Below are 72,089 nucleotides of genomic sequence, written 5' to 3' on the forward strand. Positions count from 1 at the left end.
CTGAAGCAGGCCCAGCCAAGAACAAGGTAATGAAGGGAATGGCGAAACCCTGAGGATGTTATGTGAGAAATTATCCAATCCTGTCAGACAGAGCAGGATATGCAAGACACTATGGGAGGACCTTGTAAGTGAACAGTCAAATCGCTTCTGATGCAGTGTCTCGGACCGAAACATCGGCCATCTATCTCCACAGAAGCTGTCTGACCTAATGATTACCTCCTGCAGTTTGATTTTTGCTCCATATCAAAGCATCTTCATTTTCTTGTGCCTCCAAACAAAGCCAGAAGACAGTACAGTGCAACGTATGTTGAGAAAGGAACTGCAGATGCTGGCTTAAACATAAAGCTAGAGTAGCTCAACGGGACAGGCAGCATCTATGGACAAAAGGAATGGGTGACGTTTCAGGTCAAGACCCTTCTTCAGATATGTTGATTATAAGAAGGAGCTGACATTAAAATTAAAAAATCACAGGAAGTGACGAAGCAAGGACCCTGCAGGAGAGTTAGATGATAGTGGACATAAGGAAAGCTCTGAAAGATGTAGTAACAAGCTATACATAAATTGAGAAAGAACAACTTGATGTGATCTTTGAACTGGGGCCATCTTACCAATATTGCATGGGAGTTCAGTAATTAGAAAATAAATGCTTTTAACTTCCTCAATGGAATGACATTGGAGAGAATTATTTTGTTGAAGCAAGCATACAACATAGTGAGTTTGTGCTGTTCAAGCAAAGATAAACATGTAGCTCAAACACCTCCATGAGCATATCTCAAGGACACGAGTATGACAAGGATGCTGAGCTTGAGAAATGTAACATGGTGCAACATGTTCCAGTTGCTCAAACATAGATGTAGGAGACAGAGGACACCAACAGAGAAGATAAAATGATGCAGCACCTGAAGTGAGTGGTTCAGAAAGGACGAAAAGAGACTGCACGTGTTCTCTGTCATACTTCTATTTGAGCAATGAACCAGGCACACAAAGTGACGTAAACCTAAGAGGCAAGGATACATTTTCTCCTTGCTTCTGAGTATAAAGCTTTTGCCTTCATAGATTTCCAGAAGGTATCTACTGGGCAGGAATGAATGGGAAGATGAAGGATTAAGAAGCAAATTATCCAAAGCAAAAGTTAGATGTGGCCCTTGTGGCTAACGGAATCAGAGGGTATGGAGAGAAGGCAGGTACGGGATACTGAGTTGGATGATCAGCCATGATCATATTGAATGGCGGTGCAGGCTCGAAGGGCCAAATGGCCTACTCCTGCACCTAATTTCTATGTTTCTATGTTTCTAAAACCTTCACTGTCAACAAACTTCAGGTAGAAAAGCAATAAACTGCAAGGGCTGGAATTCTTAAATAAAACCCGCCAAAGAAAATAGGATCACAAGAAAATAGAAACAGGAATATGCCATCCAGCCACTCCAAAACTGACCCATCATTCAGTATGATCATGGGTGATTTAAGATGACTTCAAATCCTCTTCAGTTTTCTTGGAGGATTAGTTAGTAAAACACAAATTCTGTTTTCCTCTCCTCCTGACCTGCTAAATATGTCCAATGTTTTCTTGTTTACTATCAAAATCCCAGGTAGGCCCTAGGCTAAAGCTGGGGCATATTTATAAACATAGAAACATTTTGTGCTTTATTTCTTCAGTTATTAATATCTTCTTCAGGGTCTCGAACCAAAACGTTGCCGATTTCCTTCGCTTCATAGATAGAAACATAAGAATATAGAAAATAGGTGCAGGAGGAGGCCATTCAGCCCATCGAGCCAGCACCACCATTCAGTGTGATCATGGCTGATCGTCCCCTATCAATAACACGTGCCTGCCTTCTTCCCATACCCCTTGACTCCACTAGCCCCTAGAGCTCTATCTAACTCTCTCTTAAATCCATACAGTGACTTGGCCTCCACTGCCCTCTGAGGCAGGGAATTCCATAAATTCACAACTCTCTGGATGAAAATGTTTTTTTCACCTCAGTCTTAAATGATCTCCCCTTTATTCTAAGACTGTGGCCCCAACATTTGGAACATTTTTCCTGCATCTAGCTTGTCCAGTCCTTTTATAATTTTATATGTTTCTATAACATCAGTCAGGCTAACTGGTCTGTTATTTCCTGTTTTCTCACTCGCTCCTTCTTGAAAAGTGGGATAACATTAGCTATCCTCCAATCCACAGGAACTGATCCTGACTCTATTGAACCTTGGAAAATGATCACCAATGCATCCACTATTTCTAGAGCCACCTCCATGAGGACCCTGTGATGAAGACCATCAGGTCCAGGGGATTTATCATCCTTCAGTCCCATTAGTCCACCCAATACTATTTCTCGCCTAATGAAAATTTCTTTCAGTTCCTTTACCCCCTTAGATCCTCTGTCCTCCAGTACATCTGGGAGATTGTTTGTGTCTTCCTTAGTGAAGACAGTTCCGAAGTACCTATTCAACTCTTCTGCCATTTCCTTGTTGCCCATAATAATTTCACCCGTGTCTGCCTTCAAGGGAAGCACATTTGACTTTGTTACTCTTTTTCCTTTAACATATCTGAAGAAGCTTTTACTGATCTTCCTTATATTCCTGGCCAACTTCCCTTCGTACTTCATCTTTTCAGCCCGTATTGCCCGTTTTGTTTCCTTCTGTTGTCCTATGAAAGTTTCACAATCCTGTGGCTTCCGGCTACTCTTTGCTGTGTCATACATCTTTTCTTTTAGTTTTATTCTATCCCTAACTTCTCTGGTCAGCCACAGTTGCCTCCTACTCCCCTTAGAATCTTTCTTCCTTTTTGGAATGAAATGATCCTGCGTCTTTCGGATTATGCCCAGAAATTCCTGCCATCGCTGTTCCACCGTCATTCCTACTAGGACCCCTTTCCAGTCTACCTTAGCCAGCTCCCCCCTCATGCCTTCATAGTCCCCTTTGTTCAACTGCATCACTGACACTTCCGATTTAACGTTCTCCGTCTCAAATTGCAGATTAAAACTAATCATACTATGATCACTACCTCCTAACGGTTCCTTTACCTCGAGTTCTCTTATCATATCTGGTTCATTGGACAACACTAGATCCAGAATTGCCTTTTCTCTGGTCGGCTCCATTACAAGCTGCTCTAAGAATCCATCTCGGAGGCATTCCACAAACTCTCTTTCTTGGGGTCCTGAACCAACCTGATTTTCCCAGTCTACCTGCATATTGAAATCCCCCATCACCACAGTGGCATTACCTATGTTACATGCCAGATTTAACTCCTGCTGCAACTTACACCCTACATCTGGGCTACTATTTGGGTGTCTGTAGATAACACCAATTAGTGTCTAAGAAGGAATTGCAGATGCTGGAAAATCGAAGGTACACAAAAATGCTGGAGAAACTCAGCGGGTGCAGCAGCATCTATGGAGCAAAGGAAATAGGTGACGTTTCGGGCCGAAACCCTTCTTCAGACGGATAGGGGGTAGGGGGGGGGGAGGAGAAGGAAGAAAAAAGGGGAGGAGGAGGAGCCCAAGCACGGGGGGATGGGAGGAGACAGCTCGAGTGTTAAGGAAGGGGAGGAGACAGCAAGGGCTAGCAAAATTGGGAGAATTCAATATTCATGCCCACCGGCCGCAGGCTACCCAGGCGGAATATGAGGTGCTGCTCCTCCAATTTCCGGTGTTGATCACTCTGGCAATGGAGGAGACCCAGGACAGAGAGGTCGGATTGGGAATGGAAGGGGGAGTTGAAGTGCTGAGCCACCGGGAGTTCAGGTAGGTTCTTGCGGACTAAGCGGAGGTGTTCGTCGAAACGATCGCCCAACCTCCGCTTAGTCTCACCGATGTAAATCTGCTGGCATCTAGAGCAGCGGATGCAGTAGATGAGGTTGGAGGAGATACAGGTGAACCTTTGTCGCACCTGGAACGACTGCTTGGGTCCTTGAATGGAGTCGAGGGGGGAGGTAAAGAAACAGGTGTTGCATTTCTCGCGGTTGCAACGGAAAGTGCCCAGGGAGGGGGTGGTATGGGAGGGAAGGGAAGAATTGACAAGGGAGTTGTAGAGGGAGCGGTCTTTGCGGAAGGCAGACATAGGGGGAGATTGGAAGATGTGGTGAGTGGTGGGGTCACGTTGGAGGTGGCGAAAATGGCGGCGGATGATTTGTTGTATTTGCCGGCTGGTGGGGTGAAAGGTGAGGACTAGGGGGACTCTGCCCTTGTTGCGAGTGCGGGGATGGGGAGAGAGAGCAGTTTTGCGGGGTATGGAAGGGACCCTGGTGCGAACCTCATCTATGGTGGAGGAGGGGAATCCCCGTTCCCTGAAGAGCGAGGATATTTCCGATGCCCTGGTGTGGAACGTCTCATCCTGGGAGCAGGTATGGCGTAGGCGGAGGTATTGGGAGTAGGGGATGGAGTCTTTACAGGGGGCAGGGTGGGAAGACGTGTAGTCCAGATAGCCATGTGAGTCAGTGGGTTTGTAGTGTATGTCGGTCAGAAGTCTATCCCCTGCGATGGAGATGGTGAGGTCAAGGAATGGTAGGGAAGTGTCGGGAATAGTCCAGGTGTATTTGAGTGCCGGATGGAAGTTGGTGGTGAAGTGGATGAAGTCAGTTAGTTGTGTGTGGGTGCAGGAGGTGGCCCCAAAGCAGTCGTCAATGTAACGGAGGTACCTCAGGGAGATTGTACAAGCTCCATACAGCCAGCAACTGTAGACAGAATCGACCCCATGTCTCTGCGCTGTAAGGCAGCGACTCTACCACTGCGTCACTGTGCCGCACTTGCAGTAGCGCAGGTTCCAATCTGTAATCATTAGTGGGTGCTATCTATGTCTGCGCAATTGTGTAGGATGAGTCTCAGTGAGACTTTAATAGGAAAGTCCTAATACATAGCTTCTCTTCAAACTCAGGTGTTGGAGTTTAGGGTCAAGCCCTTAAGCTATTCGTCATGGCTCAGAGCAGAGAGGTGGTCAAAAAAATGTAGTCAAACTGACACCAGACAGAGTTGATGAGAGCGGCTTAAACAACTATCTCAGTTTGTATTCAAGAAGGAACTGCAGATGCTGGAAGATCGAAGGTATACAAAAATGCTGGAGAAACTCAGCGGGTGCAGCAGCATCTATGGAGCAAAGGAAATAGGCGACGTTTCGGGCCAAAACCCTTCTTCAGACTGTAGTTTGTGCACTGCTTTAGAAGAACCTTTCACGAGTGTGGTTCTGACCTGCCATCTACCTTATTGGAAATAAACATAACCTGGAGTAACTCAGCGGGTCAGGCAGCATCTCTGGAGAAAAGGAATAGGTGGCATTTTGGTTCGAGATCCTTCGTCAGACTGTGTCAGGGGAGAGGGAAATTAGAGGTATGAGAAGGTGTAGAACAAAGCAGACAGCACCGATGACCAAAGAGCCCATAATCGTCCATTGTTGGCTGAGGAGGAGTTGATAATGAAGGGATAAGAACAGTGAAATTAGCAAGATGACCAGGGTGGGGAAGAGGTGAGGGGATGGAAAGTGAGGGAATACAAGGGTCACCTTTGACTATCTCTAATCAGATTTTATCTTGCACTAAATGTTCTACCCTTTAATCTTAACCTTTGCCTTGTGGACGGCTTGATTATAATCGCGTAGGATAGCAATTAAAACTATCTAAAAATACATTATAGCTAAACGTAATTTTATTGGAAAATGACGTAATATGGAGCGATATGATTGGAAGTAGGATATCACAGTGATTATTCTCTTAATATGTGTATGATCATCTTATTGCCCTGCGATTATCCAGCTCCGTTCAACTTAATCATCAGCCAGAACCTTCTTTGGTTTGTGTTGCAAGTTCCTCTTTGGGTAAACCTGGTGGAAAATTGAAAGCAGCAGCAATATAAAGACGAGAATTTGACCACATGTCCTTAGAGAAATGTTGTTGCAATTAACTAATGGTTAAATGCTCTTCCACGAGTAAGTTAACCACAGCAACTTCATTAAAATGAGAAATGTACTTGTTATCCTTCAAATATCCACAAGAAAATCTTTGTTTTCTCTGCAAAGAATGTGTTATTAGTCTAGCTGTATGAAAAGAGATAACAGCGGCTATTTTTAATTAACACAGCAGATTGAAACCCACTTACTTCACAGTCAATTTCAAACACAGTTTTTTTCCTCACAAGCTTTTAGGTATCTTATCAATCTACTCCTCAAGTAATAAGAAAATAATCTTCATCTTCTTACTCAGTGGCAGACTCCCTTTTGGTCCTGAGCCTTGCCAACAGTCTGTCTGTCCTTCTTTTTGTTATTTTTAGTATGTGTTAAAAAGTCTGTTTTAATGTTCATTGGTTTGTTTTATGTGGGGGGGTTAGGGTGGGGGTTGGGGAAACTACTTTTCAATTTCTTACCTTGACGGAGATGCTATTTGTTTCCGTATCGTATCTCCGCCTGCACTGTGGCCTAACATTGTGGAGTTGGAGGCCTATCCTGGAGGCCAAGCCGCAGGAGTCTGTGGGACTTTAACATCGCGGAGCTTGTAATCTCTTTGCCGGGGATCGAAGTTCCAACTGCGGGGCCTGTAGACTTTAACATCGTGAAACCCGCGGTCTCTGGTAAGAAGAGACCGACTCGGGAACTCCATGCTGTGGAGAGAATTTCAACTGCCCCGACGTGGGAGTTTCGATCACCCAGACGGGGGCTTCGATTGTCGACTGCGGGGGATTTGATCACCCCGACTGCAGATGGTTTGACTGCCCCGACCGCGGGAGCAAAAGAGGAAGAAGGTTGAACTTTATTGCCTTCCATTGCAGTGAGGATTGTGGAACCCACTGTGATGGATGTTTACGTTAACTTTTATGTGGTTGTGTGTATTGCTGTTTTTCACTTAAGATGACTAGCTTAACTCACATTTCATTTCATCTTAATTGGTGCATGGGACAATACACTGACCTTGAAACCTTGACCTTAATAAAGGTAAAATATTGCTAATATGGAATAATGGACAACTGTCAGTGGAAGGACTGAAAAATAATTTCAAGTTACTCTTTTGCCCCATCTAATTTCCTTCCAACCATCAGTGAAGGTATGTAGTGTTACCCTCTATTAGTTTTCTCAAATTACATCTCTTTATGCGTAAGCTATGGCAATAATTGTCTGCATCACTGCATCCCCTGTGTATACTTTCCAGTATGGACCATCAGATCATGACGAGAAACAAGATACATTTTCTTCTATCTCGCCTAGAGGCACTGAAGTAAATTAAATTTCTTCTGGTGTTTTGTGATTAATTTGCAAGATATGGGCACCAGAATGTTATGCCTAATTTTCTTTGAGTGCAATAGCTTGCTAGGCCACTTCAGTTGACACTTGAGTGCCAATTGCCTTCTGAAATTGCTTGCAGGTTAGACGAGGTGATAAATCAGGTTTCCATCCTTAAATCCAGCTTCTGAGGTCACCATTAATGCTAGCAGCTTTATCCTTTGGAATTTATTTAATTAAGTGAATTTGAGTTCCTTTGGTCTCCGAGGTGGCAAGCTTGTCTCTTCATTGCTCACCCAACATACCTCAACCTTCTCCTCTGGTGCCCCCTATCTGTGATCAGAGAACTCAGAGCAACTCACAAATTTAGTTTAATTGAGTGATATAGCCAGTCCATGCTGACCAGCGATTCCCGCATACTAACATGATCCTACACACACTAGGGACAATTTACAATGTTACCAAGCCAATAAACCTCCAAATCTGTATATCCTTGGAGTGTGGGAAGAAACCAGAGCTCCTGGAGAAAACCCACGCAGGTCACAGGGGGAACGTACATTGCCGCATGGTAGTGTTTATCTACCAGGGGAACTGCTTGGAGAGTCTCTGCTCACCCCATTATCTCAATTCCAAGTGTTCCATTTATCTTTATGTGAATCATGTTTCCTGATATTGACTGAATCTGTGTAGGAAAAACTACAGATGCTGAGTTATATTGAAGATGGGCACAAAACGCTTCGGGTCTAAACTCTTCTTCAGACTGAAAGATAAAGGTGTTAGGGGTGGGGAACTGGAGGCCAGAAAAGGCCAGTACAATTCAGGGCAGGCAACAGAGGAGCTCAGGTGGGTCGAGTCCATAATGGCCCATTGTTGGCTGGGGAAGATGCGTTAATGGCAGGGATGCAAGGAAGGGGAATTAGTAGAAGGACTAGGATGGGGGTCGGGGGGTGGGGAGAGATGGGACAAGGAGACAGAACCTGATTGGTTGGGGATGATTTGTCCTGCAGTAATTTCTGATGGGAATTCAATTTGTAGTTTTTTTTTGCTTGTGTACGTGAATTGTTATTGTATTTATGCCCAAGCTCCAGCTTTCCTGGCAATTGGCAGTGCAGTTTCCATTCACACTGTAGGTACCACACTGAATCAGGCTATTATTGCTGGTACATAAGTTGCACCTGATACTAGGGACATGGTTGGTGGAGGGATGGGGGGAGGTGGGGGGGGGGGGGGGGGGGGGGGGGGGGGGGTCATCAGTAGTGCAGTGGTCAATCCTGAATCCCCAAGAGTGAGGGAACATCCCACAGAGATCTTTGAATAGCATGACCAGATCTGATGAAGAGAGGAAGATTTCCTGCTTCCCTAAGAATAGCAATGTTACAAAATTTTGAGATTTAAAAAATCAAGTCTGCAATTTATCCCATCAGATAAAGCATAACAATAAGTTTAATTTGACACCTAATTCACCTTCATATCTCAAGTAATAAAAAGGTTATGGCCATTTTCATACTCGGAAATTAGCATCTTGTTCCCTATTGATTTTCTATGGACATAACAAAAAAGCTGTGATCGTGGACAGTCAAAAGCCCATAACCTTCTTAAAAATTAAGAGAATTGAATGAAATTTTCAGTTATCATAGATTGAAGCATTCTGAAACAAATATAAAATAATATTACTTGGATGACCTGAAATTAAAGCATATAATTAGCTAGTTACCCAATTGTAGCTAATTTCAAACTTCAATTACTAGATCTAAACATCTATCCATTTCTTAACAAATGATTAACATTTTTAAATAGCCCAAGTGTCCAAATAATATTCACAAATAATTCACAATAAAACATGATTTTTAAATCTCATTTACATCAATTTATAGGCCAAATGGAAGGAATTTAGTATTCATTTGCTGTAAATTAAAGTCAATTTAAACCGGCTTTCAAGTGGGTTCCTGTGAACGCGCTGGTTTAGAACGTTCACATTGCGCTGGATTTGTGCCCTCAAGTGCCTAGAAAAATACTGCGGGATATAAAGAGCCCAAAATGAACTACTCGCTATAGAAAACTTTATATTACAGGGTTATATACAAGCCTCATTTAATGTAAAAATAAGGTACATACCTTTAATTGTTTGCTTTATAAAACCTTGGGGCTGCGAGAGGTTGCGGAGTGAGAGAGTGATTTTTAAACTACTATAAATATTATACAAGGCCATAAAAACTAATAATACCTTTTGCGACGGGGTCTTTCAGCGATTTTCCGTTAATGATTTACTAGGCTGAACATTTTCGATTGGAACAGCCTAGTAAAAATTGCGTTTTAAGCCCGCCCCCTCTAAACAGCGCCAAAATCACACACACGGGGTAGGGCAGATGCTCAGCCACGATTCCGGTAGGTTTTGTAACATACCTATTAAGAACATTGAAAAGCAAGGTTAACATTGGTTGCCAGTCTTAGTAAAATCAAAGTTGACACCGTGCCTCCTCTTGACCCTTGAGCTGCTTCCATTAGATCTGAAAGCAGATGGTTTGGTGATGGGTTTGAGATCTTAAAAGCTCTTAACACCTCATTATAGATTGATAGAATCATAGGATGTAGCAGTACAGCATTAATCTATTTTGGCCCATGTTACCTTCAATATTTCTTTGGAAGGAACAGTCTACATATTTTGAAGGTAGACACAAAATGCTGGAGTAACTCAGCGGGACAGGCAGCATCTCTGGAGAGGAGGGATGGGAGACGTTTCGGGTCGAGACCCTTCTTCAGTCTAAATATTTTACGTTTCTCTCTCTTTCTACATTGCAAAGTAGGAGTAGGTCATTTAGCGTCTTCCACCCGCTCTGCTAATGACTAATCTTGAATCTCAGCATTACACTCTGCATCATAGCCCACAACCTCCTCCCAAACCATGTGGCCTTGTTCCTTAAAAAATCCAGCCTTATTTTTTCCCCCTTCATTTCCTATCTCTCTGGTTTCCCTGCAATATTCCTCCACATTGCAAAGCTGAAGAAGAGCCATAATCTCAAAACCCTTCGACCTCACCATTTTAGTGATGTATAATTTTTCTTTCCCTCCTATCAGAAACATTTCCAATTTTGAATTGGAACCCTGATTGGACTGATCTAGGAAGAATCTGCCAACAGACAGGAAGTGACACAGCTGACAGCCTGGTGCCATTGCAACAACCTGGAGCTCAATGCTCTTAAGACAGTGGAATTGATAGTGGACTTTAGGTGAGCTCCCTCTCCACTTACCCCACTCACCATCAACAACACAACAGTCACATCTGTGGAGTCTTTTAAGTTCCTGGGAACCATCATCTCCAAGGACCTTGTGGGGGGCTACCATCGACTCCACAGTCAAAACGGCAAAACAGAGGATGTACTTCCTGCGGCAGCTGAGGAAGCAGAATCTGCCACAGGCAATGATGGTCCAATTCTTTACGGCCATCATAGAGCATGTCCTCACCTTCTCCACCATGGTCTGGTTTGGCTCAGCCACCAAGCACGACATCCAGAGACTGTAGTGAATCGTCCGATCAGCTGAGAAGGTTATTGGCTGCAACCTTCCTTCCATTGAAGAACTGTACACTGCAAGGGCCAGGAAACGAGCGGGTAAGATCATCTCTGACCCCTCTCACCCTGGCCACAAATTCCTTGAATCACTTCCTTCTGGAAGGCGACTCCCGACTGTTAAAACTGCCACAGCCAGAAATAAAAACTGCTTTTTTCCACGTAGTAGTTCTACTCAATAACCAAAAATCTGTAGCCTCCTTTTGCTCTGGTATTTTATTTAATTCACATGTTTAATCAATATGTTTTATTATTGATGTTTAATGTTTTATGTGTCATTCATAACTGTCACTGTATGTCGTTGTCACTTGCGGACGGGGCACCAAGGCAAATTCATTGTATATGAATACTTGGCCAATAAACTGATTAATTCATTGAATGATGCCAATGACCCAAATACAGTACTAGTATTCTATTCTATACATAACTAAAGCTCAGATCTTGTTATCTTCCAGTTTGCAAGGTCTTTCTATTTGCGCAAAAAAACGGACGCAATAGCGCTATGATTTTTCGCCAGCTTACTCACCATCCTCCTGTGTTGCGAGTGTACCAAGCTTTGTTATGATCGGTGGTTGAATGTAAAGGTTAGCAAAGTTTAAAAATCTTAAAAAACGTGCGTGCGCTGATTGATCGCCCCCTGCCAGTCAGCACTACGTGGATTTTTTTCCTCCTGTCACTCCGCCCCTTCCTGCGCCATCGCATCTTTACTGGAGCTGAGGATGGCTGGCGGAGGTTTCCAACCGGACACAATTTTCGGAGGGACCAGAAGCGGCCCAACCCAACCCAACCAAGTCGAACCCAGCCCAGCCCAGCCCGGCCCAGCCCAGCCCAGCCCAGCCCAGCCCAGCCCAGCCCGGCACGGAGATGTCGCCGATGTCGCCAACTGGAAACTCTGATCCCGCTGGAGGAAAACATTCAACGACCAGCCGTCGCTTTGAGACCCCATCGCACTGTCAGCTCCATCCCCCTCCCCTCTGGTCCCCCTTGCTGGCTCCTGCCCCTCTGTCCCCCACAACCTCCCCATTCCCCACAACCCCGTTCCCCTCCTGCAGCGAGGGAGGGGGATGGCTTCTTGAGGGGACTGTCGGGGGAGGGGGGGGAAGCATCCTATAGCGGTAGGCCACGACTGCGCTCCCCCCTCCACACCGTCCCCCGACAGGCCCTGCCTGACGCCGTCCCACTCTCTCAGCTCCAGGACCACCCCCTCACCCCAGCCCCCCAGCCTGAAGCCGTGCCCCTCCCCTGGCTGCAGGATGCTCCACCCAGTGGCCCCCAGCAGCCCCCTGCATGAAGCCGTCTCCCTCCCCGACTGCAGGACTCCTACCCTCCCCCACCGGCCCCCAACAGCCCCATCTGAAGCCCCTTCCCCGACTGCAGAACGCAACAGGAGACGCAACAAGAAAGAATGGACTAAATAAATCTCATCTTTAATATTTTAATTGTTGTTATATTTTAAGAGTTATTCACATTTTAAGCTATAATAAATCTCTTTTCCACTTGCCGTGCCCATCAACTGCGCTTGTGCAGTAATACCTGCGTGTTCTACGTCACAATGGGAACCCAATTGGTGGGATTGGTTGCGCCAATGGAGAGCTGCTAAGAGTGGATGGGGGTGGTGAGGGGAGGAGGGGGGGATGGAGTGAGTGAGTGGGGGGGGGGGGGGGGGGGGCAAGGGGCAGAGTGGGGTGGTGAGGGGAGGAGGGGGATCAGGTGCATCACAACGGGAACCCGTCATCCACACCTACATAGTTCGGGACAATGGGTGAGTGGTGGAATATTGCGTTGGGGGACCAGGTCTCCCGTGTGACTGACCCAATGTGTCCCACTTAGTCAGTATTTAAATAAAACTATATATTTTGTAAAATTATTTAATTTTGACATTCAAACCTCTCTGGATTATATATTTGACCACTTCCATTTTCTATTCATCTGCAAATTGAAAAAAAATGGAATTCACCAACTGTGTTGTTGCTGATGATTGAAATATTAATTATGGTAACCACATATTTAGGAACTTTAATTAAGCACTAAATACTTATTTGAATGTATTTATCCTGCAGGTTCGTCATCCATTAGGATATTGACAACAATGATCTCCATATTTCTGAGCTTCTCTAGACTTGCCATTGCTTAATTGGAGATCTCGAGAGTCTTGGCTGTATTAATTACAAATGGCAATAACAATTTTTCAAGTGACAGAGATGAACAGCTCATTTTAAATGAAGATCAAGCAGGAAAATAATTGTCAATCTCATATTTCAAACAGTTAAACAATTAATAATTTACAGAGAACAAAAGCAGAATTCGATAGGTCAAGCAGCATCTTCAGATGCAAAACGGGTAGGCTAACATTTCAGGTAGAGGCCCTCGAAGAGAATTGAGAGGAAAGAGGAAATATTAGTAGTATGTAGCAGAATGATTGAGAGCCGGATGGAGGCTGGTACGTGTTTGCTGGAACCAGATAACAAAGAGTGGGGGGGGTGGGGGGGGAAGAGTATGGTGCACAAATAGAACCAAATGGGTGAAGTGTGGGAGTGTATGGGAAAGGTGAACAAAAGGAGAAGAAACCTAAGTGGACAGGTGAGTGTGTGTGGGAGGAGTATGTTGGTTGTGTGGGTAATCGGAAACTCAAACTCAATATTAATTTTACTGGGTCATAACATATCCCAGTGAAATCGGAGATGTTACTCTTCCAATTGGCACAGCCTCACTATGACAATGAAGAGAGCCAAGGGCTGACATGGTGTGAGGGCTCACAAAAATTTTCAGAGGGGAAGTCACAAAATTCAGGAAGAAAGAGAACAGTTCATCAGACAGAGATGAATGATGGCAATGTAGAGACAGGATGTCCATGGTAACATTGAGCTGCTGGGGACCAGGGTATTAGAAGTGATTAAAATGATGGAGAGTATAAGAGGTGCCATGGATGTCAGTGTGAAGGTACTGGACCAGAGGAGACAAAATGGAGCTCAGGTACAAAGAAATGAGTTTGGTGCGATGATTGCAGACAGTAATAATGAGCCTGCCAAGGTAGTCTTGCTTACCAAACCTTAATTGAGAGATTGAATCTGGCAGCGCAGGATTGTTGCACTATGTGGTTGGTGTTTGTGAAGCTGAGATGGCCTGATGTATTGAGATCTGCAATGGTCCAAGAAATAGTGACCTGTTCTTAGCTAGGAGGCTTTTAACAAAAGCGCGTCACAGTTCAATTACGGTACCTAACCCACCGCGGGTTCGAACCTCGTATCTGCTTGATCAAACCCTCTAGGCCTTGCTCAAACAGAGACACTCCAGAAGGTCACACAGTCCCAAGCACTCTCCCAGAAGATCGACACTGGACCTCGTGGTGGCAGACTTTTATATGTCCCGGGATCTCGAGGTGCCGAACCACATGGGGGTGGTCTCTTAATAATCCAATTACAGATATCGATTAACCCCATACATAACATACATTTCCCTAACCCAATAATACAGCAGCTCAATACATTGTATAAGAAAGAAAGGTCTCAAAGGAAGCAACCAAGAACAAACATTGAAACATGTGCCCTGAGAATAAAACAATTTCCCCAAGGCTCAACAGTTCGACCAATCATTAATTAACAGGATGACCGTCTTGCAACATTATTTATACTATTTACAATGCTTTCGCAGCGATCCAATAGAAATGATGCATTTAGGGTTAGTTTGCAAAACCGCTATACATGTTATCAATTTCAGAGAAACAGGGAAAACACCTGGATCCCTTACATCCTGCTTATCAGTCTGAGCCTGGACTGGCTGGCACCAATCAAAGTCTGTAAAGTTCAGCTGACAAGGGTTAAACTGTTTATCTGTCATTACCTTGTCTTTCCTCCGAGCCACAGCTTCACCCCCTCCTCGCGACCTTCCATCTTGATTGGCGCAGCCTTTCCTGCTGGGGACCGGCCAGAGCTTCAGCAGCGGTGCAGCACTGAAGTACCATCACGGAGTGGGCGATGCCTTACCGGGATCGTCGTGTTGGTGCTCCGGAGTGTTGGGACTGCCGACTTTAATATCGTGGAGCTGTGGTCTGTGGAGCTATCAGCGCATACGGCGTTGATTTTAACATCGTGGAGCCTGGGATCTTTCCGCCGAGGACCGCCAGTGTTGGCTCTCCGCCGAGCTCGGCCTGTGGACTTCGGAAGCCACGGTCTCCAGTAGGAAGCAGCAAATCCAGTAACTCCAAGCCGCTGAGAGTGTTCTTCCATTCCAACGCTGGAACTCGAGAGGGCCTGAAAAATCAGGCCGCAGTTGCAGCGACTGCAGAGGGCTCGATAGGCCCCGAACACGGGTGAACGGGAGGAAGATAACTGAACTTTGTTGCCTTCCCTGACAGTGGGAAACGTTCATTCCGCTGTGGGGGGATGTTTTTATGTTTTATGTTAAATTCTACAGTGTTGTGTTTATCTTATTTGTGTGCTGCATGGTAACTCACATTTCACTGCGCCAATTGGTGTATGTGATAATAAATGTCCTTTGTCCTTGTGTGCAGGATAGTGCTAATGTCTGGGGATTGCTGGTAGGTGTGGACTCGGAGGGCTGAAGGCCCTGTTTCCATGCTGTATCTATAAATTGAACTAAGCAGTCCAAAGATGTGCAGGTATGTGGGTGAATTAGCTTCTCTAAATTGCCCCTAGTGTGTAGGATGTGAAGGTGGGATAATGCAGAACTTGTGAATGGGTGATTGATGGTCTCTAAACAAAATGAAAACAAGGAAGAGGCCAGTGAATCTGACTACAATGGCACCCCCCTCTTGTCTGCGAGTTTGATGAGGATGTCGGGATTGGTTTGAACTGATTGGAGTACTGCTTGTTTACAAGGGCTAACATTGGAGCAAATGAGGGAAGTGCAGAAGTCAAAGTAGTTGACATCAAAGGGAAAATCCCGCTGGAAGGGCAGAGCTAGCCGGGATTCGTGTGGGGTGAGGATTCTTTGCCAATGATACAAGCATTTGGTCCTATTTTTGTTCCAAATTTCAGCATCTGCAGTTTGTTTTGTCTTCCACAAAAAAAAAATAGCCCTGAACTTTTTCTCAGGAAACTCTTGTTTTGAATGCAATTAAATATTAGTGGACATATTGAGAAAAATGACGCAATATGTGTGGTGGGCGAATAATAGAAAACATTTTGGAATGACAATACAAAAACATTTTTTTTTAAGGTACAGCTTAATCCAAAGCAGTAAGTAAAGATTAATGATAAATTGCACCTGACTAAATCATATTATTTAACGAAATTAACAGAAGATTAATGAGGGCTCTCTATTTTATTGAGTTTGAGATATGATGATAGATTAATCAAGTGAGACTAAAATAAAGATATATATTTTAAGCTTACGATTGTAAAAGAAGACATAGCAGAAACCTTGGATGGTCAGGAAGATTTAATATCAGTTAAAGCCCAGGTATGAGGATGCCAGGATAGATGATCCCGCAGAGTGCAAGGAGGCCATTTCTGATTTCCGCAAGGTTATCAGTGATGCCAAGAGAGACTTCCGAAACAAGCTGGAGGTTCAATGCAATCAAACGTATGCCGGGCGACTGTGACAGGGCCTGAATACAATCACCTGCAGCTATGGGGAACTTCATTGTCTGGAGGACAGGATAGGCAATGGCAGATGACTGATGATCTGTGGCAAGACATGAATTGTAATTATCCCTCCAGGAACAATGGGCAGCAAATTGCGAGATGTATTTCAGACACTAAAGGTAATTATCTCCAGCATTAGCCTGGAAGAATAAAAAAGGAAATCTAAGTTCATTGAAGGAATACAATCGTTTGGCTGCCCTTATGCTACAATCATGAATTCAATGGGTGGCAGATTTCAGTGATAGCGTCTCTAATTGAAGAATATGAAAATTTGACGGAGCTATACAGGGCAGCTCAGAGCAGGTCAGTGATTGAGGGGACATTGATTTATGGTACTTGGCACAAAGGTTCCAGGTGATTTAAGGATTTGTTACCTACAAGGAATGATAGGAGTTACTGCCTGACACATGGTTAATGCAGACACCCACTTGACATTTACAAAAGACCCAGGTATGCATATTAAATCACATAACCTATGGAGCAAAGTGCTGTAAGAAGGCATAATCGAAAAAGTAGCTATACCAATTTGGTTGGTATGGACATAATGGTCCAAATGGCCTACTTCTGATTTGCAAAATTATCTGATGCTATGTAAAATTGTCTCACATGCAACAAATTATAATTCCTGAACATAACTTGATTTCCTAGATTAATTCCTAAACATAGCAGCCTAGAAATAGGGTACATGCGGAAATTATTTTAATATATGGACCGTAGATAAAAGCAATTCCACACTTAATAGAGATGACAAAGTGGTGCAGCGGTTAGTGCTGCTTCCTCACCCCTCCAGGCACCTGGGTTTAATCCTGACTTTGCGTGCTTTCAGTGTAGAGTTTGCACATTCTCCATGTGACCATATTAATTTCCTCCATGAGCACTAATTTCTTTCCACTTGTCAAATATTGGCAGCTAATTAGTTGCTCTACATTGGCCCCAGTGTGTGGGTGGCAGGAGAATCAGAGGGAAGGGGGGAAATGAGGGTGGGATGGTGGAGTTGATGGAAATGTGGGGAGAAAAGTAGGATTTGTGCGGATGAATGCTTAAAGGCTAGCATGAACTTGATGGGCCAATGGACCTCATTCCATGCTGTGTGACTCGACCATAGATTTTACTATGTCCACGACCAACACCACAGCACTGGTCAAGAGAGCCCAGCAGCGACTACACCCTCTCCGAAGACTACGGAAAGCAGGTCTCCCCACTACACACCTACAAACTTTTTATAGGGGGACAATCGAGAGCACATTAACCTACGGCATCAGTTCCTGGTTTGGGAGCTGCAAGGCATACGAACTGCACCAACCAGACAGGATTGCGAAGACCACCAGCAGGATTATTGGTGCTCCACTCCCTTTCCTGCTGGACATATACAGGAAGAGATTTATCAGCAGAGCCATCTCCATCATCAAAGACCCCTACCACCCATAGCATCACATATTCTCCATCCTGCCATTTGGGAAGAGGAACAGGAGCATTAGCTGCAAAACCAGCAGGATGCTCCTCAGCTTCTTCCCGCAGGCTATAAGACTGATCAACGGACTTTGCCCCCTGCCAAAGTATCGCGCACCAACCACCAACCTGGACACACTGCAGTAGAGCCACTGTCGTGCCGCTGCCGATCGGAACGCCTGTTGATGTTTAGTAGAGAGTAGAGTGTTTAATTTGTTCATGATATATGTATTTTTATTTCTATTTATTTTTTACTGCACACTGAATGGACACTGGTTGAGGAACGTTTTTTTGTTTCCTCTGGGTATGTGAGTACTCAGGAAAATGACAATAAAGATATACTATACTATACTACTGATAACTTCTAGATGAAAATATACTCATTGAGAATTGGTACACAGCACCTCTTGTGATTCATCTTAAGTGTACACTTTCTTGGTATCAAATGCACAGCCAATGAGGTCCATTGCCGACAGCAATTTAAGCTTTTCGCAACAACCTACAACCATTGTTCTGCCACAATAAAAAGTTGGACCACATTGTTCTTGAATAAAAAATGAGACAGCAATAAAGAATCTGCACTTTGCAGAAATGTCTGCTGATGGGATCTGCCAACTGCTTTATGGTGGTAACTAGAAGAGAACACTTAGTATCCCCTCTTCTTTCTTCTCCTCCTTCCAATAGTCTGCTCATTCTGATCTCTGCTCATCCTTGTTGTAACCAGAGGAATACCTACTGATGCATCCATTTCTTGGAGAGACTGTCTTTGAAGTGAACAAATTATTTTTCAACATACCCTGCCGATTTTTGCAACATGGGAACAATATATATCATTAAGCTCTTTCCGAATTGCACCATTAACCAGAAGAAATCAATAACAACTAATTTATAAGTAGCTTATGGCTCCTTTGGAACAGAGAAGATAGAATATGGAACAGTACAGCACGGGAACTGTTCCATTGCTAAACAATGTCCGTGCTTATGATGCAAAGTTAACCTAATCACCTCTCCTGCATGTGATCCACATTCTTCCATTCACTGTATATCCATGTGTACTTGCTAGAATTTAGAAGATTGGGGGGGGATCTTATTGAAACGTACAAAATTCTTAAGAGGTTGGACAGGCTAGATGCAGGAAGATAGTTCCTGATGGTGGGGATGTCCAGAACACAGGGTCACAGTTTAAGGATAAGGGGGAAATCTTTTAGGACCGAGATGAGAAAACATTTTTCACACAGAGAGTGGTGAATATCTGGAATTCTTTGCCACAGAAGGTAGTTGAGGCCAGTTCATTGGCTATATTTAAGAGGGAGTTAGATGTGGCCCTTGTGGCTAAAGGGATCAGGGGGTATGGAGAGAAGGCAGGTACGGGATACTGTGTTGGATGATCAGCCATGATCATATTGAATGGCGGTGCAGGCTCGAAGGGCCGAATGGCCTACTCCTGCACCTATTTTCTATGTTTCTTTGTTTCGAATATTCCAAATTCAAAAGAACCAGTCTTATTAAGGCTGCAACATGACTTCATAGGAGATAAATATAATTAATCAGGGGATTGTTCATTTGGCTGAAGGCGTGTTCAGTCATACGAGATATGGAGATGATGTTACATGGAAAACGTAGTTCCATTGAGTGGAAATTGGCATGATTTACCCATTATCCAGAAATGCTGTCACATTATGCTTGAACTTACATGGGCCAGGTGCAAAAGTCTGATCTAGCCGGCATTCTTGCACTCTTGAATGGACTGCAAGGTCCGAATGATGACAAGATCTCAGGTGACGTAGTGCACAGATTACATTTATTGACCTCTTAAGGGCCTGTCCCATGAGCATGCGACTCCATGCGGCAAGCGCAACCTAACGTGGTCGCTTGAGCCGTACGGCCTCGTGGGGCCGGTCCCACTTCGATCGCCGGAGCGGTATGGAGTTGTGCGGAGCTGGTCCCGACATCGACATTCCGAAAAACTGACACTGCCCAAAAATGCCGCGCGGCAATTGCCTTCTGGCCCGCAGCCACATTGAGGCCATACGCACTGCCTCGACGGGCGTGTGCAGCGTCTCAATGCCGTACGCAGCGTCTTGACGCCGTACACAGCGTCTTGACGGCGTACGCCTTCGCTCGAACTTCACATCAACTCGTACGGGATCACTCGATCTCCGCGTGGCCTCCGCGTAGCCCCCTCTTCCGGTTTGGTCGTGCTTGCCGCATGCAGTCACATACTGGTGGGATAGGCCCTTTAGTCTTTGACAGAAAGCAATATTGAAGTAACAGAGGAGTATTATTAATTTAGACAAAGGCAAAATAATTAAGAGATGCAACCTAACATTCTCACTGATATCTCAGACCCTACACACTGGAAGCGATTCCCCAGCAAGATTGGTCCTCACCAGCGGATATCACATGGAGTCCATTGACTGAGTGTAGACACAGATGTGGCTGCATCTGTCACTCAGTGTGTTGTTGTGGACTTACTTCTGCAGGAATGCGTCTCTTCCAATGGTTTTGCGAAGCATAATCAAGAAGACCTTCCAACTCTACATTCATTTCAGAGATATCCTGCTCATATGCTACAATCTAGTCTCTTTAGTTTAGTTTAAAGAAACAGTGCGGAAATAGGCCCTTCAGCCCTGACCACGCTGACCAGCAATCCCTGCACATGAACACTATCCAGCACACACTAGAGACAATTTACACTTGTACCAAGCCAATTAACCAACAAACCTGTATGTCTTTGGAGTGTGGAAGGAAACCGACTATCTCAGAGAAAACCCATGCGGTCACGAGGAGAACGTACAAACACCATACAGACAGCGGCCATAATTGGGATTGAACCCGGGTCTCTGGCGCTGCAAGCGCTGTAAGGCAGCAACTCTACCACTGTGCCACCGTGCCACCCTTCATTGTCCAACAGATGCCCATTTACAGGTGCCTGAAATCTTGCAAATATTAAAAAGAGATCTTATAAATATTAAAAAGGTATTATTTACTACAATTTTCCGGAACTATCGTGAGCACAAATTTTGTTATTTTCCTGACACAAACTGGTCTACCTATCCCAATCTGAAATCTCCTGTTGGGTCTACCTTTCCTTCGCTTCATGCTTGTTTAAGAGAGGGGCACCAGGGGCGCCGCACGATTGGCAACTCCGCCAACAATCTGTGTGTTTTTTGTCTTAAAAAATGTTTTTAGTGCGTGTTAAAATTCTGAGTAGATATTCACCGGTTTGTTTTATGTGGGGGGAAGGGAAGGCATCGGGGGAAACTTTTTCTGTTTTTCTTTACTATTTTTGATTTCCACACAAAGAATCTTCACTGCTTGCTTACCATGTGTTATATCTTTACTTATTATTGAGGTCCATCCTCGTTGTACTTTTCTTTCCTGAAGAGTTGATTGCTTAATCACAATGTCTGCTCCTCCCTGTCACCAATTCCACAATCAGACCAACATTTATATTCAGTTCCCAATTCCCATGATTTACAGCCATGCCATCATAATGGTAACCATGATCTTTTCTTGCAACCGCATGCAATGTGACATTCGTTCTTTCACCTCTTCCCTTCCCTTCACACCATTCTGAGACTCAAACAGTCTTTCCGGATGAAACAGTGATTCAATAGTTCAAGAGTTCAAGAGACATTTTACTTCAGAGTCACGTGAGTGACTACGTGAAGACCCCGTCCAGTACGCATGCGTGTCATATCGTCTATCGCATTGCGTGACGACTGGCAGGGTGAATGTGATTCTCCTGCCAGCAACAGACCAGAGGTAAATTTTTTAAAAAACTTTCAGGTTAAATTTTCTTGCAGGAACCTTTACTTAGAGGTCCTGCTAAAAGTCCGGGGCAAAGTCAGGCCGGAGGGGAAACCCCAGTCTCAAACTTCAGGGAACCCCGGTCACGGGGAATCCCGCCAAGGACCTAGGCGCTCGGAACAGCGGAATGCGGGTAACGAGCGATGGCAAATTCACCTTTGAGCCACTGGCAGTAGAACCAGCGGCTTCATATTGGTGGAGAACCCGCTCGGGAGACCGCAGGAAGCGGAGAGCAGACGGCGGTGGATTCGCCTTTGAGCCGCTGGCGGTGGTGCCAACGGCTTCATATTGGTGCCGGGGGCACCTGGACAGCCGCTCTGGAGACCGTGGAATACGGGGAGCGACCTGAGAACCTGCTCCGTAGACTGCGGGATGCGAGGAGCGGACAGCAGTAAGTCACCTACTGTGCCGCTGGCATTTAAACCGGCGGCTTGAAATACCCACCCCCTGGAGAACACCGTGGAGAAGTCCTGTTATAAGGGACCGTGGAGAAAAAGCTCGGGGGAGAAATAACCCACAATGGAAGTGTTTCTACAAGGACCACAGAGGAACCCCAGCTGTAACAAACCACGACCACGAGACCAGGCTCGGGAGGAGCGTTGCCCGCAGCAGAAGGTTTAAAAAGGACATGCAGGTAAATTTCTCGAAGGTCGTTTTGCTCTATTTTGTGAGAATATGTTACAGGAATGGACCACATCCAGACTGACTGCGGAGGACCGCGGAATTGCGGGCAGTCAGCTGTGGTAGACTGCACCTGGATCGCTATTGATCAGCAGTCTCCGACCTGGCACTTGCATAGTCGGAATCAACACCTCAGACTGGTGGGAAAGCCAAGCAGAAGTTGGACAGGCTGAAGACTCAGACGAGTCACGCTGTGAAGACTCACCACTGGCGGGAGCAACTGTGATCGCATATCCCGCATGGAGCGGCTGATGGATCAGAAGCTCCAATGTGACATGCTACGGTATATGGAGCCTAGTCACCAGGGGGTCCTGGGACGCCCATGGCAGCACCTTATTGAGGGCTGCATAATGCATCTCCCTCGACAGAGGGGAGCATTAGGAGTCACTTCGGGGCTGACTGAAGGCAGGGATTTGGCTGAAGAAATCACAAGTGTGCAGGGGGTGCAGGAACAACACTACCAGCAGCAGGAGCTCGACGAGTGACTGTCGGGTTCAGGAAGGCCACATCATCACGCAAGACCTCACATCTTCGATGGCAGCACCCCTACGCACCCACCAGCAAACCACGATGGTGAAAGCTTGAAGGCCGTACAACCAGGACAAAGGTCTTTTTTAGGCCACAGCCCAGAACAGCCTTCCTGGAAGATGCGCCCACCTCGTACTCGAGCTCCTCTACCTCCCAGGAGCAGATGTAAAATCATGCACACATGTTTGAGACAGCTCCTGGGCCGGGTTGCATAAGTCCTCCCATTCGGTTAAAGGTATGGAACTTCATCGATGATGTCTCCTGTCACGGATACAAGTTGGTCATATTAAACTGGTTTGAATATTTACACTGGTTTGGGATAACACTAGATTAGTTTATACTGCACACAGGTATGGTTGGAGTTGCATTTCAAGACGAGGCTCACAAGAATGGGATGGGGACTGATCATTGTCAACAGCCTCAACCCGCATGTGCAGTATAGACTTTTCTGAATAACTTCCATGTGATCATTTCCGCTCACAGGTTTGAAGATATTTGAAATTTAACTGGATGAGGCAACGATACACTCAGTAGCGTTACAAAAGTTTCCAGATTATTTACCAAATCACTACTATCAGTGCTTCGACTGCACAGAGCTAACAAATAAGTACCATGGCCAATCGGGATGATATTGAACATACTGTATTTTACTAAATTAGCCTTATCAGCCACATAGCTATATTTGAGGAATTGGTTCTCACCCGTCCAGTTAAATTTAAATTAAGTTGATACTAACTGAAACTATTGATTGTTGGGATACAATCATCCATTTATTGGTCTGGGATCAGCTCCGAGACAAAAAATTAGACCTCTGCTATTTTTAGCTGAAACAATCAAAGTCACAACGATGGACAGCTTTGCTCCACTAAAACCTCTGATCCGTAAATCTTCAGTCATTTCCAAACTGATGCTATTGTCCAAAGATGGGTATTTACTACTACCATCTCTAGTTACGGAGGCAGATGGGATTAGCATGAGTTATCAAGTGTTCAGTCATGGTATCAACTGCCAATGGACACCAGGTGCATTCTGTGCATTAAAGGGTGTGTGGATATGCATATACTGCATGCACAAGTCCAAGGTGATACACTTTTGTGGTGGTATATGTTAATCACAAAGGTACAATCAAATCAAAGTATCCGGTGATAGTTTTACCAAACTACATTTAGCACGTGTATTATTATGCAAAATCAATGACAACACAGAATGAATGTGTGATCACAAAGTATTTAATGACAATGTGGATTGATAGAACACTAACTATTGAGTTGCTTGCATCCAGTTTCAATCAACAGTGAACGAGCCATACAGTTGTGAAGGGTACATTCTCGCTACACTAGGAAGGAATGTTCTTTTATGTCTTCCTCCATTTGGCCTCAATAGACGGGTCTTCCAAAATTCAGCAAGATTCCCACTTCCGGGTTTCATAGTGCCTGCCTGGGTTATACACTTATGGCTCCTTCTGAGGCGAAGAATTAACATAAAACCTTATATGGTTAATTCCAGATAAAAAGATGCTGGTTCAGTTGTGATGTTGAAACCATCCTCTGCATGATATAATCAATCATAGACTTATAGGCTCTGAGAGAACATTTCTGCGGCTCGGGTTGTCAAACCATAAGCGTTAAGTGTGCTCACTACAGATTGCAGGGATAGCACCAAATAGCAGCAATCTGCATAGGAGATGGGAAGCATTGTTTATGCTTCCTTATGTTTAACTCGGCACGGATGACTGACACATTAAAATTCAGTTTTATGGGATTTTAACATTAAGTTACTATTCCATTACTGTGCCTCAAGTACCTCCTAATCATTTGGCTGATGAGTACATAAACCACTCTGTCCGGTCTCACCCTCTGATATCCAGAGAATTAAGGTATCATCAGCTTAAAACCTCCCAGGCTTAGGGACGCAGAGATTTGGATTGTTAACATTGTACTATGTCACTTCACCGATGGGCACCAGCAACATCCCTGTCCATGGTCATACTCACGTACTAGCGATTATGTCATGGCACGGAGTACAGCGCTATGGGTCCAGTCATTGCAACACTGGATAGGATGATCACATCTGTGGGCTATAATAACATGTTTTGTTTAGGATTAATCAAGCAGATTAGACAGGAACACAAGACCAAACTAGAGTTGCATATCCCATGAACCTTGGGTTGCGTGTGATCACGCATTTACACCAGTATGTCAAGGTTCCTAAGAGCCTTATAGACTGATAGCAATATTATTAGTTACATAAAATCTTGTTAGAAGGAATCACTATGAACCTTCTCCAGATGGTTATATGGGTCTGCCATATACAGGAGTGTACATTGACATTGAGTCTCATTCCACCAGGACCACTATATCTCAGCAGCAGGGATGGACCACATCCTAGCAGTTGCAGGATGATCAAACTATTGATCTGTCCAAATATTCGGAATAAACCTATTGCCAGATCAGTGGTATTTGCCAACTCTATGTTAGGTATGGTCCATACTTCCTCCAGGTTGAGGGAGGTTACTATTGCCACTATTATTCATTAATAGCATCAACATGTCTATATCTATGTCATGTCTGAATGCATTCTTAATGTTCACTCATCATTGGCCTACTGATGCACTGTTTGACGCCTGGACTCGGTTCCACGACATGAAATCACAGAGCTTTAAAATCTTCACTTAGTCACTCACGTGACTCCGAAGTAAAATAGTAAGAATAAAAGAGAATTTACCAGTTTGAAGTTTGTTTTATGAGGAGTAATGTTGAGGGATTATGTGCCCTCCGTTCCCAGCCCTCTATCATGTCAAGTCAAGTCAAGTTTATTTGTCACATACACATACGAGATGTGCAGTGGTCAACTGGTATTATGGTTCTGTTATCTTACTATGTTCAGTTCAACAACTGTTATCTGTGATTTCACACCGCTGCTTTGAAGATTGACACGCATGCGTACTGGACGGGGTCTTCACGTAATCCCTCAACGTTACTCCTTATAAAATAAAGATCAAACTTCCAACTGTTAAGTTCTCATTTAATCTTACTATTTATTGTCACATGCACCGATTGGTACAGTGAGATTTGAATTACCATACAGCCATACAAATAAAAACAAAATACATGATAGAATTTAACAAGACCATCCCCACACTGCAGAATCAACATTTCCCACTGTGAGTGAAGGCAAGAAAGTACAGTCCTCTTCCTCTTTGTTCACCCGTGGTCGGGGCCTTTGGTCCATATTTGCCACAACTGCGGCCCGATGTTTCAGGCCCTCTCGCCTGGATGATCGAAGTTCCATCGTCGGAATGGAGAACACTCTCTGCAGCTTGAAGTTTCCGAATCAGCCACTTCCTACCGGAGGCCGCGGCTCCCGAAGTCCACAGGCCGAGCTGGGCGGAGATTCAACGCTGGTGACCCCCGGCAAGGATCCCAGGCTGCGCGATGTTAAAGTCAGCATCACCCACGGCTGGAGGCTCCGCAGACCACAGCTCCACGATGCTCAAGTCAGCTGGCTCAACAGTCCGGAGCCTCAACACGGCGATCTCCGGTAAGGCATCGCCCGCTCCACGATGGAATCCAGTGCTGCGCCGCTGCTGAAGCTCTGGCCACTCCGGCATGAAAGGCCGTGCCAATTCAGATGGTAGGCCACGAGGAAGGGCGAAGATGCAGCTCAGAGAATAGGCACATCCTCGACCAGGAAGTGACTGAGAAGACGGTTTCGCTCTTCCCCCCATATATAAAAGACTAAAAGACCTCCAAAGCAAAACTTTTAGACAGACTAAAAATAATAAAACAGATGAAAGGACAGACAGCTGCTGGCGAGGCTGTCGCACGCGGCGCAACCCGATGACAACATTTTGCACATCTTCCATTCTAGTTGTACAGCATTTGGCGCTCCCAATGTGATCTCATCAGCACTGGAGAAACCCGACTGTGGGTGATTACCTTGCGTTTACTCCACAGACGCGACCCTGAGCTTCCTATTGCCTGTCACTTTGATTCCTCCTCCCACTTCCATTTTGGCTGGTGGTCTGTGGCCTCCGGTATTGTCACAGTGTTGCTCAACACAAGCTTGAGGAGCAGCACTTCACATTCCATCTGGGCAAGTTGCAGCCTTCCAGACTCAATATCAAATTTTACAACAGGACTCCTGGGACTGTATCAGCCATCCATTTATGATATTAGCTCGTTGTTTTTCTGTTCTTCCTTATGTCTCCATTTGCGTGTGGAGGATATGCCCAGCCTGACCTGTCGAGCTTGTCCTTCTGCTCTGCCTTTTGCAACTCCCACATTAATTTGTCTATATTCTCTGCCTCTTTCAGTTTCCATTCACTCACTGGCCAGATATTTTTGTTTACAGCTTATCCTGTGGTCATTCTGCTGTTACACGATCAGATTTGCAAGCATCTTTTATCTTCTTTTGGGTTCGGACAAAGGGCTCTGACCTAAAACATTGCCACAGTTTCTCTTTCCACGGGTACGGCCTGTGCTGCTGAGTATTTCCATAATTTTCTGTTTTACATTTCCAGAATCTACCTTTATATAAAACCTTCCATGTTGAGTTTGCAACAGCAGTTCATTCATTATGAGCTGTACACAGTTCATCCCTGATAAGCTACATATTTTCAAGATGATTTCTTATTAGGCTGGTGCACCCTTATGTTCTCCTTTTTTGTCATTTGTTTCTCTCTCCTTTTTTCTTTTAACCTGACACACCTAAAATACAACCAACACCCCTCAAATTCTACCACCCACCTACACTCTTGGTCCATTGATCTATCCACATGTTTTTAGGATGAAGATTTAAAAAAACATAGTACCCTTCCACTCCCCCAGAGGAAACCCACGTAGTCACAGGGAGAACATACAAACTCCACACAGACAGCCCCAGTGGTCAGGATTGAACTTGGGTCATTGGAGTTGGAAAGCAGCAGCTCCACTAGTTGCACCACCTTGCTCTTCATTTTGTGAATGCTTCTCCAATCGAGTAGTCTAAAGTCGTTGTGGCCTAGTTTTTTGTTAGATTCCTGGCTTGTCATTTGTTACTTGAACATTGCTTGGATTTGGGAGTTTAGCTGCAGGGGGGAGGTCAGACAGACTTGGATTGCTTTTTCTGCAACACTGGAGGCTGCGGGGAGTTCTGATAAATTTATAGAAAATTATGAGAGGCATAGATTTGGTATACAGTCAGAACCTTTATCCAAGGATGGAAAAATCAAATGCTAGAAGGTATAGGTTGAAGGAGAGAGCGGGGAACAGTGAAATGCTTCTTGCCATGCAGCACACTAAGAAAGAATACAGACATAACAATAATAAAGAAATGTAAACAAAAAAATATCCCCCCACAATGGTTCCCATTATGAGGGAAGGCACAATGTCCAGTCCCCATCCCCAGTTCACCCGTAGTCGGACCTATTGAACACAGTTGCTTCCACGGAGGCCCGATGTTCCAGGCTGTTCTCGCCGGGTGATGTTGCTCTGGCGTCGGGAGATCCTCACAGCGGCTTTGACACCTGGAACGGCCGCTTCCGTACTGGAGGCCACGGCTTCCGAAGCCAACAAGGCCGTGCCGGATGGAACTCCACAACAGGTGATCTTGTTGAGAGATCCCAGGCTCCCGATGAAAAGTCAGCACTGCCGACCGCAGCTCGCCGCTCCTCAGACCCGCAGCTCCGCAATGTTTTTATCGGCGGTCTCAGCTCACTGGAGTTCCAGTGTGGCGACACGGGTAGGGCATCGCCCGCTCCGCGATAGCGCTCCAGCGCTGTGCTGCTGCCGAAGCCGAGGTTCTTGGCGGTCCCCGACAGGAAATGCCGCTCCAGGCCCAGTGGTAGGCTGCGTGGACGGGTCGATGGTGCAGCCCGAAGAAAAGCTGCCTCTCCGACCAGGTAGGGACCTTAGAAAAGCAGTTTCCCCCTCCCCCCACATAAAAAAGGCTAGAACTCCAGAACAAAAACTCAACTAACTAAAAATTATAAAAAGGAGAGAAAAAACGGACAGCTGCAGGCTGGGCAGCCATACCACACAGGACGGCGCCCCCCTAGCAAAGAGGCGACTTTTCCTTTCTCAAACAACTGACATCCACCACTCCGATAGAAACTCAATTATAAATGTGCTTGTTATTCTGAAATAAATTAAAAGGACTCAGAGTCACAGAAACCTAAAGTGAAGGCATTCCAAAAGTCGGCTGAATTGGTTCAACACTCATTTCAATGATCTATTGAAAAGCATGAATAGGTGCTCCAAAAGTAAATTGAATATGTTATGTAAATATCCAGTAGCCTGTTAAGTAGATTGTACATGTACTCCAAAAGTTTCACAAAGAGGTTAAATAAACACTCAGAAAATGTATTAAATAGCATGTAAGGGTGCTCAAAAGCCTACAGACACATTAAATAAACATTATTTAGAGGAAAGTTGTGGGGATGCTATTACAACAGAGTAGTTCTATCTGCTGCTACTCATTTACTGTTCAATACCATTGTTGGGGATTATGCTCTCATTAGGTTTCTCTGCGACCCCCATGAATTAATGCCAATTTTCGGCCCCTCAATCATGAGAATTCAACGTTATTCTAATTGTGGCACCTACCTCCTGAGTTTAGTTATATTATAATACTAGACCAAGTGCAGACCCGTTGGATCTGTTCCCCCAACGTGCGGTTGTGGGGGGGGGGGAGAGGCTGCATGAGGGGGGAGAGAGAGGGGGGGGGGAGAGAAGAGGGGGGAGAGAGAGAGGGGGGGGGAGAGAAAAGGGGGGGATGGGGGTGGATGGGGAAGGGGGGAGAGGGGGAAGGGGAGGTGGGGGAGAAGGGGGGGGAGAGAGAGAGTGAAGGGAGGGACAGGAGAGGAGGAGGGAGAGAGTGAGTGAGGGAGGGGGAAGGGGAGGGGGAGGAGGGGGGAGGGAGAGAGACAGGGATGGGGGAGGGAGGGAGAGGGAGAGATGGAGGGAGAGGAGAGAGACAGGAGAGGGAGAGAGAGAGAGGAGAGAGAGAGAGAGGGGGGAGAGAGACAGGGGGAGAGAGAGAGAGAGAGAGAGAGAGAGAGAGAGAGAGAGAGGGGAGAGAGAGAGAGAGGAGCAGGGAGAGAAAGAGAGAGAGAGAGTGTATTTTTACCCCCAAACCCCCCAAACAACCATTTGCAGGCAGTGCTTTTTTCCCTCAAACTAACCATACTTTCATTTTCAAACCACATTATGGGTACTCACAGCTGTGGAAACATCTGTTCAGTGTCATTCAGAGCTCTGATTAAGGCACACCACTTGCAGAGACTGATTGAGGCACACCACTTCCTGGTTTTATAGTCCATACCCCTCCCTCCAGCAGGGGCAGCAGAGAGATTATAATTATAATTTGGAATTATATTTATAATTATAAATGATATACTCCTGAGTTTAATGATACAGTTTGGAAACAGGCCCTTCAGGCCACCCAATCCGTGCCGACCAATGACCCATACACTAGTTCTATCCTGCACACTAGCCAATTAACTTACAAACCTGCATGCCTTTAGGCTGTAGGAGGAAACCGGCACACCCGTAGAAAACCCACGCGGTCACAGGGAGCTGTACAAACTCCGCACAGACAGCACCCGTAGTCAGCAATAAACATGGGTCTCTGGCGCTATAAGGCTGCGTCACTGTGCAGCCCTTGTGATATTAGTAAACATTTCCAAAGAATGTTTTTTTAATTGGGGCTAAGGTGTTTTCATACCTGGCCCCACATGGAATATCTTTAAATCTTTGCTGCCCCATATTCCTCAACACTGAGACCCTTACAACTTTACACACCTTTATCTCTTTGGGATGAAGATATAAACCTTTATCTCTTTGGGATGAAGAGCCCCTTCTCTTCTCTTGCATCCTGGCAATCTACATACCATCCAATCTCCATCTCATTCCATGATACCCTGCTGTCTTACTCTTGCTGATGGGCCTTCATCTTCAACAGTGACTTCTATGCAACTTAACTGGACCAAAGAATTCCAGCAAAGCTAAAGTTACTCTGCATGAGAGAAAATAACCTCAAATCATTGTTGCCACTTCAGCCCTTGGACCTTGGAGCAGTAGTGTTCCAGGAGAGTATCCTAGATTCATGTGAGATACATCATTGACTTTAAAAGTCAATTATGGGCTGTTGGCTTTTAGGTGATTGCAATGTTCATCTCCAATTACATCTTGTTACATCTTACGACTGCCTGTAGAAATAAGGTGCAGCATGCTGGCTTGGACTAATAAGCGTAAAATGACATCCGTGTGACCTATGCAGGCAATCTCCAATTAAGGAGTGCCTAATCACTTTATGCTGACATTCAATTCTATTATCATCACCCATCCTACCACTGTCATCACTCTGAAGATTACCGCTGTTCAATTGCATTAGAAGGCATCTGTACCTGTTGCAATTAGAGCATATTGTCAAACAGTCCACCACAGGAAGCCTTTAGGTCACAATATTTGTGCTGAACATGATACCAAGTTAAACTAATCTCATTGACAAGTACATGATCTATATCCCTCTATTCCCTGCACATCGATATGCCTATTTAAAAGCCTAAAGTTACTATCAATGCATATTTATTATAAATATAATTATAAATGATATAGTTAATTAGGTTTCCAGGACCATATTTGACCTGAAGTCAATATTCAGAATTCTTAGAATTATCTTTATCGATTTTAACACTGTGCCACCATATCTTACAATTGAGGCGGGACACAGTTCTGGATGGTGATAGGGGAATCAGTGACATTGGAAGAAAAGTAACATGAAAGTACACTGTAAAGGTCATACAGGCACTACAATTTTGACAGAACAGCATGTAAAATAATTCCAAATTGTAAAGAAAATGTTACTGGTTTTGTAAAGACATCTACAATCATATCCAAAATTCAATTACATAGAATGTGCAAACACACCAAAACCATACTTTTAATTCCATAGGGAATCTCCCGCAGTTCCCTTTAACAATATCATTGAAACTCCTCCCTTTGTGAAGCAGATATTTCCATAATCGCAGAGTCTCGATGAAAAACATTGACAATTCCTTTTCCCCGCAGATGCTGCTTGAACTGTTGAATGCCTCCAGCAGTCTGTTTTTATTGCCATCCTTCTGTTTCAGGCACTCAGCATCAAACATCTAATACAGAGTTTGACTATAAATTGTCAGTCAATAGTGCAATTTGATTTGCTCTCCAACTCCAATTGTGATGATACATCTGTTGAAGGTTCATCCTCATCAAAACCCATCTTCAATAAAAATAACATTCCAGGCCAGATGATGAAAGGGAGAATTTATTCAGGCTATATGATCATCAGAAGATCAAGGTAGACACAAAGTGCTGGGGTAACTCTGTGGTTCAGGCAGCATCTCTAGAGAAAAAGGAAATGGTGACGTGTTGGGTTGGGACCCTTCTTCAGACTGCCAGACCCTTCTTTAAACTGTACACTATCTAAGTTTACACTACTACCATTTCCACTGGAGCCTGCTTGCAAATCCCTTTTGTGTTGGTTTCAACACCAGGGAATGTAATGCCAGAAGCACAATAAAGCATATCATAATTTGATAGTTGGTAAGTCTTTCTAATTGATCTGGATCATGGATAGAAGATCAACATGTAGATGATATTATTGACAATAATATGATCCAGCATTTTGGCAGTGATATAACTTAGCACATGCATCAACCTGTTTATTTTACGTCAGCTAAACTCTCATGGTCCTGCATATGTTGAGCCAAAACAACTGTTTTCTTTGAAGTCACAAAGTCACAGTGGAAAGGTACTTCAATTAAGGAATAAGAAAAGAAGGTGGAGAGGGAGAGAAGAAGGAGTGATCCGGATAACAAGATTTAAAAAAAAGGAACTAAATGATGGGAAGTAGGAGGATGGGGAATGTGGAAGGACAGGAAGGAGGAATATTAAGAGAGTAAGAGAAGAGCTCTCATTTGTGGCTTTGGTGAAAAATTATATTCAGCATTTTCTTTATTTTCTCTTTTGCATTGCCTGATGTACTCATGTATGGTATAATTTACCTGGAGATTTACCTGCCAAACAAAGTTATTTGATGTATCTTGCTACAGTGACAATAATAAACCAATGCCAAAACATTTTTATGAAGTACTCCATGCCGCATTCTTCAATTTCTTGCTAAACAATGAAAAATGGCTTTGCAATACATGTTTAAGAAAGAACTGCAGATGCTGGAAAAATCGAAGGTAGACAAAAATGCCGGAGAAATTCATCGGGTGAAGCAGCATCTATGGAGCAAAGGAATAGGTGATGTTTCGGGTTGAGACCTTTTTTCAGACTAATGTGGGGGTGGGGGGAGGGCGGGAAGAAGAAAGGAAGAGGTGATTGTAGATTGGTAATTTCCTACTAACCAATTGTAGTGCTTGTTAGTAGTTGCTTGTTAGTGAGTAGCTGTTAGGTACTGTAACGTCCTGCAGACTAATGCTGTATGTGGACTTTAATAAATAAGTGTTGTTTTTTGACGTGTGTACGACTCCACTCATTATAGTGGAGACAGTAGGCTGTGGGAGAGCTGGGAAGGGGAGGGGAAGGAGGGGGAAAGCAAGGACCATCTGAAATTGGAAGTCAATGTCCATACCGCTGGGGTGTAAACTACCCAAGTGAAATACGAGGTGCAGCTTCTCCAATTTGCAGTGGGACTCATTCTGGCCATGGAGGAGGGTCAGGACAGAAAGGTCGGATTCGGAATGGAAGGGGAGTTGAAGTGCTGAGCTACCGGGAGATCAGGTTGGTTAATGCGAACTGAGCAGAGGTGTTGAGCGAAGTGATCACCAAGCCTGCGCTTGGTCTCACCGATGTAGAGCAGTTGACACCTAGAACAGCGGATGCAATAGATGAGTTTGGAGATGGTGCAGGTGAACCACTGCCTCACCTGGAAAGACTGCTTGGGTCCTTGGATGGAGTTGAGGGGGGAGGTAAAGTGATAAGTGTAGCATTTCCTGTGGTTGCAAGGGAAAGTACCAGGGTTGGGGGTGGTTTGGGTGGGAAGGGACGAATTGACCAGGGAGTTATGGAGGGAGCGGTCTCTGTGGAAAGCCGAAGGGGAGGAGATGGTAAGATGTGGCCAGTGGTGGGATCTCGTTGGAGGTGGCAAAAATGTCAGAGGATTATCTGTTGTATGTGACGGCTGGTAGGCTGGAAGGTGAGGACAAGGGGGACTCTGTCCTTCTTACAAGTGGGGGGATGGGGAGTGAGTGGAGCTAGGGGATATAGAGGAGACCCTGGTGACAGCCTCATCTATAGTCAAAGATCCCTAAAGAATGAAGACATTTCCGATGCCCTGGTTTGGAACACCTCATCTTTGGCGCAGATGCGGCGTAGATGGAGGATTGGGAGTAGGGTATAGAATCCTTACAGGAAGCAGGTTGGGAAGAAGTGTAGTCCAGATAGCTATGGGAGTCAGTTAGTTTGTAGTTGATGTTGGTCAGTACTCTGTTACCTGCGATGGAGATAGTGAGGTCTAGAAACGGTAGGAAGATGTCGGAAATGGTCCAGGTGAAATTTGGTGCCGGATCGAAGTTAGTGGTCAAATGGATGAAGTCAGTGAGTTCTGCATGGGTCCAGGAGGTAGCACCTATGCAGTCGACAATGTAGCAGAAGTAGAGTTCGGGGATAGGGCCACGGTACGCCTCGAACAAGGATTGTTCGACGTAACCTACAAAGAGGCAGGCATAGCCGGGGGCCATGCGCGTGCCCATAGCTACTCCTTGGATTTGGAAGAAATGGGAAGAGTTAAAGGAAAAGTTGTTGAGGGTAAGGACCAGGCATCACATACACTAGGCAGAGGAGAGTATTGGTAGATGGGGAATGGTTGGTTCTGCGGATGAGGAAGAAACAGACGGCTTTTAGAACCTCCTGGTGGGGGATGAAGGTGTAGAGTGACTGGACATCTATGGTGAAGATGAGGGAATGGGGGCCTGGAAAATGGAAGTCATGGAGGAGACAAAGAGTGTGTGATGTGTCTTAGACATAGGTAGGAAGTGATTTAACCATATTACAAATTTTACATAGGATGGAGTTGAGGTATGTGGAAATACGTTTGGTGGGACAAGAACAAGCAGAAACAATGGGTCTGCCAGGACAGTCAGCTTTGTGGATTTTGGGGAAAAGGTAAAATCGGGCCATGCAGGGCTGGGGAACGATGAGGGTGGAGGCTTGGGAGGGCAGGGAGCCGGAAGTGATGAAGCCAGTGATGGTGTTTGAGATAATGGCAATACATGCAATGCATGTAATACATGTTGATCTCCGACCACAAAATGTTTCTAACACTTGTATTACCTTGAGGTAGCAGTAGATGGCAATGGAGAAGCAAAAGGTATAAGAACATATGCCTGGAAATTGGATCCATTGCTACTATCAATAATGTCCAGGTGAATTTGCATCCATTGCGGAATTGGCCCATGTACTTCCATGCGGTAATCAGCTTTTCATGTTGGATGTTTCCCTATGTTGGTCATGCACCTAATGGTATTAGATATCATTCAGCTTTCATTTCTCCCCTTACAAACAAAGACCTGAACTTATGGGTACAACCTATGACTTTTGGTGATAACTCACTCGCAAAACATGGAGTGCATTGCGCTAAGATAATCAATCAAATGCCAAGCACATAGCATTTATGTGCTGTGGTGTTTATCTTATTATTCATTCCACATCTTGCAATAGCATGGAGACACCCATGTAATGGATTTCAATCAAATGAGCACCTTATGTTGTGATGTCACCATGCAGAGAAGGTCAACATGCTTAACCTCCAAAACCCATAGATTTTCCCTCGTCCTTTTAAGAGGCGGTTCTGTGGCTGCCATAGGGAAAATTCCTTAAAGAAGAGATGCACTTCAAATATATGGTAGTCGGAAGCTTTCCACGCAGGGTGCGTCACCCTAATTTAATACATACTCAATCTCACAGTGTTTTGTGGGGGATCTGATTGGGCATGAACATTATGCACAGCACCAATAAATACTGAAGAACAATGTTAAGGCAAAAGTCTTGAAAGAAGAGATCAGAACAGAGGTAATAGGATGTAGAAAGGGAGGAATTTGGTTGACAAGGATGGGAAGGTTGGCAGTAATAAGTAAATGGTTGACTAAAGGTCAAGAGTAAAGGACCAAGTGAGGGAGAAGAGAAAGAAGCAAAAGGGATTGGGATAATTGGGACCGTGGGATAATTGGGACTGTCTGCTATGTGTTATATATATCTATCAATGAGACTGCAGCATAGACATGGAATAATGGTGGACCGTGACATGAAACAGGAACGTTAAGAACATGCTAAGTAGTTGCTGTGCAATATAAGTAATAGAAAATAGGTGCAGGAGGACGCCATTCGGCCCTTCGAACCAGCACCACCATTCATTGTGATCATGGCTGATCATCCCCTATCAATAACCCGTGCCTGCCTTCTCCCCATATCCCTTGCCCCAATACACCAGCCAATTTTCTTATGACAACTTTTCGAACAGGCAGTTTTCTTTTCCTAAATCTGAGACATGGTCTTCGACCTGAAATATTAGCTCCTTCCACAGATGCTGCCTGACCTACAAAGTTCTCCAACGTTTTCTGTTTTATTCCACAGACAGCAGCATGATTAAATGTTGATGATGATGGAGAAATAAGGTTTTGGTAAGGACACACGTGGGGTAATTCCTAATTCAGCGAATCAGGCACTTGTGTGTAAACCAGCATCTGCAGTTCCCAGTTTCTACAGAAGGAGCAGTTAATTTAAGAGGCAAATTTAGAAGACAGCAAGTGTCTCCACAGAATGTAAAAATGGTGGATGTACAAAGGGAAGCAACTAGGGTTTAAAATTAAATGGGGCTGGGGATTCGGGGAGAATGCCAATGGAGGGAAATATAAAATAATAGAGAGGAATAATAGAGAAGCAGACTTGAAGAGTTAATTTATTAAAGATATCCAAATCATATCAGGAAATAACAGAGTATACAAACAAGTGAATGCATTACCTAATCTAGGTACAAAAAATGGCAAAAAAAGGTCTAATGTAAATAAATAATAATGTTAAGATGTCTACAAAAACTAAAAATTTATATCTACAGGTGCTGTATTCAAGTGTGCAAAACTTTCAATGCAAGCTGGATGAATAACAGCGCAAAGAGGTATAAACAGATTCCATATGTTAGTAACTAAAGTTAAATGACTGCAAGGTGACAAAGTCTGCGAGCTAAGTAACCAAGTACAGTTGATATTTACACAGGGCAGGTGAAAAGGAAAATGAGGTGGGTGTTTAGTGAATGATGAAGTCAGCGTTATAGTGTGAAAATATGTTTGTTCAGAATATTTAGAATCAGGGTGGAGCTAAGAAGCACTATGGGGGATTGTTTGACTGAAACAAATGTGGTAATATAGGGGACAGTATCAAATAGCACATTAGAGATATCTACAGCGAGGATACAACAGTAATTGGAAGTAACTTTAATCCATGCACTGGCCAAACCAAATTAGTAATAATAATGTGGGAGATTAATTTCTGGAATCTGTATGGTATGGTTTTTTTTTTACTAATATGTTGAGCAGCCAGCTAGGGAAAAATAAATTCTATATTGAGTATTGTTTGAAAAATAGTTAGTTAAAAATCTTATGGTGCAGTATGCCTCATGGTCATAACAAATTAGATTTCTTCACTGATTTGGAAATTGAAGTTCTTTAAAACAAAAGTAGGATACTAAATTTAAACAAAAGACACTGAAATTATGACTGATGACTGATAAATTAGTATTAAAGAGGTAGCTGCTGAAACAATGCATGCATTGCTGGTCATTTCCCACAATGCAATTAATTATGGAATAATTCCTGCAGTTTGGAGGGTGTCAAATTTAAACCAGCCATTTATAAAAAAAAGAGAGAATAAGAAAACATCGAAAAGATGCTTGAAATGATTATAACAGATGAAAAATATACACTTGGAAAGCAAACAGTTAACATGTAAGCGAAATAATGTTTAACAAACCTACTAGAGTAGAAGGAACTGCAGATGCTGGTTTAAACTGAACATAGACACAAAATGGTAGAGTAACTCAGCGGGACAGGCAGCATCTGGAGAGAAGAAATGGGTAATGTTTCAGGTTGAGACACTTCTTCAGACTGATAGAAGAAGGTTCCCAACCCGAAATGTCACCCATTCCTTCTCTCCAGACATTCTCCCTATCCCGCTGAGTTACTCCACCATTTTGTGTCTGTTATGAGGATATAGTTGGTATAATAAATCAGGTAAACCAGTGGATATGACATACCACTTGGATTTTCAGCAAGCCTTTGATGGAGTCCCACATAACAGTTTAGTGTGTAAAATGAAAGTATATGGAATTAGAATAATACATAGATACATAGAAAATAGGTGCAGGAGTAGGCCATTCGGCCCTTCGAGCCTGCACCGCCATTCAATATGATCATGGCTGATCATCCAACTCAGTATCCCGTACCTGCCTTCTCTCCATACCCCCTGATCCTTTTAGCCACAAGGGCCAAATCTAACTCCGTCTTAAATATAGCCAATGAACTGGCCTCAACTACCTTCTGTGGCAGAGAGTTCCAGAGATTCACCACTCTCTGTGTGAAAAATGTTTTTCTCATCTCAGTCTTAAAGGATTTCCCCATTATCCTTAAGCTGTGACCCCTTGTCCTGGGCTTCCCCAACATCGGGAACAATCTTTCTGCATCTAGCCTGTCCAACCCCTTAAGAATTTTGTTAGTTTCTATAAGATCCCCTCTCAATCTCCTAAATTCTAGCGAGTACAAGCCAAGTCTATCCAGTCTTTCTTCATATGAAAGTCCTGATATTCCAGGAATCAGTCTGGTGAACATTCTCTGCACTCCCTCTATGGCAATAATGTCCTTCCTCAGATTTGGAGACCAAAACTGTACGCAATACTACAGGTGTGGTCTCACCAAGACCTTGTACAACTGCAATAGAACTTACCTGCTCCTATACTCAAATCCTTTTGCTATGTTTTGGCATGGACTAAAAAAATATTAACAGAGTGAAAATAGAAAAGAGGAATATATGGGTATATGTTTTGGGGTGACATAGAAACATAGAAAATAGGTGCAGGAGTAGGCCATTCGGCCCTTCGAGCCTGCACTGTCATTCAATATGATCATGGCTGATCATCCAACTCAGTATCCTGTACCTGCCTTCTCTCCATACCCCCTGATCCCTTTAGCCACAAGGGCCACATCTAACTCCCTCTTAAATATAGCCAATGAATTGGCCTCAACTACCTTCTGTGGCAGAGAGTTCCAGAGATGGCAACTAATGGGTTAATGCAAGTTGGGCAGGTAACTTGGTCAGTGCAAATGAATTGGGCTGAAGGGCATACTTTTTTTGTTGTATGGCTCACTGACTATGGCTCAGCTCCTAATTTTCATGTTTTTCATATGCAGGTGAAGACCCATGGAAAGATTTAAATCCAAGGATTGGAATTTAAAAATTGAGACATAACTTAATTGTAAGTTAGTTTATGAAGCAAAGCACTTTGTTAGCTAAAATCGAAGTAATGGAGGAATGCAACAGGCCAGGCAGCATCTGTGGAGGGTGATGGATAGAAGCCGTTTCAAATCAGGACCCTTCTTCAGAATGTTTATTTCCTTCCACAGATGCTGCCTGACCAGCTGAGTTCCTCCTGTACTGTGTTTTGCTCATGATTCCAGCATCTGCTGTCTCTTGCATCTCCAAGCGCTCATTTAGTCTTGTTATTATGGTTAATTATTTTGGATGGGTAAAATTACTCTCTAAACTATCCACATCTGTCCCAGTGCTAAGCTCCTGTAAATATAGTTCAGTGGGATGCCTTGTAATTTATCTATATGTGATACACTCATGGGGTGTGCGAATATTTCAATTTCTGTCCTTTTGGTCTAGGCTCAGAGTTTGTTGAGTCTGGTTGAACAAGCTGATGGGATTTGGAACCTAAGGTTACAATTATTTGTGCATTTGTGGGAGATTTAAAATAGCCTCCTGTTCTACAGTCCATTTGAGATTTCCTGTAGATGTTAGATGCTGGTAAAGTAGGCAGTAAAGTAGGCTGGTAAAGTGGAAGTGGCGGCATTGCCCTTCAGCTGCGGCTAGCCTGCAGTCCGTTTGTCTTTTCTATTTTTTTTTCCTTTTATCCTGTTTCAGTTTATTTTTGTTTAAGATGCAAGATACAAGATACATTTAATTGTCACATGTGCCAGATGGCACAGTGAAATGAAATTCCCATACAGCCATACAATAAAAATAAAGAACACAACACTATAGAATTTGACATAAAACATCCCCACACAGCAGAATCAGAGTTTCCCACTGTGGGAAGGCACCAAAGTCAGTCTCTTCCTCCACTGTTCCTCGTGGTCAGGGCCTCCCCAAGCCCTCCGCAGTTGCAGCTACGGGCGGCCCGATGTCCAGGACCGCTCGCCGCGGTGATACAAGTCCGACGTCGGGGCTGCGGGACGTCGTCAGTGGCATGGACACCAGAGTCGGCCCACTCCTACCGAAGTCGGCGGCTTCCAAAGTCCGTAGGCCGCGCCGGGTGGAGACTGCTGCTGTAGACCCTCTGCAAGGCGCCCCAGGACTCCACGATGTTGTTCAACGCCGCCCGCGTGGAAGCTCTCCGCACCAGAGCTCCACGATGTTGGAGCAGTGGCTCAACACTCCGGCGCTCCAAACGGCGACCCAGGTAGTCATCGCCCGCTCCGCGGTGAATCCAGCGCTGCGCCGCCGCTGTAGCAGCCCTGGTCCGGTACTCGGTCCCCGGCAGGAAAAGCCGCTCCGATCCAGCTGGTAGGCTGCGAGGTGGGGGGCGAGGACGCGACTCGGAGAAATAGTCGCGTCCCCGCCAGGAAGAGACTGGGAGACGGTTTCCCCCTTACCCTGCCCCCTTCCCCCACGTAGAAAAGTTAAAGTTTCCCCCTAAAACAGACTTTGGACTAACTGAAAATAAAAAAAAGATAGAAATGACAGACAGGCTGTAGGCAGAGGCTACTGCCAGTCTTTTGGTTGTGTATGTGTGTTGGGGGGGGGGGGGGGGGGGGGGGGGGGCATGTTTTTGGTCTCTTCCTTCGGGGGATGCAACCTTTTCTTGTCATATCCCCCGGTACCGTCTCCGTCTGTGCTGAGGCCTAATGGAGGAGATGGTGGCCTCCAACTGGGACCAACCTCGAGGCTCCGGAGGCAGCGCTAGGACTAACCAAAACGAGGCTGGCTGACTTCGGGGCTGTGGTGGCGTTGCGGCGGCGACCCGACTTTCAACCCAACTTCGGAGCCTCGGAGACTCGGCCGCAGGCCCAGTGGACGACATCATCGGGAACTCACAGTTCCCAGGTTGGTGACCTGTTTTCCGGAGCTCCCAAAACAACAGCTTCGTCCGCTGGACTGGACGGCTGCAACTTCGACCGCCCCGGGCCATGGAGTTTGAACCGGCCCATTCGAGGAGCTCAGATTCGGCCACGGGACTTACTTACCATCACCCGGCGGGGTCGCAACATCGGTAGCCTGGATCGCCTCAACGCAGAGGGAAAACAAGGAGGGAAGAGACTAGGAGTTTAAGACTTTTGCCTTCCACCACAGTGAGGAGGACCTGGTGGACTCACTGTGGTGGATGTTAAATCTGTGTTTATTGTGTGTTTTGTTATTTTATTCTATGTTATGACTGCAAGGCACGAAATTTTGTTCAGACTGAAAAGTCTGAATGACAATAAAGGATACTTTACTTTATACTTTACTTTACATTACTTTTATAAGCAGTGCCTTTTGATAACTTTCTTTCAATGAAGTGCATATATATTCACCGACAACCCTTTTTTAAGGCTTTGTTTGATGATTCTCCCAAAAGAATGACTATGAGAATATCAGTCAAAGTTGCAGCTGTGAAGGTGGGAGAAGCAGGATGAAGTGTTAGTTGCATCGAGATTTTCTAGGAAAATTGAATATCCTCCAGTATGAAAGGTTATGCCTGGTACAAAAGAAGCCAGTCATAGTTATTGGATGCCAAATTATTCTCACACCAGGCAATTGTTGTTGGAGTTCTTTGAGATATCAATAGTTAATAGTCAGATTTATTCATCACATACACGATAAAGTGCAGAGAAATGAACTTTGTCACAGTCTGCCCTCTCTTCATTCTCATCCACTTCACCTCCCAGTACCTTTCCACCGGTCCCTCCTTCTCCTCGCCTGCCACTCCCCTCTCATCAGCCTAACTCTCCTCACCTGTTGCACTCAGTTGCATCTGATCACCTATTAACCCAGTATATAGACTCTCCTCACTGATCACATAGTGCCAGATTGTTCTCAGCATTCATGCAAGACTCTCCAGCGATTTCCCGACTACCTACAAGGATTCGAACCTGCCTGCCCCTGACCATTCCGTCCTGTCGTCTTCCCGGATAGCACCTCAGCCTTCTGTCCCCGACCTCCTGGTTTCTGTCTGCCTCTCTCCTGGGCTGTTTGGTGTATCCCTGCAATGGCTCCTCGACTACCTGCCTGGCTTCGACTCTCCTTTCGTCTGTCCCTTGCTGGTTTGTTTGCATCGTGTGTTGGATCTCCTGGTTACCGGACCTTCCGCTACCACGACTACGTCTCCTGCCTGCCCCTCTTCGGAACCCTCGTTCAATCCTGAGCCTCTGTGTGAGTACGGTGTACCCATTCCTGTGTTACTACTCTGTGTTACAGCATCGTAATAAGGTTCATTACCAATTATACCTGCCTGATTCTGTGCTGCTATTGGGTCCAAGCTATAACCGTTACAAACTTTCCAGCAGCGGTACAATAAAAAAAGAATACACAATACACAATAAAAATTTAACACAAACTTCCACCACAGCATTCATCACTGTGGTGGAAGGCACAAAGTTTAGTCAGTCCTCCTTCATTTTCCCCCGTGGTCGGGACCACAACGCTCCGCTGTCACCGCTGCAGTTGGCCAGATATGCAGACAAGGTAAGTCCTGAATCAGTGCTTCCCAACCGGAGACCACGGTTTCAAGATGGTGTAGGCCGCAGGCCGGCTGCCGAAGATCTAAAGTCCCTGCCGCGCCGCAGTTAGAAGCACCACAGACCGCGCTTCAGAGGATGTTGCAGGCCGCGGGCTGGCAGTCAGAGCTCTTCTCCAGGGATCCCGCTCTGGATGGCAAGTCCCTGCCACACCCGCGGCTAGAAGTAGGCCGCGGGCCAGCGGTCAGAGCTCTTCTCCTCCGGGGTCCCCAACGAAGGATCCCAGGCTCCGGACCCGTTGCGCCAGCTGGAGCTCCGCAGACCGCGACTTCAGGCTGCCGCGGGCCAGTGATTGGAGCACTCCCTTCTGGCGATCCCAGGCGAGGGTTCACTCGCTCCGCGATGAAAAAGTCTATGCTGCTGAAGCCCCGGGCTCGTCTCTGGGAAAGGCCGCACCGATCCTTTGTGTTAGGCCGCAAGGGAGGCCACATGGAATAAGTTGCCTCTCCGTGGAGGATATTGACCTACACCTATCTGCAAGTTTCATCAATGATCTTCTCAACTATAAAGCTGGTTATGATTGTATAGTATTCAGCTGTTTACAAGTCTTTCACTCATAACCTAACTCCTATGCCTGCAATAGTAACTGAGCAAGATTCAACATAGGCTCACAGGTGAAAGAATATATTTTCTTCATTTAAGTTTCAGGTAATGATTACCATTGAGACAAAATGGACTGGGTATGTCCTTTGAGCTTCAATATCACTACTATTTCGGAGTTTCCTTAATATCCACATCATTGTTGATCATTATTGATCGGATCCACTAACCCAAAAGTATCATTATAAAAGCAAAGTGCAAACTGAGTTATATAGGATGAGATGTTTACCTTTCATCACTGCATAAAATCTCATTGGGCCACACAGATTCACCGGTGAGTTACTGGTAAAAATTAAACTGCAGACTTTTAATTTTGGAACAGATTTAGTTTAATGAGCTGTCGGATTATGTGTGAAGTCAACAAATAATTATATATTTTTAAGAAGGAACTGCAGATGCTGGAAAATCGAAGATAGACAAAAATGCTGGAGAAACTCAGCAGGTGAGGCAGCATCTGCAAAAAGTGCTGTTGGGACAAAAGCAAAGAGGCCGACGTCAGGCAATGCCGTGGTAGTTTGAAACTCCATTGTGAGAGGTACGGACAGGGGTTTCTGCAGGAACAGACGGGATTCGAGGATGGTGTGCTGCCTCCCTGGTGCCAGGATCCAGGATGTCATGGACAGAGTGCAGAAAATCCTCAAGGGCGAAGGTGAACAGCTGGAAATTGTAGTGTATGTTGGCACAAACGATATCGGAAAGAAGGGGATGAATATTCTGAAGCGTGAATTTAGAAAGCTCAGAAAAGTGCTGAAAAGCAGGACCTCCAGGGTGGTTATCTCCGGCTTGTTTTCATTTCCTCGTGCTGGCGAGACCAGTACAGGGAGATACGGGACCTGAATGTGTGGCTGAGGAACTGGTGCAGGGGGCAGGGATTTAGATTCTTTGACCACTGGGATCTGTTTTGGAGTAAGGGGGAACTGTACAAAAGGGACGGATTGCACCTTAACAGGTGGGGGACCGGCATTCTGGCAGGCAGGTTTGCCACTGCGACACAGGTGGTTTTAAACTAAATAAGGGGGCAGGGGGTGTCAAATGGGATAGTCAAGGATGGAGTTAAAGGGAAAGGGAGTAAAGGGATAGTTAATGACCCCGGAATTAACGGGAAAGAAAGCTCACAAAGGGATAGGAGTGTATGGCCAAGTGTAATAGGAATTGATGTGCATGGTGTGATGTGTAAGGAATTAAAAGTATTGAATTTAAATGCATGAAGTATAAGAGGTAAAGTAGATGAGCTTGAGGCTCAGTTAGAGGTTGGCAGATATGACATTGTGGGAATTATTGAGACGTGGCTGCAGGAGGACCGGGCCTGGGAACTTAATATTCAGAATTATACATCCTATAGAAAGGACAGGCAGGTGGGCAGAGGAAAAGGGGGTAGCTCTTCTGGTGAGGAATGGAATTCAGTCCCTTGCGAGGGAAGACATAGGGACTGATGAGGTAGAGTCACTATGGATTGAGTTGAGGAATTGTAAAGGCAAGAAGACACTAATTGGTGTTATCTACAGACCCTTAAATAGTAGCCCGGATGTGGGGTGTAAGTTGCAGCAGGAGTTAAAACTGGCATGTAACAAAGGTAATGTCACTGTGAGGGGGGATTTCAATATGCAGGTAGACTGGAAAAATCAGGTTGGTTCAGGTCCCAAAGAAAGAGAGTTTGTAGAGTGCCTCCGAGATGGATTCTTAGAGCAGCTTGTAATGGAGCCGACCAGAGAAAAGGCCATTCTGGATTTAGTGTGATCCAGATTTGATAAGAGAACTCGAGGTAAAGGAACCGCTTGGAGCTAGTGATCATAATATGATTAGTTTTAATCTGCAATTTGGGAAGGAGAAGGCTAAATCAGAAGTGTCAGTGATGCAGTTGACCAAAGGGGACTATGAAGGCATGAGAGAGGAGCTGGCCAAGGTAGACTGAAAAGGGATACTAGCAGGTATGACGGTGGAACAGCAATGGCAGGATTTTCTGGGCATAATCCTGAAGACGCAGGATCACTTCATTCCAAAAAGGAAGAAAGATTCTAAGGGGAGTAGGATCTACCGTGGCTGACAGGAGACGTTAAGGATAGAATAAAACTAAAATAAAAGATGTATAACACAGCAAAGAGTAGCCGGAAGCCAGAGGATTGGGAAACTTTCATAGGACAACAGAAGGAAAGAAAACGGGCAATATGGGCTGAAAAGATGAAGTACGAGGGGAAGCTGGCCAGGAATGTAAAGAAGGACAGTAAAAGCTACTTTAGATATGTTAAGGGAAAAAGAATAGCAAAGTCAAATGTGGGTCCCTTGAAGGCAGACACGGGTGAAATTATTACGGGGAACAAGGAATTGGCAGAAGAGTTGAACAGGTACTTTGGATCTGTCTTCACTAAGGAAGACACAAACACGGTTATTTGGTGTTTTGGCTTTGTTTCCATTCAGTTATTTGGCTTCCACGTCTTTGCTTCGGCTTCTCATCCTTCGACGCCACGTCCGCACACGTTGCCAAAGACTTTGAATATCTTTAAATAGTTCACATTGCATGTGGTATTCTTTCCTTTCATTATATGTTGCTTCATGTTCGGGCATTAACAATGTTGTGATCATTGTTGTTTTTTGTAGAAAATTTCAAAATCTGAAAATCTCACAAATATTCACGAGTTGTTGAGATTTAGATTTAAGCTTATTATTAGTGCCATGTGCATCAAGGCACAGTGAAAATCTTTGTTTTTCATGATATCCAATCAAATTAGATAATGCTGTATATAATTAAAATCAAACCACACTCAACTGTACTAGGGAGAGGAAGGAAAATATATAGAATGCAGAATATAGTTCTCAGCATTATATCATTATAGTCTTCTTTGTTTACTGTCTGACAATAGCAGAGAGAAGAAGGAATTAACTGTCATTGATTATGTTGACTGCTTTCCTGAATCAACATGAAGTGTAGATGGAGTCAATGGTGGGAAGTCTGGTCTGTGATGGACTGGGCTACATCCACAATTCTGTAATTTCTTGTGGTCTTTGGCAACCATCAATTCCAGCTTCAAACATGCAGCTGTATTCTAGGTATATTCCATGGCAAATTGTAGTAGTCCAAAGTAGAGCTGACCGTCATTTTTGTGGTCGTGGGCTTCAGGCTGGTGGATAATGACAAGTTATGTACATAAGCACAAGAAGAACAAGAATGGGAAATTTACAAAGTGATGATGAAGAGGCTAGGAAGAAAAGTGAATACAATAATGTTTGGAGTAACATTGTGGTGCAGTTTCACAGGTCGAGTGGCTCCGGTTCAATCCTGGCTTCCTGTCTTGTTTGTGTGAAACTTGGATGTCCTATGCTCCCTGAAATCATGTTGACTTTCTGCAGTTGCTCTATTGCCCTCTCACAATGCAAACTGGACACTATAAATCATGCCTGTTTGTAGGTGAGTTGAAAACTCAGGGGTGCAGATGATAGGAACATGGAGATAAGATTGGATTAGTGTTGGATTAGAGTAAATGTGTGCCTGATGATCAGCACAGAATGGTAGGCTGAAGAACCCCTCTCCAAGCTATGTGACTTTATGAGTTACGATCTGGCTCTGTAAAGATCAGAGCATATCTTATCTGTTCTAGGAAATGGACAATAATGTCGAGACAGTGGATGAGACTGTTGTAGTTCAGAATGTCAATTGTAATTACTTACTCCCAAAAGCTCACAACGTTAAATTTGTTGTTCAATCCCTCCTGATTTCAGAAGCAAAAGGCCAATTATTCAGAAGAAGAATTACAAGAACAATAAAATTAAATGGATATTCTTTTCTGTAGTTAATGTGAAAAAATTAACCTTTTGACTTTTTCAGCAAAAATGGCATCTCTGAGGTGCTACCATCAATAAATAATTCATTTGATGGGATGTGGTGGCCTTAAAATTATTCAAACAATTGATGGAAAGTGACTCATAAAGCCATAAGGCCTGAATATAACAGACAAAAAGCTTGCAGCTGCTGGAATCAGGAGCAAACCTTGGCCCATTCCCCCTACCCCACCCCCATCTAAACTCTTTATACCAGTTACCTCCCTCCCACTTTCAGTCAAGAGGAAGGATCCTGACATGAAGCATCGTCGTCTGTCCATTTCACTCCGCGGTTGCTGTCTGTACAAGTGTACAGAGAGAACACATTGACTGGTTGCATCATGGCCTGGTTCGGCAACTTGCACGCCCACGAGCGGAAAAGACTACAACACTTTGTGAACACTGCCCAGTCCATCATCAGCTCTGACCATCAAAGCGATTTATTGGAATCGCTGCCACAAAAAGGCAGCCAGCATCATCAGAGACTCTCACCATCCTCATTTCACCCCTACCATTGGGATGGAGCCTGACACCTGTAATGTCCAGGTTCAGGAATAGCTCCTTCCCTACAGCCATCAGGCTATTAAATAGTACAACCTCAAATGAGCTCTGAACTTCAATAGGCTATTATTATTTTTATTTTTTTTATTTTTATTTTTTTTATTTTATTATTATTTTTTTATTATTGCAATACTATCGTTTGTTTTTTGAGTATGTGTGTGTGTGTGTGTCTATATGCTTATATGTGTGTGTGTATATATATATTGAATTGAATTAGAATTTCTTTATTTGTTATTCAAAAAATATTTTGCACGAAATTTCATTGCCATGCAACCACAACAGTAAGAAAGCAATAACACACACAATGAAACAAAATTTAACACAAACATCCAAAATGTGATGGAAGGTAAAAAAAGTCTTATCTCTTCCTTGCTTATTCTCCTGCGGTCAAGCAGTCAAACTGCTGCGTCATGACGATATTGAAGCTCCCGCCAGGCGATGGAAGATCCCGTGGTGGATTTTAAGCCGCGCCGAACGATGAAAGGCCCTGCGAATGGGCCGATTCAAGCCTTACGATTCGGGGCGGACTAAGCTGCTGTTGCTGGAACTCACGAAAATCCGTCGCCAACCGGGGATCTGCGAGCTCCTGATTTCTCAGTCCATAGAGTCCTGTGGCCGAAGCCTCTGAAGCCTCTGAAGTGGGTCGCAGCCACAGCGCCACTACAGCCTCCGAAGGTCAGCCAGCTCTGCGATGGTAAGTCCACAGGCTCTGCGACCGGAGCCCTCAAAGTCGATTCCAGTTGGAGGCCGCCAGTTCCTCGATGTTAGGCTGCAGCGTGAACAGAGGTTCGACATGAAAAAAGGTTGCATCTCCATTGAAGAATGAGATTTTTAAAAGTTTCCCCCGCGCTACCCACCTCCCCACATAATGCATAACTAAAAATAGACCATAACATACCCATCTAACATTAACAATAAGACAAAGAAGAAAAAAAGACAGACAGAATGCAGGCATACCGCAGCTGTAAAACAGCGCCGTCACTATCTATATTACTAAAAGTAAGATCTTGCCCACTTCCTGGTTCATGATTTTAGAAAAAACGCTGCTACTTACAGCTGTGATTTTTTGCCATCTTACTCAGAGTCCCCCTCTGCTGTGCAGAACAAGAGGATTTTTCCCATCAATGAAAAATAAAAGAGTTATTAATGTTTAAAAACCTGCTTGAAATGGTATGAAACTGTACTTGAATTTGGTGGCCTTGCACTCTGCTTGACATGGTATGAAACTGCACTTGAATTTGGTGGCCTTGCACCCTGCTTGAAGTGGTATGAAACTGCACTTAAAGTTGGTGGCATTGCACCCTGCTTGAAGTGGTCTGAAACTGCACTTGAATTTGGTGGCCTTGCACCCTGCTTAAAGTGGTGTGAAACTGCACTTGAATTTGGTGGCCTTGCACCGTGCTTGAACTGCACTTGAATTTGGTGGCCTTGCACCGTGCTTGAAGTCATATGAAAGTGGTCGGAAACTGGACTTGAATTCGGTGGCCTTGCACCTCCCCCCAATATTGGAATTGGTGGAAAGGTGGAATATTGCATTGGGGGACCAGCCCAACGGGTCCCACTTGGTCTAGTATATCTATAAAATTAAAAGTCTCATCTTGACCACTTCCTGTCTGCGCTGTATATTGATTTTAGAAAAAACGGTACCATATATCGCTTTGATTTTTGGCCGTCTTACTCACAGTCCTCCTCCACTGATCAGGCCCCGAGGATTTTACCCATCAATGAAAAATAAAAAAGCTATGAATGTTTAAAAAACCTTGAGAGCCTCTCACCTGTCAATCACCGCAATGAAGTTAACGCCCCTTCCGGGGGGGGGGGGGGGGGGGTGGGGGGTGGGGGGTGTGTGGGTGTCTCCGTGTGAGTCTGTGAATGTTTGAGCATGTGAGTGTCTGGTCTCAGTGACTGAGCTGTCAGCCCAAGAATCCATTCGGCCCACAATATCCATACTAGCCCCTCAGGAAACCAGTCTCTTCGGCCCACAACACCATGCTCGTGCTCCAGAAAGAGCCCCCCCCCCCCCACTGGCCTGCAATATTGGAATTGGTGGAGAGGTGGAATATTGCATTGGGGGACCAACCCTCCCGTGTGAAGCTGGAACCCAACAACGGGTCCCACTTAGTCTATAATATAGAGATAGAGATAGAGATATGTGTGTGTTTGTGTAATATATATATATATATATATATATATATATGTGTGTGTGTGTGTGTAATTGTGTGTTTGTGTAAATATATATATATTTACAGTGCACCATTTACATAGTCCATTGCGCTGCAGCATGTAAGAATGTCATTGTTCTCTTGGGACACATGACAATAAAACATTCTTGACTTGACTCACTGAGTTCTTCAAACATTTTTTTTTGCTGAACTTACCACACTACGGAATAATGATGAAAAATGTATTGCCTTGATTTGGGATCAAGTAAGACTCTATTTTTGAGTGTTATAGGATCCATTTTCTTTCAAAGATGAAATGTGAACTAAAATTGAGGGCTTAAAGTATGATTTGTTACATTTGGATAGTCAGGTTTTCAATTTTTCAATTTTAGGTTTTCCTGTCTGTCTAATGCTTAATGCATGCGACTATTCCTTGGAGCGCAGGAGGTAGAGGATTGATCTTATAGATGTGTATAAATTCATGCGAGAAATATATCGGGTAGATGCACAAAGCATTGCCCATAGTCGGCGAATCGAGGACAAGAGGACATAGATTTAAGGTGAAGGTGAAAAGATTATAGGAATCTGAAGGGTAACTTTTTCACATAAAGGGGGGTATGGAACAAGCTTCCAGAGGAGGTAGTTGAGGCTGGGACTCTGCCAATATTTAAGAAATGGTTAGACAGGTACGTGGATAGGACAGGTCTGGAGGGATACGCGGCCAAATGTGGGCTGATGGGACTAGTGTAGCTGGGACATGTTGGGAAAGTTGGGCCGAAGGACCTGTATCACTATGACTCCATGACATTGACCATGCAAGGTTACTTGCCGGTCTAGTAAGAGGACTATTCATTTGAGAACATTATGAATTGAGCCATAAACCTGCAATACAGCTAGAGCTCCCCAGTACTAATTGGTGCTGGCATTCTACTAGTGTATGCGTTCTGGAAGTATCAGCCATTTGTTTCCCCGGGTAGTGAGAGCTCTTCAGTAAGCCGATGGCACACATCCACAACTTGATACTAATGAGCAATTTCATTGATACCAATGAGCAATTTCATTCAAAGAACCCACAGGGAGAAATGATGTTAGACTGCATCAGAGAATGAGAGATGAGACACAAAACTAGAGGGAGCTTTATTCTGAAGGCGTAAGAGACGGTAAATGCTTGAATCTGAAGCAAATTTCAAAATGCTGCGGGAACTCAGCTGGCCTGGCAGGATCTGTGGATAGATGATGGTTCAGGTCAGGTCCATTTTTCAAACAGGAGCGTTATTCTGCATTTAGCCACTCTTTTGATTTTAATGCTCACCAGAACCACATTCCCCACTTTCTCCTTATACTGATCATGATGCTGTTGTCTGTCCTCCTTTTAAATGTTGCAATTTCACTGGGAAATGTGTTATAATACCGTCTAACATCTATAAAAACTGAATTGAAATTGTATTTACATATTAAAAGGAATAACTATAAACATTCCTGAAAACACGCGTCTCAGGCACCAAATCTCAAATATGCCAGACAATTCGAGTTTTGCTGTACAATGATTCAATGAACTGATTCATTCAGGAGTTTCAAAGTAGGCGTAAGTCTGAAGAAGGGTTTCGGCCCGAAACGTCACCTATTTCCTTCGCTCCATAGATGCTGCTGCACCCGCTGAGTTTCTCTAGCAATTTTGTGTACCAACTGATTCATTCAGTTCACTTTCAGCTACAATTCAGTTTATTGTCACATGTGAATAGCTTTTGTTGTGTGCTAACCAGTCAGCAGAAAGACAATACATGATTACTATCGATCCATTTACAGAGTATAGATACATGATAAGAGAACAATGTTTAGTTATCTTGTCTGATGAAGTTCGTAAAATGAAAACACTGTGAAACATATGCATATTAACACCTGACTAAGCTCTTCTACACTGCTTTGGAAACGCATCAAGTAGATCTTCAAGGATAAATATAGACAAATATGCAACATGCAATTTGCACCTATTCATGAAAGAGGTTTTTAAAAATGAACATCTTCCTTCCGTTCATTGCATTCAAGGCATGCATTCAATTCCAGAAGAGATAATGACTTTTCAATACTCCTCCATTAATGTTTTCTTTTTCATTTTGCTGAGAATGGATTTTATTAAACAGAAACTGTCCAAATCTTTGATTTAGTTTAAATTCTGAAGAATATAGTTTTTGTGAAACAATTAAAAAAAACCTCAGTGATTTCCAGCAATTGTATTCCCATCTATGCACAGAATAACAGACATGTTTCTCTTTTTAATTGATATCCTAACAATTACCTTCATCTGCTTTTCAGAAATATTATTCCATGGTTATAGAAAGTGGTAACATTTCTGTTTTAAGGCTTTGTCATCCATACAGAGTCATGGAGATACAGTCATAGAAACATGGTAACATAGAAAATAGGTGCAGGAGGAAGCAATTTAGCCCTTCGAGCCAGCACCGCCATTCATTGTGATCATAGCTGATCATCCACAGTCAGTAACTCATGCCTGCCTTCTCCCCATATCCCTTGTTTCCACTAGCCCTAGAGCTCTATCTAACTTTCTTTTAAATCCATCCAGTTAATTGGCCTTTACTGCCTTCTGTGGCAGAGAATTCCACTAATTCACAACTCTTTAGGTGAAAAAGTGTTTTTTCCCATCTTAGTTTTAAATGGCCTCCCCTTTATCCTTAGACTGTGGCCCCTGGCTCTGGACTTCACAACATTGGGAACATTTTTCCTGCAACTAGCTTGACCAGTCCTTTTATAATTTTATACGTTTCTATAAGATCCCCTCTCATCCTAAATTCCACTGAATACAAGCCCAGTCTTTCCAATGTTTCCTCATATGACAGTCCTGCCATCCCGGGGATTAACCTCGTGAACCTACGCTGCACTCCCTCAATAGCAAGGATGTCCTTCTTCAAATTAGGAGACCAAAACTGCACACAATACTCCAGATGTGCTCTCATCGGTGCCCTGTACAACTGCAGAAGGGCCTCTTTAATCCTATATTCAAATCCTTTCGTTATGAAGGCCAACATGCCAATTAGCTTTCTTCACTGCCTGTTGCACCTGCATGCATACTTTCATACAGCGTCATACAGCGTGGGAACAGGCCCTTCGACCCAACTTGCCCACACCGACCAACATGTCCCATCTACACTTGTCCCACCTGCTTGCATTTGGCCCATATCCCTCTAAACTTGTCCTATCCATGTACCTGTCTAATTATTTCTTAAACTTTGCAATAGTCCCTGCCTCAACTACCTCCTCTGGCAGATTGTTCCACATGCCCACCATCCTTTGTGTGAAAAAGTCACCCATCAGATTCCTATTAAATTGTTCTCCCTTCTCCTTAAATACTATACCTATAGATTTATAGATTTACCTAAACTTAAACATACCCAAAGTTGTCACCGTGATTGTTTTATGGACTAGATCAGAGGTCTTTTAGCTTTCTACAGGCAAGCTCTTAATCATCTCATGTGACACGTTTGCAGATTTCTAGTAAAAATGCTTAATAAATGTGTATCAGTTATAATGATTTGTTTATTATTTATATTCCATTTTTCTGGATTAAACCAGTCCAGTTTTCTTTATAGACACAAAATGCTGGAGTAACTCAGGAATGGGTGACCCTCTGGGTCTGAAGAAGGGTCTCGAACTGAAACGTCACCCATTCCTTCTCTCCAGAGATGCTGCCTGTCCCGCTGAGATACTCCAGCATTTTGTGTCTATCTTTGGTTTAAACCAGCATCTGCAGTTCCTTCAAACATACTGTAGTTTTCATTAAGGTATGGCAGCCTGGTGAAGGTTCACTATTCTCAGACACTTGCTCAGAGCAGCAAGGATGATAGGACATGGCGGCCAGGGCTGAACTTGTGTAAATTACAAGCAAGACTGGAAACAGAGTGGATAGATGAATTTTAATGAAGCCGTCAAAGTGTTTCATTAGAAAAATACAGATTAAAATGCAGCTATTCTGTCCACTATGAACTGCGCTGCCACTTTCAAAGCGCTAATTAGTCTCATTCTCCTCCTCTTTCACACCAGTCGATAGGTTTTCAGTCAACCTCTGACTAGATGTCTCTGGCACATGCTAACCCTTTTATTTAAAACAGTGGTACTCCAAGTTCACTCATCGCCTTAACCCTGGACGTACTGCTTCTTTAAGCTTGGTTCAGAGTGCAATCCTGGACTGAAAGGCAGTGGTGAGCTGAAAGGCAGTTCATGACTTCTCCTGAAACACATGGCCTGCTGCAGTGACAAGAATGCCCTCCAAACCCTACCCGTCCCCTCTCCTCCTCCTCTCATCCACCACCACCATGAAGGCTGCTGTGGAATTTTAATTCATTTAAAAAATCATGAAGAAAATAGAGATACAGAGGAGATTTACTAGAATGTTGCCTGGGTTTACCAACAACTAGTTACAGAGGTAGGTTGGTTAGGTCTTTACTGCAGAAGGTTAAGGGGGGGACGTGGAGGTCTTTAAAATGATGAGAGGGATAGACAGAGTTGATGTGGACAAGCTTTTCCCTTTGAGAATAGGGAAGATTCAAACAAGAGGACATGACTTAAGAATTAAGGGACAGAAGTTGAGGGGTAATATGAGGGGGAACTTCTTTACTCCGAGAGTGGTAGCGGTGTGGAATGAACTTCCAGTGGAAGTGGTGGAGGCAGGTTCATTGGTATAATTTAAAAATAAATTGGATAGGCATATGGATGAGAAGGGAATGGAGGGTTATGGTATGAGTGCAGGCAGGTGGGACTAAGGGAGAAAAAAAATTGTTCGGCACGAACTTGTAGGGCCGAGATGGCCTGTTTCCGTGTTGTAATTGTTATATGGTTATATGAAGAAAACAGATGATTACTAGTGTAAGATGGAACTGCAGATGGTGGTTTAAACCAAAGCTAGACACAAAATTCTAGAGTGACTCAACGGGACAGACTGCATCTCTGGAGAGAAGGAATGGATAACGTTTCGGGTCAAAACCTTTCTTCAGACTTCAGTCCATCCATTCCTTCTCTCCAGAGATGCTGCCTGTCCCGCTGAGTTACCCCAGAATTTTGGGACTAGAGATGATATTGAGTAATGATGGCCACAAAACTACTGGATTGCCATTGACATAAGCAGGAAATATCTCCTGCTTACATGGTCTGGCCCATAATGACACCAAACCTCATGGCAATTTGGTTGGCTCTGCTGATTTTCAGAAATGGTCTAGCAAACTATTTTGCTTAGTGGGGAACCTGAGGAGAGGCAATATATTAAGTAGTTTTAACAGAGGCCATGGTCCTAAAAGGAGGAGAAGTATCGGAGATTTACAAAGCAGCTGGTACTGTTGACTGCCCAGGTTATTTATAGTGGAAGGCAGGCACTAGTTCAGTGGCCATTTTGGAGTAGCCATTTGTGTAGGTAGCTGTGCCTGAGATGGACAGCTGTCATTGAGGGTAAGTGCTAAGGCTTCGAATCAAGAGGCTTGGGTGAGGAGGTTGAGCAGAGGATGAAGATAAGATATGGTCTTTTAACTTTCCTCAGTGCAGACAGGATGGCTATTAGGGCAGAGGTATACTCCTCCTGTCGGATGTGGGAGATCAGAGAATGATCCAGTGTTTCTGAGGACTAAACCTGGGGGAAGTGCATCCAGCTGCAGCGCCTGATAAGACCACAGGAAGGAAATGGAACTTGAACTGGATGATCCCAAGATCATCCGTGATATTGAGAGCATCATAGTGGTAATTGTGAGGTGTTCTCACATAAGGTGCATGCAGAAAGGAGATGAGAGACAATAGGAAAGATAAAGGGAGTAGGCTGAGAATGCGGGAATATCCTATGGTTATTCCCTTTGAAAACAGGTGTGTTATTTTGGACACTGCTGGAGGGATGACCATTCTTGAGAAAGCAGCAGCATCATCAGCAGTAAATCAATGGCACAGCAGGGAATGGTGAAGTCAGACAGGCCTGTCGTGATAGGAGTCTCAATCATTTGGGATACTTTCTGGAGATTTAATGGTTGCAAACGGGATGGTGGTGTTGGATCTTTTATCTCACTGATGCCAGCAAAAAAGGATGCCTCTGACTTCCTGATCAGCAGACCTCAGTCAGTTAGAATTGATGATACCTCCACCCTGATCCTCAGCAATGTGCCTCTCATGTGCATGCAATCTCCAGCTCAGCTCCCTCTACCCCCATGACTGTGTGGTCAAATACAGCATCAGTTCTATCTCTCAGTTCACCAATTATGCCAGTATTGTCAGCCAGGTCAATAGCAGTGATGAGACAGAGTAAAGGAAAGAGTTTGGGAACCTTGCGTTATGATGTCAGGACAACAACCTAGCCCTTAACGTCAGCAAGATGAAAGAGTTGGATGTTGACATAAGGAAACAAGGGGTTGATCGCATCCCTATTTTCATCAATAGAGGTCCTATATAGTTAGATGACAGCTTCAAGTTCTTAGCCACCCATATTGGTGGCAAGCGACCTTGGTTCCTTCATACTCATGCAGTGATCAAGAGAATGCATTGGTATATTTGCTTTTGTTGAGTTCTGGGATCTGGGAAAGTCAGCATGTCATGAGGTTTAACTCAAACTTCTATAGGTATGCTATTGAAAGTATTCTGACATGATGTACCTCAGTCTAAACTTGCAGCGAGTGATGAACACAGCCCAGTCCATCACAGGTTTGTCATTTCCTTTCTTCTAGCCTGTCTTCATGGTGTGTTGCATTAGGAGGACTGCAAGCATTGTCGTGGATGCCTGCTACCCTGGCCATTCTGTTTTCTCTCTTCAGATGTTCTGAGAGATGACAAAGGAGCTTGAAAACCCGGACATCCAGAATTAAGAACAGCTTCTTCCCCATTTAAATCAAACACCCAACATGCTGAATTACTCCAGCACTTTGTGTCCTTCCAATGGTGCACAGTAGCAAGGGAGTGATTGCCCATCAGATAATACTTTCCTTGTACTGTCTAGAGAAATGTGTATAGCCTTGCAACGTACTGGCCATTTCCCATTATTATCATATTTCTATGGATGGCCAATTAGACCAATGTTTTGGCTGTAACTGAAAGCTTCCCTTTTGCTGGGCCAGCTATACTTTGTTGCCAGATTACTAGTTCAGTACTTCAGCCAAGTATGAGAGATGTGAATTTTATTGTAGTTGTTTAATAGAATAATTGTCTTCCCAGTAATAGACAATGAGCATGTGGTATGAGAAATTTTATAGAGCAAGCTATACATTGTGATGTATCCACACTGAGACTTAGTCAGTAAAGTTAATAAACTCTGGAAAGGAACGATGAAATTAAATCTTGTATAAAGAAAAGTGAATGTGGTAAACAAAGGAATTGAAGAATCAGATTTTAATTGAAGCAGCTCGTAACATTTTTCAAACTATTTTATTAATTGTAGAGGATTGTATTATTCCAGTACTGGCTCTGAATGCCAATGTGGCAAGAAGATCTGTTATTTCCAGAGATTTGTTCTGTTTAATGCAATACATCTTCCAGACAAGCCCACAAAATTGGAGGTCAGGCCTTGTACAGTTGATCTGCTATTATCTTGAAGAACCAAAAGCTTTTAAATAGGTTGATGGCCAAAGAGCAAACTAGGAGAAAAGATACAATCTGTTCTTTGTCGATGGTGCTAAAACATAAAAGTATCTGCGGAAGTATCATTCATAGTTCATTTAAAGTATGTGCGGAATGTAATGAGGTTGGCGAAATGTACCATCCGGAGCTCTGGCCAGAAGAGGCATTTGTCCGGCGCTATTACGAGTTACGCAGGGTTGGAGTCATTGGATCAAGAACTGCACCTGCTGCGGGGGGAATGAGTGTGCCTGCTGGTGCTAGGGGCACTCACTAGTCTCCCTAAATGACCATTTGGGTTATATCGTACAACTGTCGTGGCCTGCGTTTGGACCAGAGTGCAGGGGATAAAGCTCGCCGCTCAGTTGTTGACAACCTTCTAGAGAACTGTGACATACTATGTATGCAAGAGTGAAGCAAGACTTGGACAACTCAATTCTGTCAATGACAATTTTCATGGGGCTGGGGAGTCTACAACTGACCTTGGCATGGGAATAGTCAGAGGCAGAATATCAGGGGGTGTGGCTATTCTATGAAACAAGAAGCTTGACTCGTCAATAAATGTGGTTTGGCTTGATGCTGACATTGTGTATTGCAAAACACTTTGCTCACAACGACAAGGAATTTGTTATCCTGAATGTATAAACACCATATGAATGCCATCAGAATGAGGATGAATATTTAAATAGTCTTGCATTCATCTATTCCTTTAGTCAAAACAATAATTATTGTAGTGTATATGTCATAGAAACATAGCAAATAGGTGCAGGAGTAGACCATTCGGCCCTTCGAGCCTGCACCGTCATTCAATATGATCATGGCTGATCATCCAACTCAGTATCCTGTACCTGCCTTTTCTCCATACCCCCTGATCCCTTTAGCCGCAAGGGCCACATCTAACTCACTCTTAAATATAGCCAATTAATTGGCCTCAACTACCTTCTGTGGCAGAGAGTTCCAGAGATTCACCACTCTCTGTGTGAAAAATGTTTTTCTCATCTCGGTCCTAAAGGATTTCCCCTCTATCCTTAAACTGTGACCCCTTGTCCTGGACTTCCCCAACATCGGGAACAATCTTCCTGCATCTAGCCTGTCCAACCCCTTAAGAATTTTATAAGTTTCTATAAGATTCCCCCTCATTCTTCTAAATTCTAGTGAGTACAAGCCGAGTCTATCCATTCTTTCTTCATATGAAAGTCCTGACATCCCAGGAATCAGTCTGGTGAACCTTCTCTGTACTCCCTCTATGGCAAGAATGTCTTTCCTCAGATTTGGAGACCAAAACTGTACGCAATACTCCAGGTGTGGTCTCACCAAGACCCTGTACAACTGCAGTAGAACATCCCTGCTCCTATACTCAAATCCTTTTGCTATGAATGCGAACATACCATTCGCTTTCTTCTCTGCCTGCTGCACCTGCATGCCTACTTTCAATGACTGGTGTACCATGACACCCCGGTCTCGTTCCATCTCCCCTTTTCCGAATTAGCCACCATTTAGATAAAAGTCTACTTTCCTGTTTTTTCCACCAAAGTGGATAACCTCACATTTATCCACATTTATTCTGCATCTTCCATGCATTTGCCCACTCACCCAGCCTATCCATGTCACCTTGCAGCCTCCTAGCATCCTCCTCACAGCTAACACTGCCCCTCAGCTTTGTGTCATCCGCAAACGTGGAGATGTTGCATTCAATTCCCTCGTCCAAATCATTAATATATATTGTAAATAGCTGGGGTCCCAGCACTCAGCCTTGTGCTACCCCACTAGTCACTGCCTGCCATTCTGAAAAGGACCCGTTTACTCCTACTCTTTGCTTCCAGTTTGCCAGCCAGTTCTCTATCCATATCAATACTGAACCCCCAATACCATGTGCTTTAAGTTTGTATGCTAATCTCTTATGTGGGACCTTGTCGTAAGCCTTTTGAAAGTCCAGATATGACACATCCACTGGTTCTCCCTTATCCACTCTGCTAGTTACATCCTCAAAAAATTCTATAAGATTTGTCAGACATGATTTACCTTTTGTAAATCCATGCTGACTTTGTCCAATGATTTCACCTCTTTCCAAATGTGCTGCTATCCCATCTTTAATAACTGACTCTAGTAGTTTCCCCACTACCGATGTTAGACTAATTGGTCTGTAATTCCCCGTTTTCTCTCTCCCTCCCTTCTTAAAAAGTGGGGTTACATTAGCTACTCTCCAATCCTTAGGAACTACTCCAGAATCTAAAGAGTTTTGAAAAATGATCACTAATATCATTGTGGATATGAATGCAGATATCTCAGATAGTAACTCATTATTTGCCAATCATATGGCTCAGTGTCAATATAATAATTTAATATTGTCAAGCTAAGTGCTTTTACCTACAGATAGTTATACTTATATTAGTGAGGCCTGGCACACTACATAATGGCTGGACCACTGTATTAATACAGCTGATGCACGTGCCTCATTGGGGTGTGTGAGCATTTTGTATGGAGCAGCAATGACTGATCATACACCTGTTGCTATGAATAAATGTTGAACATCTACCTGTGGTATCCATAGATAAAAATAGCTTTAACACTAAAAACTGGACTGGTCAACCCTCACAAAGAAAGACATCTTAGCCTTTTATGCCCATACAGATAAATCCTTAAGCAATATTCCTCTACCTAAAGATGCAATAATGTGTAGTAATGTTAATTGTAAGGATATGAAGCAGAGGAGAGATTTCTGCTCCATGTATAATGATATAGTAAGCGCATTATATGCAGGCAGTAAGCCCTACTGCAAGCATAAAATTAGACACATAACATCAGACCTGGCTGGAATAAGTATGTAGCTGAGTATCATGCTGAAGCCCGTGAAGCCACTAAATCATGGGCTATGGCATGTAGACCCAGACAAGGGCCTGTGTTTGAGTACAAGAAGCTCACTAATGCAAGATATAAGCATGTTGTTCGCTTCATCTGTAAAAATGAGTAAACTATGAGGGCTGATTACATGGCTAAGAAGCTGCTAAGTAACAATGCTACTGATTTTTGGAAAGAAGTGAGAGCTCTTAACAGTTGCAAAACATCTCTACCATGTACTGTAGATGGAATCTCCGGAACAGCTAATATCGTGGAGTTATGGCGACAACATTATAGTACGTTATTCAACTGTGTCCAAGGTGATTTATATTTGGTGGACAATATTGAGAGTAATGACTCAATGGTGATTATGTCACATGAGGTGTATCATGCCACAAACAAGCTGTCCACCAACAAAGCAAGTGGTTTGGATCATATTTCTGCTGAACATCTTAAGTATGCGAGTATGAGGATAGCTCCTCTCCTTGCTATTTGTTTTACTGGCGTTATAATTCATGTCTTGTTACCAGACTCAATGTTGTCTGTTCTGTTAGTGCCGGTCATTAAGGACAAAGCTGGTAAAGTAGGTAGCCTAAATAATTACAGGCCAATAGCTTTATCCAGCATATTGTCAAAAGTCTTAGAAAGAGTTCTGCTGGATAAAGTAAATGAGTGTTAACTCCACAGATAACCAGTTTGGTTTTAAAGCTAAACATGGCACTGACTTATGCATATATGCCCTAAAGGAGATTTTAAACAAATATAGAGGCAAAAACTCTTCAATTCTTATGTGCTGTGCTTCCAAAGCCTTTAGTTGTGTTAATCACAGAAAGCTGTTTGTTAAAATGAGTCAAAGAAGGGTGCCTAAATACATTGTGAGAATTTTGGCTTACTGGTATGCCCACCAGACTATGCAAATAAAATGGGGCAATAGGGTGTCAGCCCCATTTGGGGTTAGCAATGGGGTTAGACAAGGGGGGATTTTGCCCCCTGTCCTTTTTAATCCTTATATTGATGATCTGTCCAAACAGTTGAAAGCCTGTAAAACTGGGTGCGTGATTGGTAATATTTTAGTGAACCATATTAGGTATGCAGATGATCTTGTGGTCTTTAGTCCATCTAGTGCTGATCTCCAGCAGCTCCTTACTTTATGTTCTGTTTATGGTGTGGAATGATATTAAATATAATGCTTGTAAGCGTGCTGTTATGATCTGTAGAACCAAAGAGGATAAATGTCTAAAATTTCCTGATTTTAACTTGTCTACCAATAACCTTAGTGTCTGGGATAAGGTAAAATATCTTGGGCATTTTATTACAGAACAAATGACAGACGATGAGGATATTTATAGGCAACGACGCATGCTGTATGTACAGGCGAATATTCTCTTTCGTAAGTTTGATGCGTGTACAGATGTGGTGAAGATGTTGCTGTTTAGAGCATTTTGCACACCACTCTATACTGCGCACCAGTGGTTGAACTATGGAAAGAGACTAAAGGTGACCTATAATGATACCATGAGAACACTGCTAAGGAAACCTAGATGGTGTAGTGCAAGTAACTTGTTTGTGGCTGCAGGAGTCAATACTTTTGAAGCTATCCATAGAAATCATATGTATAAATTCATTTGAAGGATAAATGACTCTAAAAATGTAATTATTGTGGCCATGTCAAACATAAGGTTTAGCACTACACACTACGAATCCCAGTTGTGGAGACACTGGAATTGCTCTCTTGTTGTCGCACATTGATCATTCTTTTTTAATCTGGATATTAATTCATGTATGGCTTTTTTTTAAATATATTGTTTACAAGACTAAGTGGGTACTTCACAGTGGGTCCCCCAATGCAATATTCCACCTCTCCACCAATTCCAATATTGGCAGCCCGTGGAGGGGCTTTCTGGAGCACTAGTATGGGTGTTATGGGCAGAAGGGACTGGTTTCCAGAGGGCTAGTATGGACATTGTGGGATGAATAGATTATTGGGCAAGCAGCTCAGTCACTCAAGCCTGGTGTCCTGGCAGCTCACGGCTGATGGGCTGGCAGTTGACTCGCAGGTATTCCTTGAAATTCCATTTCAAGCAGGGTGCAAGGCCACCAAATTAAAGTGCAGTTTCATACCATTACAAGCAGAGTGTAAGACCACCAAATTCAAGTGCAGTTTCATACCACTTCAAGCATGTTGCAAGGGCACCAAATTTTAATGCTGTTTCATACCATTTCAAGGAGGGTGCAAGACCACCAAATTCAAGTGCAGTTTCGTACAATTTCAAGCATGGTGCAAGGCCACCAAATTCAAGTGCAGTTTCATACCATTTCAAGCAGGGTGCAAAGCCACCTAACCCAAGTGCAGTTTCATACCACTTCAAGCAAGGTGCAAGGCCACCAAATTCAAATGCAGTTATATACCATTTCAAGCAGGGTGCAAGGCCACCAAATTCAAATGCAGTTTCATACCATTTCAAGCAGGATGCAAGGCCACCAAACTCAAGTGCAATTTCATACCATTTCAAGCAGGGTGCAAGGCTACCAAAGACAGAGTCATGACCTCTCCCTCCCCCATCTTGCAGAGGCTGAACCACACCCACACTTCCAGATTTTATACTCCCTCTCCCCTCACAATGGAAGGGGTGTGTTCTTCATTGCGTGATTGACATGAGAGAGAATCTCACCATTTTTTAAACACTAATAACTATTTTATTTTTCATCGATAGGAAAAATCCTCGGCACCTGATGAGCGGAGGGGGACTGAGTAAGATGGCCAAAAGTCACATCCGTACGTGGTAGCGTTTTTTTCTAAAATCAATATACAGCACAAACAGGAAGTGGTCAAGATTAGACTTTTAATTATACAGAAGGCAACACCACTTTTCAATATGGCAACACCACTTTTCAATAAGGCAACACCACTTTTCAATAAGGCAACACCACTTTTCAATGAAGGCAACACCACTTTTCAATAAGGCAAACACCACTTTTCAATAAGGCAACACCACTTTTCAATAAGGCAACACCACTTTTCAATGAGGCAACACCACTTTTCAATGAGGCAACACCAATTTTGAATAAGGCAACACCACTTTTGAATAAGGCAACACCACTTTTCAATAAGGCAACACCACTTTTCAATAAGGCAACATCACTTTTCAATAAGGCAACACCACTTTTCAATAAGGCAACACAACTTTTCAATAAGGCAACACCACTTTTCAATGAGGCAACACCACTTTTGAATAAGGCAGAACCAACACCACTTTTCAATAAGGCAACACCACTTTCAATAAGGCAACACCAACACCACTTTTCAATAAGGGAAAACCAACACCACTGTTGCAAATTTCAAACTAACACCACTTTTGCATTTTCAAACCACCACCTCTTTTGCATTTTCAAACCAACACCACATTTTCATTTTTAAACCAAAACCACTTTTGCATTTTCAAACCAAAACCTCTTTTGCATTTTCAAACCAAAACCACTTTTGCATTTTCAAACTACATTTTCACACCACATTATGGGAACTCACAGGCTAGTAAAGCCAGACTCAGTTTAGTAGACATGTGTTCAGTGTTATTCACAGCTCAGACTGAGAGTTATGACCTCTCGCTCCCCCATCTTGCAGACACTGAGGAACGCCCATACTTCCGGTTCGTATAGTCTCTCCCTCTCCCACTGGAAGGGGCATGGCCTTCATGGCATGATTGACAGGAGAGAGAATCTCAACATTTTTAAAACATTAATAAGTCTTTTATTTTTCAATAATAAATATATTTTATTGAAGGACAGATATGGTGCAGCTGACATAATGCATTACATTTCCCTCCTTTTTGTTTTTTATATATAACAACAAGGTTGCCCTCACCCACCCTCCCTGAACACCCCTTGGCAGCTGATGTGTTCACAATACAACATATCACAAATACAAATGCACACTTTGACAGCAATACCTCTACATTCTTCCAAGGCGCAGGCCCATACATAGCCACAACATGTCAGATGGTTCAGAATACACTCATTCATTATGCATCAACCGCCCTGTGAGGTAATCAACATTTGTGTAAACAAAAATAAGTAAATAAATAAAAGTAAAACATAAATAAAGGCAGATCCCCAACTACAATCAAGTGCCCTCAATCAGACGGTTTCTGAAAGTCTACCCTTTTGGCAACACTTTTGGATGTATGGAAGACCACTTGGTTGAATGTGGAGAGCATTGATGAATTACTATCTACCTCTTTGGTGATGCTCAGACTATCCCTGGTCGGACTTTGCTGGCACTAAACGTATCCCCTTATCATGTACCTAGACACTGTAAATGGATTGATTGTAATCATGTATTGTCTTTCTGCTGACTGGTTAGCATGCAATAAAAGCTTCTCGCTGTAATTTGGTACATGTGAAAATAAACTAAACTGAACTGGAACAGTGCCAATGGGGAGGATGGGAGTATGTGCCTAGGTGGAACTTAGTGTAGCCATGGGCACTCACTGGGGCATCAGTAAAACCTGTTTTTTTGCTGGTTACATTGAATATTCTTTCTTCCAAACTTACCCTTGCACCAATTCCTCAACTCTTTCCCTGCTACAATGATGACTACATTGGAGCTGCCTTCTGCACCTGTGTAAAACTTGTTGATTTTATCAACTTCACCACTAACTTCCACCAACTTACAAAATCACTTGGACTATCTCTGACATTTCTCTCTCCTTTCTTGAACTTTCTGTTTCCATCGCTGGGATAGACCATGAATTGATGCCTACTGCATAGCCACTGTCTCTCGCAACTACCTGGAGGTGCCTCCTTCCATCCTGCCTCTTGTAAGGACACCATCCCTTACTCATAGTTTCTTTGTTTCCATGATGTCTGTTCTCTAGATAAGGTTTTCTACTACAGGGAATCTCAGATGTCCTTCTTCAGTAAATGTGAATCCCCCCTGCTATTGTCAATGGAGCTCTCGCCCATGCCTCCTCTATTTCCTTCAATTCTGCTCTCGCTCTCTTTTCCCCAGACAGTTTAGTTTAGTTTAGTTTAGTTTAGTTTAGAGCAGTGTTTCTTAAACTATTTCAGTGTAATTCACCCTTGAGTCTTTATCACAAAATTTAATTCACCCTCGACTAAATTTTTGTATGTTTTTCGGTAATTTTTGTCTTATAAATTTATTTTGTATAATTTACTCCCTTGTGTATAATTTTATATATAATTTATTTTGTCACATGAGCAAACAATATAAATTAACTCATTTCTTAAGTGTTTATTTTATTCAACTTTTTAAACAACCTAAAAATATGTTAAAAAAAATTAGGAGTGAAATAAAAAGATTCATTACCACTGGAGTTGGAAAATCATTATATTTGAATGATAAAACACCATTCCAACGTCAAAGCATTGGGCTTCAGCCCCATCCTACTCTTTCGGGCTTCGATTACTGCAGTTATTTTCTTGGAAAACTAGCTCAAAAAACTATAGAGTATGTGATTTAATATATTAGTATCCAACTAATATCTATATTACTAAAAGCCTGATCTTGACCACTTCCTGTTGTTCTGTATATTGATTTTAGAAAAAAGGGCTGTGATTTTTGGCCATCTTAGTCTCCTTCCGCTGCGCATGACAAGAGGATTCTTCCAATCGATGAATAATAAAAGAGTTATTAGTGTTTAAAAAATGTTGAGATTCTCTCTCCTGAAGGCCACGCCCCTTCCGGAGGGACTAGAAAACCCGGAAGTGTGGAGGTGCCTCAGTTCTCTGCAAATGGGGAAGCGAGAGGTTGCAATTCTCAGTCTGAGCTGTTAATTACTCTGAACACATGTCTACTAAACTGTGAGAGGTTTTATTGACCTGTCAGTGCCCTTAATTTGAAAATGTAGTTTGAAAATGTAGTTTGAAAAAGTGTGTTTTGGTTTTGAAAGTGCTAAAGCGAGCTGCCTTGCCTTTGGTTTTGAAAGTGCTAAAGCGAGCTGCTTGCCTTGCCTTTGGTTTTTAAAGTGCTAAAGCGAGAGCTGCCTTGCCTAATTAGAGCTACCTTGCTTAATTAGAGCTGCTGGCCTTCTATATAATTAAAAGTCTAATCTTGACCACTTCCTATTTGCGCTTTATATTGATTTTAGTAAAAACGTTAGCACGTATGGCTGTGATTTTTAGCCATCTTACTCAAAGTTCCCTTCCGCTCATCAGGTGCCGAGGATTTTTCCCATCGATGAAAACTAAAAGAGTTATTCGTGTTAAAAAATGTTGAGATTCTCTCTCCTGTCAATCACGCCTTGAAGGTCACACTCCTTCTGGTTGGAGGGGGGAGGGACTATAAAACCTGGAAATGTGGGCGTGGCTCAGTCTCTGCCAGATGGGGGAGAGGTCAGGACTTGCTGTCATTAATGGCCTTGCAACCTGCTTGAAATGGTATGAAACTGCACTTGAACTTGGTGCCCTTGCACATTGCTTGAAATGAAATTTCAAGGAATAGCCATGAATCAACTGCGAGCCCACCAACCGTGAGTGAACTGCCAGCACAACAGGCTTGAGTGTCTAGCCACTAGGCCAATAATCCATTCGGCCCACAATGCCCATACTAGCCCTCTGGAAACCAGTCCCTTCAAGACCCCCGCCGCCCCCCCCCCCCCCCCCCCCCCCTCCTCTGGCCACCAATATAGAAATTGGTGGAGAGGTGGAATATTGGATTGGAGGACCAGCCCTCCTGTGTGATGCTGGGATCCAACGGGTCCCACTTAGTCTAGTAACTATCTATAACTCTCCCTGGCGAAAGCTCACAATACAACCAATTTTCCACTTTGGTAGCTAAAGTGCTACACAAAGTAAAGTACAGTTCAACAGTTGCCTACAGCGATCAAGTGTTCCCATTTATAAATTAATGATCCCACTAGCTTATCTGGTCTTCACTAAAAGGTTATATTACAGTAAATTTGGGAAATGTCCTGCTACTTTGAAATTAGAAAACCATAGGTGGAGAGAAAAAACATATCAGATTTCCTGCTCCACTGCCATTAAAACCAATAGGAGCTTACTAACCACTTTAATAACAATGCCTTTTTTTAAGTATAGAAAAAAATATATAAATATCGGAATATATTAATTCATTCACCCTTCATTCACCTCTCTAGTTTCATTCACCCAAAATAATTTCATTCACCCTTGGGTGAACCATTCACCAGTTTAAGAAGCACAGGTTTAGAGCAAAGAAACAGCAAAGAAACAGGCCCTTCGGCCCACCTAATCCAAATCGACCAGTGATCCCCGCACATTAACACTATCTTACACACATTAGGGACAATTTTGCATTCATAACCAAACCAATTAACGTACAAATATGTACGTTTTTGGAGTGGGGTAGGAAACTGAAGTTCTCGGAGAAAACCCACGCAAGTCACAGGGAGAATATGTAAACTCCATACAAACAAGCACCCGTAGTCAGGATCGAACCTGGGTCTCTGGCGCTGTAAGGCAGTAGCTCTACTACTGCTCCTCCATGCCACTGACAGAACAAGCATAGAGTTCCCGTGGTCCTCACCCCACCAGCCTTCTTCTATCGACTCATCTTCTATCCCTTCCTAGAATGAGTTCCCCATTTTCCTTTGGATCCATCTCTTTTTCCTCCTCTCCTCTACACACTATTCTTCTCTCTGGCTTTACATCCAACTCCTCCTCTTCCTTCCTTACCTGGCACTGACAAGTTTCAAGGGAGTGTGGCCAGGGTTGACAGGTTACAGCAGCCGTGATGAGCGAAAAGGAGCTGGAGCTCTAGTATGATAGGGACCAGGAAACAGGGCCACAATATGTAGAATGAAACACTGTAACTGGGGGTTATTGTATTGTATTGTATTGTATTCAAATTTATTGTCATTGTCTCAATTTGAGACAACGAAATGAATTTTCCTTTACAGGCAGTATCATTAAAAAAATCACAAAGAAATTATAAAAATAAATAATAAATAAATAATAAAACATATTAAAAATAAAATTGAAATTGACTTAAAATTTTAAAAAAAGCACAAATACAGAAGTCCACGACACAACATAACATAAATGGCACCCAGGTGAGGACGGCACCATAGTCCAGCCAGCCTCCCCTCCGTGTTCATCCGTGGACGGGGCCTTCCAAGCACCCGCAGTCGCCGCCCCGGGTGGCCCGATGTTCAGGCCCTCACGCCGGGCTGGTGGAACGCCGACGCCGAACCCCGACGGTGAGTATCCTCCTCCTCAGCGGCCCGGACCTTCTGATCAGCCGCCTCCCGCTCCCGGAGTCTGCAGCTCCTGAGTCCACAGGTCGAGCTGGGCAGAGTCGCAGGACCCCGCGTTGATTAGTCAGCGCCGCCCGCGTTGGGAGCTCTGCAAACCGCAGCTCCGTGATGTTGGTGCAGCAGGTCCAGCACTCCGGGCTCCAAACGGCGACCCCCGGTAAGGCATCACCAGCCCCGCGATGTTCCAGCGCTGTCCCGCCGCTGCTGGAGCTCCGGTCGATCCCGGCAGGAAAGGCCGCGCCAATCCAGGTAGGTAGGCCGCTGTGGGGGGGGGGGGGGGGGGGGGACGCGACTCGAATAATAGTCACGTCCTCACCAGGAAGCGGCTGAAGTACGGTATCCCCCGCACCGTGCCCTCTTCCCCCACGTAAAAACACAAAAAAAACCACAAAGAAATACACTTTTACATAACTAAATAAACAAAAAAACAAAAAGATACCGGGCTGTAGGTGGAGGCTGCTGGCACCAACGCCTCCGGAAGTTAATAAACTTGATGCCAAGCATCAGGAGACAGTGAATAGCCAGTGGGCGGATTTCTGTGGTTATTCATGTCAAGGTTCAGAGTTTTGAGTTTCGAGATACTTCATGGTTTTTCTCTTCTTCAGGCATTGCTTTGAAATGAGCACTGCCTTGCTGCAGCGGTCTCTTTCATATTGCTGATTTTCACATTGTTAACAAATTGTGCAGCACACTCAGAATGCTGGACAAGGGATTAGATAATTGCCTAAACTTGGTTTCATGGCAAGAACAAGTGACCAAAGATTCTGAGCTGGAGCGTTATCCTCAGGCCTCGTTTGAGCATTCATATAAACACCCATATTTTATACTCCATTCCCCCCTCCCCCACCAGCAATGGATGAAAGATTTAATTTTGGCTGGAGGTACCACATGGATACAGGCCCTTCGGCCCACTGAGTCAATACCGACCATTGATCTCACTGCTTCTTCTTCTATTTTTGATGATTGAAATCTCTTGGTGCTTTTCTGCAGCATTCGTTTTTTGGATTGGCATGATTGAAATAAAAAAAACAAAAATCTAGAATAAAGAAAGCATTTAAAGGTTAGACATACCAAGTGCAGGCATACATTAGTCAAGTCAAGTCAAGTCAAGAGCAGCCTGTTGATCAGTTGCACAACATATTTTGTCCCCCTAGTTAGCAGCATTGAGAGAGTCCTGACCATGTCCTCAGGAAACAATTTGCAAAGTTTTTTTTAAAAATCAATAATTAAAACGAACATTAAAAAAAAGCAAGAGTGGCAAGTCCGCATGGTCTATGGATGGTTGTGAACACTATTGTATATGGCACTAATTAATGTGACCTGAAACGTATACTGGGATCGCCAAAATAATTTTTGCATTTTTCTTATTTTGTATATGGTGTATTTTTCTTGTTTTGTATATTGTGTATCCAAGATGGCGCCCAACCCAGACAACTATTTGCGTTCTAGCCGCAGAAGCAGATTTACAAACTCATATCTACAAACTCATATTACAATCGCTCCACACTTAAATATCTCTATACACTGTAAATGGATCAATTGTAATCATGTATTGTCTTTCTACTGACTGAATAGCATGCAACAATAGCTTTTCACTGTACTTCGGTACACGTGACAAAAAACTAAACTAACTAACTATATTTTTACTCTGAATAAAGTTTACTTTTGGAAAACAGCAGTATGCTGTTGATATGTATATCATGAGAAAAGTGGAGGGATAATGTGGACTGTTTCATACAAACAAACCTTGTTAATACTTAAACAAAACCAATGTCTTAACATTGAGTGTCAATGATCCAAAGTAGATCTGCATCAACAGAATCAACAGAATCAACAGAACTCCTCAATGTGCAGGGATGGGAAATTGTGTGCATTTCATATATTCCACACAATTACATTTGACAACTCAGGACTCTGAAACTGCAAGGCGAAGTATCTATAACAGGATAATAACTGCATAGCCATTGCTCATGCAGCCAGTGTGCTAACTGGCTCCACTGGGAATTGCATGTCCTAATGTTGGTTAGTCTAACAAACACCTCAAGTGTAAAGAGTATTACATAAATGAATTGATACAGTATGAGTTGCTGCCCAATGCAGATAAAGTGGGGCAACTCAAGCATATCTAAGCAAGCTAAAAGGATAATAATGCCACTGAAGTTCTCATAATCAGCTGTAGTTAACTCCACACAGGGAATAGACTGCTGAATTATTGGGGATCTTTTCAGTTGTTGATCTCTACAGTATTAGCATGAGGATAGTTGGAGAAACTGTGAGGAATAAGATGATTAAACCACCATCATTGTGAGGGGCCGAGTGGTTGTAGTCACCAACCTTGTGATGGGCCGAGTAGTTGGAATCACCAACCTTGTGATTTGAACAAACTGTTACCATCCTTCAGAGCTGTTGATAACATTGTAGAATAACAAGATGAGGTAAGAAATGTAGCTGACAACACAGAAGCTATTCTTACGGTCAAAGGCAATTAAGTGGGTTAGGGCAACAGCGACTGAGCATGCTTGATTAGATAAATGAATATTAACTTTACGCCCCTCATGACAAAGAACCTAATTTAAATGTACATGCGATGTATGATGTGGGAGGAGAGGGAATGATTGATGATGCACGGAGGGGAGCGTTGGAAGATTGTGAACCTCGGTACCCTGATTGGAAGGAGTCAGAAGGGGAGGCGTCCGATCAATAAAGACTGTATACTGAATTGTATAAAAATAGACGTTTTTCCTTTGCTCGGGGTGTCTCAACTTGGAGAGGCACCCGATTCTGCAGACTCGCAAATAAAGCATTTCTTGTTTCCACGATTTAGTTTCTGAGTAGTGATTGTGAGCACAAACCATATCTCACAAGTTGGGGGCTCGTCCGCGATCGCCACTCCGGCCGCTTGACGGAGGCACGAAAGGAAGGGAAGGTGCACCCTGCTGATTTCAGCAGTCTCTGATCTCCTTGCTTGCCGTCAGCGGTTTGAGCGAGTGATATTCGGACAAGAGACTCTGGAAACAAGAGGGAATCCGGTGAAAGGGATCAATCAATCGAGCAATTTCTGTGCACAGGACTCGGGTAAGAATATTGACTATTAAGTATTACTCGGGCGATTGGGTTCTGTTGGACGGGAAAAGGTCTGACAGGGATGGGTAACCGGAACGGGCAAAGTAAGGGCCCGGGAAAAAGGCTCAAACTGGTGAAGAGCCGCACATTCCGCCTGATAGTCCATTGGGGCGGATGTTGCACGGATGGGGTGGGGGAGGGTGAGGTGTGCGTCTGGCTTATTGAGACATCCGAAGAGTTGTCGGATTAAGAAATAAGTGGCGTTGGACCCACAGGTCCCCCGGGAAATAAAGAACAAGGATCAGGGGGATGGCGCACTGGGCCATCCCAGTGTTATCATTGTCACAAAGAAGGAC

The sequence above is a fragment of the Leucoraja erinacea genome, chromosome 4 (genome assembly GCF_028641065.1).
Source record: "Leucoraja erinacea ecotype New England chromosome 4, Leri_hhj_1, whole genome shotgun sequence".
NCBI lineage: Eukaryota > Metazoa > Chordata > Chondrichthyes > Rajiformes > Rajidae > Leucoraja > Leucoraja erinaceus.